The sequence below is a fragment of the Phaseolus vulgaris genome, chromosome 11 (genome assembly GCF_000499845.2).
Source record: "Phaseolus vulgaris cultivar G19833 chromosome 11, P. vulgaris v2.0, whole genome shotgun sequence".
Taxonomy (NCBI): domain Eukaryota; kingdom Viridiplantae; phylum Streptophyta; class Magnoliopsida; order Fabales; family Fabaceae; genus Phaseolus; species Phaseolus vulgaris.
The window spans coordinates 10,450,035-10,522,123 of NC_023749.2; the positions used below are offsets into that span (position 1 = coordinate 10,450,035).

The 72,089-nt window shown below is 32.5% G+C and overlaps 4 protein-coding genes and 1 long non-coding RNA gene across 5 annotated transcripts; 4 read left to right on the forward strand and 1 right to left on the reverse strand.

Annotated features, from left to right (window-relative positions):
• Positions 1–10,564: 10,564 nt before the first annotated feature.
• On the reverse strand, positions 10,565–11,428 carry LOC137834041 (uncharacterized). The gene has a single exon (XM_068642109.1). The coding sequence runs from the start codon at positions 11,426–11,428 to the stop codon at positions 10,565–10,567; it is 864 nt and encodes a 287-aa protein (XP_068498210.1).
• Positions 11,429–13,771: 2,343 nt separating this feature from the next.
• Positions 13,772–18,442, forward strand: LOC137818319 (uncharacterized). The gene is made up of 6 exons (XM_068621667.1): positions 13,772–14,108; positions 14,211–14,353; positions 14,951–15,199; positions 15,469–15,630; positions 16,385–16,474; positions 18,178–18,442. Exons 1-6 carry the CDS (start codon positions 13,849–13,851, stop codon positions 18,366–18,368), a joined length of 1,095 nt encoding a protein of 364 aa, XP_068477768.1. The 5' UTR covers positions 13,772–13,848; the 3' UTR covers positions 18,369–18,442.
• A 6,714-nt stretch (positions 18,443–25,156) lies between these two features.
• LOC137824801 (E3 ubiquitin-protein ligase PUB23-like) lies at positions 25,157–26,584 on the forward strand. The gene has a single exon (XM_068630482.1). It carries the CDS (start codon positions 25,264–25,266, stop codon positions 26,494–26,496), a length of 1,233 nt encoding a protein of 410 aa, XP_068486583.1. The 5' UTR covers positions 25,157–25,263; the 3' UTR covers positions 26,497–26,584.
• Positions 26,585–35,932: 9,348 nt separating this feature from the next.
• On the forward strand, positions 35,933–40,265 carry LOC137825853 (uncharacterized). The gene is made up of 2 exons (XR_011083370.1): positions 35,933–37,595; positions 40,059–40,265. It is a non-coding gene; the product is annotated as an uncharacterized lncRNA (long non-coding RNA).
• Positions 40,266–67,781: 27,516 nt separating this feature from the next.
• On the forward strand, positions 67,782–69,467 carry LOC137833306 (E3 ubiquitin-protein ligase PUB23-like). The gene has a single exon (XM_068641665.1). It carries the CDS (start codon positions 67,903–67,905, stop codon positions 69,100–69,102), a length of 1,200 nt encoding a protein of 399 aa, XP_068497766.1. The 5' UTR covers positions 67,782–67,902; the 3' UTR covers positions 69,103–69,467.
• Positions 69,468–72,089: the final 2,622 nt, after the last annotated feature.

A 72,089-nucleotide genomic window follows, 5' to 3' on the forward strand; every position in this document is an offset into this window, starting at 1 on the left:
TTAAGAATCTTCATGGATGAAGCAATGTTTCATTTTATATGTTACTAAAATGTTTAGGCGAGTTACTTCCTGAACACCCTTATTTGTAATCATCATACCAATATTGCAAGTTTATAATTAAGAACTAGAGTTTCAGTTATGAAAATATTAATTTTTGTCTTATTGATTGTGTTTGATTTCGAAAGGAGTATGAGAATGAAGGTATGTATTCTAAATGTGATTCGTTTAGGTATAAAGAAAAGAAGCATCAAAATTCTTATTGAAAAATCTAGTAAGGTTGTTTCACCTCTAATTCCAACCAATGTTTTGAGGTACAATCCTTTAAAACAAATTATCAAGAGGCTATTTATGTCATAAAAAACAGCTAAATCTATGAAATGGCACGATGAAGGTTGTACCAAAGATGGAAAGCTAAGGCATCTAGTTGATTCACTTGCTTGGAGAACCTTTTATTCTCTACATCCTAACTTTGCATCAAATCCTCGAAATGTGAGGCTTGAGTTAGCAAGTGAGATTTACTCCATTTAAAATGATGGGTAAGTGACCTAATATTTTTCCTGTAGTTTTAATGATTTGTAATTTACGTCCATGAGATTGTATGAAACAACCTTAATTAATGTTTCAATTACTAACTCATGGTCCTTTCCCCCCTTAAAGTAGTGTTGATATTTATTTGGAACCTCTTATTGATGAGTTGAAGGAGTTGTGGGAGAAAAGGTTTGAAACTTATGATGCTTCTAACAAGCATTTTTCTAAGCACATGTTGAATTAGTTTGAACTATTAATGACTTGCCTGCTTATACTATTTTATCAAGTTGGAGTACAAGTGGAAAATGGACATGCCCTATATGTAACTACTAAACATGCTCTAGGTACTTAAATAATAGTAAGATGATGTTTTATATGTGTCACCAAATATGGTTAGACTAAAAACATAAGTGGTAGAAAGACAAAAAGTGTTTTGATGGTACCCAATAATTGAGAGGAACACTTACTCCTTTAAGATGGTCTAACATATTGGATATATTATGTGATAGAAAAATGTATTTGGAAATGCTTAGAAAAACAAAAGAAAGAAGCATGATCCTTGAACAAAATTAAGTATTTTCTTTAACTTTCTGTATTGAGAGACTAATATGCTTTATTACAATTTTAATGTCATGCATATTCAAAAGAATATATGCAAAAATGTAATAAGAATATTATTAAACATAGAAAAGAAACTAAAAAAACATCTTAAAGCTTGACTTGATTTGGCAGAGACGAGTATAAGGAAATACCTTCATCTTATAAATATAAGACCAAACAAGGTATTATTTCCGCTTACAAGGTTTACACTTTCGTCAAAAGAAAAAGACATATTTTGATGTGTTTTAAAAGGAGTTAAAGTTTCAAAAAGTTATGGTTCCAATGTTTCTAGATTTCTTAATCTTGAACAACAAAGTTTTCTTGGACTAAAAAGTCATGATTTCCATATATTGATGCAAGATTTTCTAAAAGTAGCCATTCGGAAAAAAAATTCAAAAGAAGTTGCAAGAGTTTTAATGAACTTAAGTTCTTTGTTCAAAAATATTATGTTCTAAAGTCATCATAATCAAGGATTTTGAATCATTAGATGCGAAAATTGCATTAATTATGTGTGAATTATAGAGGATTCTTCCTCCATCTTTTTGTGTCATCCATACATCTAACATGTGAGGCTAGAGTTGTTGGGCATGTACATTACCATTGGATGTATCCTATTGAAAGGTAATTATTTTACTAAATGAATATTTTTTTTTAAATTTATTTTCTAATCTATTATTCCTTGTCATAGGTTTATATTCTTATAAATTTCTACATAGGTTAAATTTTATATGCATAATTGCATAGTGGATGAGTGTTTGACATTTTGCTAAAGACATTTAAACAATACTATCCATAAAAAGTTCAACAAGATGCCAAGAAATTTAGATGATCTAATAGGGAATGTAGTTATGACTAATTTGGAACCTTTTGAGTGGAAGCAAGCTCATCATTATGTGTTGTTATGAGATTTTAAATTTTGTGAGCTTATTCAATTTTTCCATAAAATAGGAGGAATTTATCTCTGGTAATGCTTATGAAGGTTCAACAAGAAATTGGAATACGACAAAAGATCATTGTCCTACATTTCACAAATGGTTTCAAAATCATGTTAAAAACGTAGTTGTCAGTGAAGAGGTTAAATGATTAGGTAAAGGCAAATAGTGATGCTAGAAGATTTTTTTAGCTTATGTATAAATGGGAACAAGTTTATTTTTGAGACAAAAAAAAACTTTAGAGTAATGATTGCTTTATCTACTATTAGGTTTAAAAATAAAGAAGGAGAAAATCTTGAGGTAGAAAATGTTACCTACTATGGAGTTTTGAAAGATATAATAAAGTTAGATTATTATGGACACTCTAAGTTTGTGTTATTTAAACGTGATTGGTTTGAAGTAAGCAAGATCATTTTGGGTTAACACTTGTTAATTTTGGGAAGTTGATTTACAAAAGTAACCATTATGTATTTGCAACTCAAGTATATTACACAACTCAAGTATATTTGACAAGTTGTCACTTGTACCTGAGTGGAAAGATGGGGCCCAGGCACGGTCGGTTGACGTAGTATAATTATTGACGTGTCGATCTTCCTCTTCTTTAGTCGGTCGTTTCTTCTTGGTGTCTCCTTCGGTCGGGCAGGGAAGGGTACCTACGAAGGCACTCCGACGCTCAAGTGAGTGAGAGATTCTAAGTGTGATTCAGTAAGTGGATGAAAAATGTACCTTTCTTTGGCTTGAGCACAGTATTTATAGGATTGCCTAGTGGACTTTCTGTCCCTTGGGCTTAGGGCGGTTATGGGTAAGTTTTGTTAGTTATGCACCGGAATACTCGGAGAACATATCTTCTTTAACCACGTTCTCCTTATTTTTCGGAGGTGTATCTTAACCGCTATAGGTTATCGCGTAAATGTCATTTACTATGCACTCGGTCGATCGGCCATGTGTGTCCGTCCGGTGCCTGCCGGTACACTTGCCCCCCAGGCTCGAGGTGAAGAAAAAGCCGAAGAGTCGTAATGATTGTTGTGGTTTCCGAGGTGTCAGACATTAATGGCAACAGTATGATGGGACGTTCACTTTTTGTTGAAAGCGACGGAGATTGATCTGACGGTGTAAGTTAAGTGACGGTTCGTCTTCCGACTGACAGAGGTCGTAGGATGAACACACATCTAACGGATGAGGGGGAGAGGGAAATGCTATAAATAGTGTGCTCATTTGGAGGGGCACCACGTTTCCTTTGAATTCGGCATCCGAGTCGCTCCGATTGCCGAGGCCATACTGTGAGTTGTGTTGCTGAACGATTGGTAACCTCCGACTGATTGTATATTCTCGTATTAAAGGTTAGTGATGTCGTCTCAACTTTCTTCAAATAGAATAGTTAATGAGGGGTCATGTGAGAGTGGGGAGTCATCGTCCGAGAACGACGAAAGTACTAATGGGTCTATGGGTCCGACGTATGATTGAGTGGATGTTACTGTCAGAAATATCGCTACTACCCTTAGGAAATCCGATGACTTAGATAAACTGATAGCGCGGGCACCCCTCGTACGTTCGGGTTTACCGTCGGACATCATAGTTGCTGAGATATGTGGGTATACCGACCGTGTGTGTCATGGGAGGGAGAACGCCCCTGTAGATTTTTTCTTTGTTTACAACACGTTGTTCACTAATTTAAGAGTGACCTTGTCGTTCGATGAATTCACTTCGAATGTGCTGAAATTTCTTAATCTAGCACCTACCCAACTCCATCCGAACTCATGGGCGTGCTTACTGGCCTTCCGAATGGTGTGTCGCCTTTTTGACTTGACACCCAGAGCGGAAGTGTTCTTGTATTATTATAACACGTATCCGGCCAACCCAGTAAGTTGGGTTTCGTTGGCGAGCCGCCCGGGGGGGTGTGCGTTTTGCGATGTTCACCACATCATACAAGAACTTCAAAGAACGATTTTTCAAGGTGTTTGTGGAGCCGGACGACCGGGAGTATTTTTATCAGGCCGAGGGTGGTACGAGGTTTCCTTTTCATTGGACGCCGAATCCGACCATCCTTACTGCTAGTTCACGTACGACCTTGTCGATGTTGGACAAGGCTGTAATGGCGATATTTGACCAGCTTCCCTATAAATTGCCTACGAGGGAAATAATTTCACTATATGCGTCGTCCGATCCCTGGGCGGAATTTATTGGTATGTTACTGTGTAATCTTGGTTGACCGGATTGCTTCATTAATAGTGTTTAATTCTTGTATGTTTTACAGAAATCATGACTCGGACGGATGCATCGCTCAATGAGTACATGAACAACTTGCGTCAGCAAGCGAAAGACCGCCGGACGGGCTCCATCGAGATGAGCGGGGCCTTAGCGGCTCCGCCGGCCACGACGGTGCCCGCACCGAGGGCCGCGGCGGCGGCAAAGAAGAGGGGCCGACCTCCTAAAGGAAATCAAGAGGGTCGTGCTGGGCCATCGCGAATGACTGAGCCTACCCTTCTAGCGGCCAGTTTGGACATAGCGGCCCATCTGCAGGCGGAGCTGACTGCGGAGGAGAATGAAGTATTGTCCACCATCCCCACGACCAAATTGATGGTGGAGACTTTGGAGTTGCAGAGCCGGACGGTGGTTGAGGAGCTCGAAAGGGTGACGACCGTCACCGTTCCCCGACTGAAGAGGGAGGTGACCGAGACCGCCCAAGCTACCAAGGCGGCTACCGAAATGGCAGAGAAGTTGAAGTCCCAGCTAGAAGAGAAACGGGCAGCCATTAATGCTCAAGAGGAGCAGAAAAAAAGTCTTCAGGCGAAATTGAAAGAAGGAGTCGACCGGGAGGAGGCTATGAAAGCCGAAGTGGCTAAGTGCCACGACTTTATGCTTCGCATTAGCGAAGAGTATTTCCGGTTGGGTATCCAACAAGTGGCTTGTCTGCATGGGGCACCGGCGGAGGACGACCGGTATGATATTGAGAAAATGGTGGTGGACGGAGAGCTGATGTTGCCGATCCTTATTGAAAACCAAAATGAGGAGGCTGAGGCGGAGACACCCGGGCCACAGCTGGACGCTTCTTTTGAAGATTTAATGAAAAATATTCAGTAAATATTGTTGGACCAGGCATGTGGGCAATATACACTGGTGTTGTTTTGAATATATGTGGTAATTATTAAGTTAAGTTTAGACGCCGAATGAGGTATATTATTTTAATGAGGAATTCGTAGACCGAAAAAGGCATAATTTCTTATTGGACTTAGGTAATAATTCGGATGCCGAACGAGGCATAGGTTGTTTAGGTATAATAACGTTTCTTCAATTCATTGAAAATGGTTTTGTTAGCAGGTTCTGCCTGACCGTTTGTTTGCAGATGTTCTACTGAGCTGGCAATGTGTTTGATGTGAAGCTTTTCATAAAATTCGGCTAGCGTCCGGTTCGTAAATTGTCGGCCGTTGTTAGTGATGATGATTTGGGGGAGGCCGAAACGACAAGCAATATTCTTCCATACGAAATTTTGGACATTGCGAGCGGTGATTGTGGTAAGAGGCTCGGCTTCAATCCATTTGGTGAAATAATCAATGCCGACCAGTAGAAACTTACATTGTCCTTTGCCGGGAGCGAAAGGGCCGATGATATCCATACTCCATTGGACAAACGGCCAAGGTGAGAGCATATAATGGAGTTCCTCTGGTTTTTGGTGAGACAAAGTGCCAAATTCCTGACATTTAAGGCATTTTCGGATGAAATCGGTACAATCACCTTGGACGGTCGGCCAATAGTAGCCGGCTCGGAGTACTTTGGCAGCCATTGTTCGCGCACCAGAGTGAGTACCACAAATTCCTTCGTGCAATTCCCAGACGACATAGGAGGCCTGATCGGGTGTTAAACAATTGAGGAGCGGTCTGGTATATCCACGACGATAAAGATCGTCGCCTATTAGGATAAACCGGGCAATTTTCTTCTTCATGGTTTTTTCAGATCTGGGACTACATGTACTATTAAGCAAATATTCTTTGATTGGGGTGATCCAAGTGGACTCCGAGTCGATCACTATGTTGAAGATGGTTGTTGCCCCTTCAAGATTGTGTTTGATGAAGACTTTTATGCGCATTTCATATGTATTTTTGCTTTGCTTTAAGTGTGTCTTAGGTAGTGCTTAGAGGTTGTCTAAGAGTGGGCTTTTTGCTGAGTAACTCACCTCATAACCACTGGCCATGTGATAAGAACAAGCATAAGTTTTCTTAAACTGTTTTTCACATGTTTTACAAAAAACACGTGTACTGCATAAAAATAAATCTGTTCTTTTCTAAATAAACAGATTCATTTTTTACACTGATGCCTTGGCTAAGTCTTGTGAAAATTAGATTTTGTGCATCAGGTATTTTGACTAAGTCTTCTACCTTTCAAAACGACTGAGTTTTAAACAGTTAAACTTTCTCTGTTTTCGTTTTGAAAAATAAATCTGTTCATCTGTAAATGAATAGATTCTTTTTGTCTCTGGTGCCATGTCATGCTTAAACGTTTTCAGTTTTATCTCTGCACCAGAATGGTTGACTAAGTCTCCTCACTTAACAAATTCTCTAACTGTTTTTTGAAAATAAATCTGTTCATTTTATTTTCAATCTGTTCATTTTATAACAGCTTTAACTGTTTTTTAAAAATATCTTATAAGTTGGTTTTCTATAAAATGCAAACTTGTTTCTGAGTTTAATAACAGTTCATACATTTGCAAAAACGAGTTTTACAGCAGAGAATCAAAAGTTTACAAAGGATTAGCATTTGTTCTTCAAAGATTTCAAAAAATCACAAAGTGCTTGTTCTTGGTTTGGTTCCAAAAGCTTGGTGTGAGGTGCAGCTACTGTTCTAGCAATCTTGCCTACTGGTTTAAGGCAGATCTTTGTATCCTCAATCAGGTGTAGTCGTTTCACTTCTTATTTCTTGTAATAGGTTGGTTGAACACTCTTCTTGATAGGTGTTCTTGAAGAGTGGGTGTGTGTGCTGAAATAGGTTTTTTCAGCAAGAGTACCTAAGTTCTTGTAGGTTTCAAGAACAGTGGGAATTGTACTTGGGTGTACTGTGTTTTAGTGATTTCCACCTGGTGTTGGTGAAGACTGGATGTAGCTCAGTTGAGTGAACCAGTATAACTGCTTGTGTTCATTCTCTCTCACTCTCTGCAATTTCGTTTCTGCATAATTGATAAAACAGCAAAGAAATAAATCTGTTCAATTGAAAATAAATCTGTTCTTTCTGGGCGCTGTGCATATTGGTCTTAATTTCTGGAAAACTGTCTGGTTTCAATAAGAACACTGATAATCTGTTAAAGGCTAATAAAACAGGTTGTATGTGATAGATTGTCTCACTAATTGTCAAGCCCTTAACTGAACCAAATCACATTAATTGGAATTAAGGTTTGTTGTTTTCTGTGTTTCACTGTTTTTCAATCTCACATCTGTGTGTGTGCATCTGGAAAACCTATCTGCATAATCTTGTGATTAACCTTGCTGTATTAAAAGCTTTTCAAACAAAAACAATGCTGAAATAAATCTATTCATTTTCACATAAATCGATTTTTTTTCTGTAAAACTGTGTTAAACACTGTTTCTGCGAGAAAGTTTTAAAAGGTCAATTCACCCCCCCTCTTGAACTTTGGCACTATTAAACCCAACACATTAGACATTCTTGTAGGTCGATGCTCGGTCGTGCAAGCGTGACATAGATTACCGACCGATGTACTCCTTTACGTTTTGTGGTTGCCAGCCGGGACAAGGCGTTCGCACGAGTGTTATGATCGCGCCGGATGTGTTGCAAGGATATTTCTGAGAATGTATTCATCAACTGTTTGACGAAGTGGTAGAACTGTTGCAGCAAGCTTTCCCGCACTTCGTACTCGTCATTGAGCTGGCCGATGACAAGTCTGGAATCACTTTTACAAATTAACTTAGTGATTTCCAATTCTTGAGCTAAGTGTAAGCCGGTAATAATGGCCTCGTACTCAGCTTGGTTGTTGAATGTTTTGAATTCAAATTTCAAGGCTTGTTCAATAACAATCTCGCCGGGTCCTTCCAATACGACTCCAGTGTCGCACGACCGTTCATTGGAGAAGCCGTCTACGTGCAAAATCCAAGATGGATGTTCGTCCCTGGCCGAGAAAGGAGTGAGTTCGGCTGCGAAGTCGGCAAGGGCTTGCGACTTAATGGCCCTCGTGGCTGGTACTGTATATGGAATTCTGATAATTCTATTGCCCAACCAATCATTCGTCCGGCTAAGTCTGGTTTGGCAAGAATCTTCATGATAGGGTAGTTCGTCCGAACAATAATGCGATGGTTTTGAAAATACATGCGCTTTCGTCGGGTTGTGATGATTAGAGCCATGACGACCTTTTCAATCGTCTGGTATCGAACCTCGGCACCATGTAGGGCGCGACTGACGAAATAAACTGGACGTTCTTCGGTATTTATCTCTTGGACCAAGACCGAACTAACAGCTTCGTTTGAAACAACTAAGTAGACTATAATCGGCTCTCGGGCATCCGGTTTCTGGATGACCGGTGGGGAGGATAAAAAAGTTTTTAATTGAAGGAAGATTTCTTCACATTCGGTTGGTCATTCGAAGTGAGATGCTTTTTTCAATAATCGGACTATGGGTCTTGTTTTTTCTGCGAGTTTAGGGACAAAACTGGACAGAGCGGTGAGCCGGCCAATGAGTCTCTGAATTTCTTTAATGGAACTGGGGCTCCTCATCTCGGAAATGGCTTGACATTTCTCCGGATTAGCTTCTATGCCTCGGTGGGTAAGCATAAAACCTAAGAACTTTCCTCCCTCAACGCCAAACGCACACTTGTCAGGATTGAGTCGCATCTGGTGCTGGCGGAGAGCTTGAAAAACTTCTTTTAGGTCAGTAACATGTTGCTTGCATGAGTCAGACTTGACAACAATGTCATCGACGTAGACTTCAACATTCTGGCCGATCATGTCGTGGAACACATGATCCATTAACCTTTGATAAGTGGCCCCGGCATTCTTGAGTCCGAAGGGCATAACTTCATAGTAGAAGTTATCGGAATCGGTCATGAAGGTCGTCTTCTTTCGGTTGGCCGGGTGCATTTGGATTTGATTATAACCTGAATAGGCATCAAGGAAGCTGAGGATGTGATGTCCGGCCGCCCCATCAACTAGACGATCAATGGTAGGTAGAGGATAAGAGTCTTTTGGGCATGCCTTATTGAGGTCCGTGTAATCAACGCACATTCGCCATTTTCCATTCGCTTTCTTTACCATAACTACGTTGGCTAGCCATGTAGTGTAATGGGCTTTCCGAATGAATCCAGCTTCTAACAATTTATCAGCTTCGTCACGTGCGGCTTGGCGTTGTTCCTCTCCTAGATTTCTTTTCTTTTGAGCTATTGGCCTAGCTTCTTTATACAGTGATAATCGGTGAGTAATGACCTTCGGGTCTACGCCAGGCATGTCGGAGGCCGTCCATGCGAAAAGATCAGCATTTTTCACAAGCGTCGTGCCGATGGCTTTTCGGTCGTCCGGCTTCAGTGAGGTGCCAATATGTGTAGCATGGCGATCATCACGAAGTGGGAATGGATGTAAGTCTTCCCCTGCTTCCATACGGGGATCGTCCATACGAGGATCGAGATCAACAAGGACTATCATATGGCGACGGGACATACGCCTTCCTGAATGTCGAGTCGGGGATCGTCCTCTTTTTTGTGGTAATCGGTTGTCCGGATTGACTGTGTAGAGTCGCCGAGTTGGCTCACTTTTCAAACTCGCAACATAACATTCTCGAGCGGTTTTTTGATCGACATGGATTGTTGCAATGTCGTCATTTGCCGAGGGGAACTTCATGGCTAAGTGTGGGGTGGAAACAATGGCTTTTAACCTGTTGATGGACGGACGATCGAGGAGGATGTTGTAGGAAGTTTGGGCGTTAACTAGAAGATATCGTACGTTTATTGTTTTATGGAGACCGTTTTCCTCACCAAAAGTTGTATACAAGTCGATATACCCCTTAGTGTCGACCCGTTCACCTGAGAACCCTACAATTTGTTCATTATAGGGTTGAATATCTGCTTCTGAGATGCGCATTTTCTTAAAGATTTCTCAGTATAGTATGTCGACTGAGCTACCTTGGTTCACCAAAGTCTTGGCAATGGCGAACTTGTCAATCTCCACAGTAATCACCATAGGGTCGTCCTGGGCTGGATCTATGGCAGTGAAGTCGTCATCAGTGAAAGTGATCGGAAGTATGTGTGGACGCCTTCTCGTAGTAGCATGAGCGGACTGAATGGCCCGAAGATGTTTCTTTCGGGCGGAATTAGAGCACCCGCCACCAGCAAAGCCTCCTACTATGTAGTTTATTTCGTGGTTTGGTTCACCCAAGGTAACTGGTCCGGCAATCATATTGATAACTTCGCGAACTCGTTGGCGAGGTCGGGCGTTTCGGTCGGGACTTGTGCTGCGGGCGCGCGTACGCCGAACGGGACTTTCACTGCGTTTTCGTGGAACCTGGCCATGGTCAGTTCAGTGTTTATAGTCATTGCGGTATGACCGGTCGTCACCACGGGACGAACGATCGGTGCTTCGTGGTGGGGATCTTGAATTTCTTGTCTTCTTGATGAACTGCCGCAAATGGCCAGCCTGGATGAGCTCTTTGATTTTGTCCTTCAACGCTTGACATCCTTCGGTCGTGTGGCCGAAATTACAGTGATACTGGCAATGTTTAGCAGTATCTGCATTCGGTGGTGTTTGATATCGTTTTAGTGTCGGAATTAACTCCGTTTGTAATGCTTCATCTAAGGCTCGCCCCCTGGGAACAGTTAAAGGGGTGTAACTGTTGAACTTGGGAATTCGGCCTCCTCTATTCCGGTCGGACCTTGGAGTGGTCCGGACGGTCCGTTCCGTCTCAATTTCTCTTTCTTTGCTCGGGGTTTGATCCTTGAGGACTCCGGATCCGACGGCTTTGAACCGTTGGTGATAATCAATGTGTTCCTCGATTTGCATGAATTTGGTTGCTCGAGTGCGAAGATCTTCCATGTCTTGAGGTGGCTTCTTGATGAGACTTTCAGTAAAACGACTCGGCCGGATGGCCGAAACCAAATGGTGTAATGCAACTTCCTGTTTGAGCCCTCGGATATTCATACATGCTTTGTTGAACCTGTCTAAAAAGGTTCTAAGAGATTCACTTTTCTCTTGTTGTACCGCTAGGAGAGACATGGAGGACATGTGATGCGGCTGGCTGGTTTGGGTAGAAAACTTTGCAGCTAAGACGTCAAAGTCATCTATGGAGTTCGGAGGCAGCTCTGTAAACCAAGTAAGAGGTTCTCCTTGAAGTGACGTGGGGAATACTTTACACCACACATTGTTATCTGTGGTATACAAAGTCATCTGCGTTTTGTAAACATTTAAATGCTCGTCTGGGTCGGTCGAGCCGTCATAGAGTTTAATGGTGAGGCCCCTCCACTTGTCAGGAAAGGGTGTAGTTATAATTTCGTCTGTAAAAGGATGACCCCTTTTACTTAGCTTTCTTTCAACAATTTCAGTTATGGAACTAGGATTGGGGTTAGTCGGTGTAGGTATGCGAGATGCAGTTTGGTCGGCCGTATGGGATTGGCCTTCTCGTTCGGGATTATCAATCTATTGTTGGAGTTGTGCATTTTGCTCTCTTAATAAGGCAATTTCTTCCTCTTGACGGCGTCTATTCTCTTCATGTTGGCGACGGTCTTCAATCCCCTTTTGTCGCAATTCCTCCATCTGAGTTTGGAGGGTTTGAATCATAGTCATCTGTTCTGCCATAGCGTCGTTGTTGTTCCTCGTTGCGACCATTATGTCTCAAAAATTGAAATATTGCCTCGGCCCCACAGTGGGCGCCAATTGTACCTGAGTGGAGAGATGGAGCCCAGGCACGGTTGGTTGACGTAGTATAATTGCTGACGTGTCGATCTTCCTCTTCTTCAGTCGGTCGTTCCTTCTTGGTGTCTCCTTCGGTCGGGCGGGGGAGGGTACCTGCGAAGGCACTCCGACGCTCAAGTGAGTGAGAGATTCTAAGTGTGATTCAGTAAGTGGATGAAAAACGTACCTTTCTTTGGCTTGAGCACAATATTTATAGGATTGCCTAGTGGACTTTCTGTCCCTTGGGCTTAGGGTGGTTATGGGTAAGTTTTGTCAGTTATGCACCGGGATACCTGGAGAACATATATTCTTTAATCACGTTCTCCTTATTTTTTGGAAAGTGGTTTTATGGTTGAAATCTTTATTGAACTGGAAGAAATTACATCCAAGACCTAGTCAAATTCCACTCCACCATATTGATTAGTTATTTATATATGTTTATTTAAATATGTATTATTATGTATACTTTGCCAATAATATACCAATTTCTTAAATTTTATATTTAATTAAGATGATCTACTAGTAAAAGAAAAAGAGGTTATACGAAATATCTCAAGATTCATGACTTAAAATATAAAGAGCGTCTGCCAAAATCATATTAGGTTGTTCTGCATTCTCCAAAAATCGATCATATTCAAATTCATGTTTGGTTTTCTTTTTCATTTATCCTTATTCAATAATAAAAATCATTTATTATGTTAACTAGATAGTTTAATATTATTATAAGAAAAGATGTAGAGACAACTAAATAATGTGGCCAAACAAGATAAATTTTTTATATACTTAATAAACTAAAAATATTTAATAAGAATTCACTTAAAATATCCAAATTTATCAATAACAAGTTAATTAAACCTATAAAAACCACATAAATCAAACTATTTTAATAATATTTAAGGAATTGAACTTGATTATATCTTTCAAATTGAATTAATAAATCAATTTTATAGTAACTCTTTTCTAAAAGGAATTAATTAAAATTAAAATTTACTTATTAAAACATTACATATTTTAAGTTTTATGTATACAACTATTATATCTAAGAATTCAAATTTTATTCACGTGACTTAAATATATATATATATATATATATATATAAAATAACAATATTTTGAATCTAAAATTGTTTTACATTCTTTAATAGGACCGACACACTGTGGTCCAATATATTAATACTATGTCCAAGAAAATACCCCTAAACCAGAACATGTAATTTAGAGCTCTAGTCATGATCAATTTTTCTAATTTCTTTTTTAGATAAATTATAATAATTATTAACATATTTTCTATTTTTAATATAATAGAAAATTATAATTTTAATAAAGAAATTTTAAATTTGTTGCTTTTATTTTGAATTTTATTAGTAGTTAATATAATTAATTGTATTTACTCTTTAGTAATTATCATATATATATTAAAACAATTAACAATATTAATATACAATTAATTTTGAAAGAGACATTAAATATTTTAAATTTTAAAAAATAAATAAAAAATAACATTTTTAGAACTAATTACATATTTTTATTAATATTTTAATAAAAACTCATAATAAAAACAAAATTAATTATCTCAATTATTAATAGAGTTTGAATAAAATTATAATTTTTATATTAAAATTATAATTTTTGTAATCGTAAAAAAGTACTAATATTCACTGACTATTTATTCATTTTTTTCGATGATAATTTTAATGATTTTATGAATTAATAATGCCTCTTATTTTATAAATAATGTGAAATTTAATTTTAATTTAACTTCAGAAAAAAAATACAACATTTCAGTTATTTTAAATTTTAAAAAAAATCAAACAATAAAAGATTTTTTATCTATTTTTTCATTCGTCCAGAGTTGCAGCAAAAGGTGTATTGATTTTGCGGGTTCGGTGAGAGGAGCGTGGGGAAATCGGAATCGCAATGGAGAAAGAGAAAGGAACTGAAAACTGGAGCGAAACGGTGGAAGACCTAGTAGACGCCGGCGACGTGGAATCCGCAATCTCACTCCTCGAATCCGTCGTCCAAACCCTAAACCCTTCCGATTCTGCTTCGCAACTTCCGTTGGCTTCTGCTCTCTCCGACTTGGCCGACCTTTACTCTTCCAAAGGCTTTTCTCTCAAAGCCGATCACCTTCAATCTCGCTCTTCTATCCTCAAACAACTTCATCGTTCCAGTTCCCCGTACCTCTCTCTCTCTCTCTCTCTCTATCATCTGTGAATTACGATTGTTTCATAATTTCCTTTTCTTCGAGTCACGAATTTGTTGATTTTCAATTCCTCTAGCGGCGAGCAAGTTCCGAAAGAATCCAACGAGGACGGAGTCGTTAAACCGACCACTTTTGCTTCGCGTCGTTCTGATGGAAGCGTTGAAAAGCGTGCGGAGTTGACTGCTCAGACCTCCGCCGCTGGCGGTTCTTCCGAAGAAGGTACGAGGTGTTTTAGTTACTGTCTCAGATTACACATTGACTTAGTCGTGATAGTGTATTTAGGTAGAGAATACTTAAGAGTTAGCTTTTGGAGTTAAATTTAGTAAAAAAAAAAATTCTAGAGTATAAGATCATCTAACTATTATTGATGGACCTATCGTATCACAAAATTCACATACTCGAAATGGAGTGTGCAGAAGATTTCATATTAATTAGTAATATGGCTAAAACAATGTATATAATTAGGAGATAACTCTTGTTTCATGAGATTACTTTTGAATTTAAATTAGGCTCAAATCCAAATTCTCATAATTATCTCAAAAGTCTGATTGATATGTGTTCCCTCTGACTTTGAATATAAGACGGAAAAAATTTGTGTGGGATTGTTGGAACAAAATATAAGCAAACCATTACTAATTAATGAAACAATTCTCAAAGTACTCTTGATTTTATTGAGTGTATTTAGAATGTTTTGTGTCTTCTGTGTGAAATAAAGAAAGGGAAGTTAATGATTGAAAGTGATGCGAGTGTCTGAATAATTATTGGAAATAATTATTGAAAGTCGTCATCTGTAATTATAGTGAATTGTTATTACAGATTGGGAAGCAATAGCTGATCGTGAACCTGATGAATTACTTCCCACGGTATCCTCAGATAGTACATCTGGAAAATCAAATCTTAAATTGGAGAATGCCAAAAGTGGAACCCCAAAAAGGCGTGGAAGAGGAACATTCTCTTATGAGAAACAAGAGCTTTATAGTGATCAGTTATTTGATAGCTCGGTCGCTGATGTTGAGCAGGCAGAGACTCGCAGTAATTCAGAAGATAATAGAGATGTGCAAAGCAGTAAGTGATACGTAATGTTATTTCAATCTTTGCGGAAAAAATCAGTTATATAGGTATTTTGTGGCACAACAACTATTTTGGATATGCAATGGTTTGTACTGTGCTTGTTGGTTTTGATTGCTATTTTCTTCTACTACACCAGATTATAATTTTTTATTTTTCCAGAGTTTGTATGCTCTTTCAAGATGTAATCTATCCTTCTGCTGGGTTTAGTCTTTACAAGATATTGTATTAAAACGCTTGTTATGATTATTGTTTGGTCATTTCAGCAAAATACGGTACAAGCCATGTTATTGTTCTGGCTGATTTTTCACCAAGTACTAGGACAACAGAGCTGGAGAAGCTTTTTGAGGGCTTCAAAGACCGAGGATTTGTGATTCGTTGGGTTAATGATACGGTTGCACTTGCAGTATTCCGAACACCTTCAGTTGGTAATTGCAAAGTTACCTGATTTATTATTGTTTTTCTTATGCAATACTTATCATGATATTTACATAAATCAGGGTGTTTTCTGAATGCATTATGGTGAACTAAGGTTGCATGTAGCTAAAGCTGAGTTTTAGATAGAATAACCATTGAAAATGGGGGACTGATGATACATGTATCTTTATAAAAACGAACATTAACATTTGGTTGTTTGTGTAAATAACTTTGTTACTGGTGAAATCTGAAATTTGCATGGATCTGACTAGCATGGGAGTTAAAGATTCACATTATTTAAATAATCCTACCATCATTCAAAAGAAAGACATTTTGAACTTTCTCTTTGACTATGCATATTGAAAAACAGTATGGTTGTGGGGTCATGTAACAGTTCTTCAAGATAGCTTACAGCTTATCATGCTACTCACTTCTGTAAAAGTGTATCAGATTATATATGCTCTGTGTATTAAGACGAGTGTGGTCCTGGTACTCCTGTTACCCTTAATTACCCTTAATTAAAAGGATGCTCCCTTGAGCGACAACTTTGTAGGCATGACATATTGTTATGACCTGTTCCCTTTCTTCTTCGAGGGAGCTGGCTGGATTGGCTTTAAGCGAATAATTTCTACATATTTTTTTTCAAATAGAAATGAGTCCCTGTGATTTACCCTTAATACTGCATCGATTTGGATAGATTGTTTTTCCATCTCTACTCTTTAATTTGATTAGTTGGCCATTCAATACCATTAATTCACAATGCAGCACTTGAGGCTCTAAACAGTGTTCGTTGTTCGTTCACCACGAGGATACTTGATGAAGATGATACTCTCCTTACTTCAATTAAAGCAAGAGGTACGTTACTTAACTGTTTTCCTTTCAGGGTGGTTTACCAATATATAAAGACAATATCCATCTTTCATATACTAAATTTTACTGCACAACCACATTATGTATACTATTTAAAGGATAAAATAGGAAATAACGTGATCAAATATAAATGGCTACAAAGTAATTCTTAAACATGATTATGTGCTATTTTTTACCAAAAGTAATTCTTAAAAATGATTATGTGCTATTTTTTTACCAAAAACTGACAAACGGTTACAACTGAGTGCAACCACAATGCACTCTCAAACTATGAGGCTCGGACACTCCTCTTAAATGGTGTGTCCATGTCGGATACACGTATCAGACATCGACACTTGTATGACACTCGTAGGACACGTATTGGTAAAGTGTTCTATTCAAAAAGTATTTGTTGGATTTCTAACAATTCTAGCACGGGTCTAACACAATTTTAAAAAAGAGAAATTCATATTAATTTTCTATAAATTCAAACTTATTATATAAATTTTTATTATGATTATAAAAATAAAAAACAAATCATTTTGAACCGGCCATGAAAAACATGTTTTTGCTAAAAAAAACTGAAACATATGTAATGCACATAAATCTTTATTGTCAATTTATATAATTCATAATTATATAATGTATAAATCCGTGTCTTGTGTCTTACATTTTAGAGATTATACGTATTTTCGTGTCGTATCTGTCTCAGTATTTGTGCTACATAGCTCTCAAGTAAATTTTAGAACGAAAGAAAATAATAAATTAAAAACGTGAACATATAGGCACTAAAATTGTGTTTGCCAATTTACACTAAATTTTCTGTGATGCATTTACTTTTAAAATTGAAATGCTGGGAACCTTAGGATAGTCATGTTAAAATGCTATGAAGGTTTAATGAATTCATAATATTATAGTGTGCTTTTGCATATATTGTCTGATTTCTTCTGTACGGTAGTATATAGTTGGTTGGGATCTTGCATTTATCTTTTTTCAACCCGATGACCTGCTAAACTATTTTTTAACTTTTAGATTAATGCATTTAGACTTTAGTCTTTTCTTTCTTTTTCATTTATTTTGATCTTATTTAGTGATTTCATGTGTATTAATTTAAACATGTTTATTATATGACTTTTTTTATCATATTTTGGATAAAGAAAGTAATGGAGATTTATAAAGTGGTGACTATAGGAAAAAAAACTAGATATGAAAATCTTTACAGTTTCGATGATGAGAAGAAAATTCCATGTTGACTGTTTCTTCTTGCACCTCCATATCTTCTTCTGGTACCTCCATACACAACATGAAAATATATTTTTATCCTTCTTGTGTAACCCCTATAGAATAACTTCCGGATTATGTAATCTAGAAACGCATTTGAAAAAAGACTTTCGGATTACATAACCCAGAAGTTAAAAAAGACTTCCGGATTATGTAATCTGTAAAGTAATCATGCATATGAAAAAAAACTTCTGGATTATATAATCCGGAAGCTAATTACAAATTTGAAAAATGACTTTTGGATTATGTAATCGAGAATATTACAGAGGGGCATTTTTGAAAATACGAAAATCTATGGAGGTGAGAGAAGAAGGTATGGGGGTGCATGAAGAAGCAGCCTTCCATGTTTATTTCACTTGTCTATTAATTAATGGTAAGAATTATATATTTTGCCTTACATGGTTTTGCTGTGTTTATTGTTGATTAAGACCTGGAACCACCACTACAACGGCCAAAAACTTCAGCCCAAGCAGCGCAGAGGCTGATTGCTCATGGCATGGGCTTAAAATTGTCATCCACAAGCGTTGGGTCCGGAGAGTATAGAAAGCAAGAAAATGCGAGGAGGGAACGTATTGTTACCAGGCAAAAATTGAGAGACGAGGCTTGGGGAGAGGATTAATATCTTATCATTTTACTCCGCTACGCTTTAATTGTTGTACTCAAATTCCTATTCAAGGAATTTCCTATTTTCTATCTTCACCCCCTAAATACTCAACCCAATCATTTATTTCATTTTATTGTACAAATCAAATCGGTAACACTTACATATAAAATAATCAATTCATTAACTTTTTATATTAAAAATTAAATTAAGCATCCATGTCGCATCCAAAAACTAAATTATATTTAATCTTTCAAATCAATAAATAATTCGATAACTCCAAAAATCTTGTATGATTAAGAATTGTTGCCAAGTATCCGCACAATCAATCATGTATAAAGGAGTGATTTGTGCCCTAAACAAAAATCCTTTAATTGTTTTTATTAAACCAGCTTATTTCTTCTTGATTAAGAAAATATCAAATGCGTTGTTTTTAATATATTACTATATTAGAGACTATAACCAGTTACTTGAAATATATATTCGTCAATTCAAATTTTCATAACCCTCTTATTTGACAATCCACTCGTTAAAGTCCATATATATATATATATATATATATATATATAATCTGACTACTAAAAGTTAAGTCAATTATGAATAAGAAAAAATATATGAATAAAAAAAGCCAAGTCCATTAAACTCAATAACCAACAACTATTAAATATAATAATGCTCACATTTAAAACACAAGAAAAGTGAAACTCTAAATGCGTTGCCCTCTTCTTATCCCCTTTTCCCCTTTCTATCACGCCAAATTTTCAATGGGATGAACTTTTTTAACATAATCTCAGCAAGTAAAACTTTAAACTAGTCTCATTATATAAAAAGACATTTATTAATTAGTCCATTATTTTACACTATGACAATAAAAACAAAAGATGAGTCAAATGTATAATCTTTTATGAAACAAATAATTAACAAATTAATTTTTCAATTTCGTAAAAAAATACTAGATTTATATAATAATCTTAAGGCTTAATTAAGTCTATTTAAAAAAATATTTTTACTCAAAAAAATTGTATCAATCAAAGTTCTAGTTTAATTTTGCTCTTAAGTGGGTTTATGTAGCTCCATGAAAAATAAAAATATAATTAAGTTTTAAGTTTTTATAAGTTTATATATTTTCAATTGAATATTTATTAAAAAAATTAATTATATTAAGTGTTCAATTGAGTACCTATCACCAATTGGAGTAACCTAATTATTTGATTTTACATTATCAAATACAATAATATCACAAAGACAATAAAAAAATAAAGTCACAAAGTCTTAATTATCTTGATCAAATAACATTATTTTGTATCTTCATATAATTTGTTTGATTTTTATTTTAATATCTAATTAAAAAATTATGTCATTTTTATAAAGAAAATTATGATTTTCTTATTGTAACTGAAGTTTGTGATATTGTGTTTGAAATTACAAAACCAAAAAATCACATCACTTTATTTGGTGTTCAAAATCAAATGAAAAGGACTAAATTTTTTTTTCTACTTATTATTTGTTTTAATACAGACTTAATTTAAAATATTTAAATTCAATTCGATACTTCAAGTTTAATTATATTATTTTTTACTTTACATGGGAAAACACATAAACAATGACCATACAAAGATAATAATTATTTCAATAAAGTTAACAACAAAATCAAAACTAGATGAACTCAATTAAAAATATAAATATTTAATATATTTAATTAAAAATATTTAATTTGAGTAAAAAAATAAAATTTAATTAAGCTTACTCTTCAAAAGAACAATTCAAAAGTTTGTTAGCATATGCTACTAAAACATAATGTTTGAATGGAATATTGAATTATTTCAGGCTAGGGCCCCCAAAGTCTGCTATTGTTAATCTTCCTTTCCCTTTTCTCTTTCTAACAACCATCGTAGAAAACATGCATGCATGTCTTTCATGTGTTCATTCTGTTCTGCCATTTTTTTTCTCTGAAATTTTCTCTTCGCAACATGGATTGGTTTTTTCGTTAATTAAATGAAGTCCCATAACAAAGATTTGACACTCACTTGTTTATATGCAAAAAGCCAAACAACCCTTGGCTCCATTTCTTTGTACTTCTTTTAATCATATATTAACCTAATTCAGTAATAGAGAACACGAAATCAACATCTTAATTACAAAATTACAAATTGTCATTTGTGCATAAGAGTCATTATCTGAAAATTATGTATCAATCACTTTTAGTCTAAGGAGAACAATTAAATAATTATAATTAATTTTTAATTTTTCTGTTTATTTTATTCTTTCATTGCAACATATTTCTGACTTGGAAATGAGAAATTGTTCCATAAAGGCAACCTAACCTGAGTTAATTAACACATCCGAACAGGCCCACTTAATAATAAATGAGACCTAAAAACAAAAGTGACTATTTTAAATGAGAGAATTGAAAAAAATAAAACTTAATTATGTTTTTTTATATCTACAATTTAAAAAAAAAAGTTTTATCCTCTAATTTAAAAAATAACAATCCCTTAAACACTGGATTTAAAAATTACATTTTTAGTTTCTAAACACTGGATTTCAAATACCAAAATATTTTTTTAAATCAATTTTAGTTTCTAAATAATAAATTTGAAGTACAACTTTATTTTTAAATTTGAGAAACTAAACAATTGTTTTCAAAAATCCAAGAACAAATTCCTCCCAAATTTTAAAGATTAAATGCACAATTAAACCTAAAATTTAATCATAAATATTTTTTATAAACCTAAAATTTAAATATTTTTTATAAACCTAAAATTTAAATATTTTTTATAAACCTAAAATTTAAATATTTTTTTAGGTCCTCAACGAAAATGGTGTCTATGATATCATTGTCATGAAGCCCACATGACGTGGACTCACATGTCGTGTTTATCAGTTTTGAACCTTAATTTTCTTTGGCTACCACGTGTTACTTTGTTCTGTCTCTCGTATAATATGATATTCAAAGGTGTTTTTTCACACCCTTCTGAGATTAGCATCTAGAGAAAGAAAGAAAAAAGTGTAACATAATCAAGTGTACTGTGATGTGGCAAAGAAAAATATAAAAAAATTATTTCAGTGTTAAAAAGAATGTAAGAAAAGAAATGAGATGAGAGAAAAATCAAAGTTAGATAATATTGTATATAGCACCGATTAACTGTCACTTTGTTAATTTTGTTTGTCTAAACCGACATGCAGCCATTTGGGTTGAATTCAAACCAAATCTCAATTTGAAACCTATAAAGTTTAAACTCACACTGAGGTCAAAAGTGTATTTCTTGTTCGTAATATCTATTATACAAAGCTAACAGCTAAGAAATTCATTCCATGAATTAACTTTTCTGGAAGTTATTTGATTTTGAGAAGTTCTATAATGTATGTATGCAAAACACTTTTATGATTTCTCCAATCACAATTCACACAAATTTGTTTACTTCAAAAAATGAAAACACAAGTTGAACACATAAGAAAGTAGCATTGAATTATGTGTTAAAATATTTGTGAATTTTATAGTTATATCTAATAAAATACAGAGAGATACAAGTTTTTATCGTGATAGATGATCTATTAAAAATTTGTTTGAAGTTTAGTTTTTTAAAGTTTTTTTTTATGTTAGAACAATTTTAGTAATAATATACAATTTTAACTTGAAATTAAAGAAAAGAAATAATTATTTTGAAATTTTGTATACTAGTTCATCTATTACGTCTAGTTCTTAATCAAATGATCAAATTTAGGATTTAGAATTCAAGTTCTGTGCGTCATTAAAATGTTTATCTATTCTTCAATTAACATTCTAATAGTTGACATGACTTATCATACAGTTCGTAGAAATTTTACATAAATTGAATAGAGTATAGGATCATATACAACAGATAATCTTTTCAGAATTGACATAAAACATGTCATGTTGTTTATTGACGTAAAATAACTTTATTGTGTCATTCAAGAAATTTTTGATGTTAACAGAAGTTTTCGATATCTTTTTTATAAACGTAAAGATGAAAACATTAGTAACTAATTAAATATCAATTTAAAAGTGATTTATAAATTATAAAATTAATTTAGATACTAATAATATTTTAATTTATAAATTAATATTTAACTTCTCCATAGGTTTGTGCTGCGTTTAGTGCTAGGACAAATGTTCCTTGGATGCTTCGTAATCGATGAAATGTTTGTCTTAATTACTGTGGGAATATTAGGTTTACGGTTACTCATATTTTTCGTTAAGGAAATGTGTGTGCTGATAAGTTGGCTAATTTAGGATTTTTTCATAGAGAATCTTTTCTTTGGTATAATAGGCTTCCACCTTGTCTGTTCTTAGAATTCTTTATGAATATGTATAGTCTACCTATGTATCGTTTTTGTTAACATATGGGTTTTGGTCTAGTCCTTCCGTATTTTTGTATTTTCTTTCTTTTTTCTTTTGTTTAATAATACTTTTTTCATGTGATGGTAAATGATTGTTGTTACTTAAGGTGTCAGCCTAGTTGAGATCTTAAGTGGCATAGTAATGCCTAACATGAAAGCTTTTATTAAAAAATAAATAAATAAATATTTAACTTAATCAATATAATAACTAATTTTTTTTTCTAAAAATAATTTCTATTTAATAATTTTTTTAGTAGCGAAAATGATCAATAACTCCTTTTTTTTATCCAAGAACAATTGAAGTATTTAAAATTAATATGATCATGTAAGAGTAAATAGTATATGCATTTTTTTAGTGTAAAGATATTTTACACTATTATTTAATCGCAAATAGTTATATAATAAATTATTTACTTTAATTATTTCAAACGACATACCTGTCATACATTTTATTTTTTGATAGTATTTTTTTACTAATAATAAATTTATATATATATATTTATATATATATATATATATTGAAGTCTATAATTAATAGAATATCATTTTAATAATTTAATTACAATACACTCACATTACAAATATTTTTTATATCGTCCTTCAACATTAAATTGTCATATAATTGAAAATTTTATAATAATTATTTAATTTGTTTAATAATGCATTAAAATTATTTTTTTTCCTTTTAAATATTATTAAATTAATGTATTGATAAAGGGAGACCTAGTCTTATTTTTAATTGTTTTTAATCTAATGATTTTAACAATTAAATTAAAATAAATCGAAACATAAAAATAGACAAAAGAAATTAAACAATTTTAAAAATAACTTAATCCTTCCTTTTTATTATGTTATTCGATCAACTTTTGTTAATGGTCCACTTATCTCTTCTTGATTAAGACAGATGAATATGTCCACTCACCTTTTTATTCTTGTTAGAGCATCTAGTAAAGTTTTAAATAATTTGTTTAGTTTAATTTTTTAGATTTTGTACAATTGAATTTATAAATTAATATTTGAAATATTATCTAATCAATTTCTCTCCTTCAAGATCTCAAAATATTTCTTTATTTTTTTTAAAATATTAAACAATGCTGTTTGCAGTATAAGCAATATACATCAATCATTATTTTTGTTAAACAATATTCTTCAACTTGAAATAATCTTTTTAAACACTAATGTCAAAGATAACCGTGTATGTACAATCATCTTAAGATACTTATCGAAATCTGATTGGCTTAATTATTTTTTAATTATTTTATTGATAAAATATTCAATTAGTCCTATAATTTTGTTACCACATTTTCACCTAATTAACACTAAAATTTTAATAAATAAATAAAATTAAATATTTTAATTTATGCATGATATAATTCATAATCAACGTAAAATAAAAAATTATAAATTTAATGACGTTATTTTTGTAGTACAAATTTATACGGTTACAATTTTTAAAAACTGAATTTTATCAATACGGTGGGAAATTGAATAAAGTAAATAAATAATATAGGATTATAATTATTAAAATTATTTATTTTCTTAATAGTTCTTTTCCTTCTATTTCCGATTTTCTAGGTCTTCAAGTTCAATAGTTTTTTACTTTTTTGTCCTTTGCTTTCATCAAAGAAGAACTGTAAAAAAAATACTTTGATGTTCAAATTAATCTTAATAGATTAAAAGAGAGTTAAAAAATTAGTGTGTCATTTGGTTGTTTATATTTTTTTTATATATTTTGATTGAATTTTTGTTGTTATTATCTACACATAAAAATGAAAAGAAAATCCAATTACGTCTTAATTACATTTTATAGATAAATTGATTTATTATTAACTAAATAATGTTTTGGAATATTGTTTGAATCTAAATGCGTTAGGAGGCGATCGACAATCCCATCAATCGACAGTTTATAATCTTCACTAAACGTGTGTTGGTTAGTAATTTTGGAATTTTTAAAAAGTTAAAAAAATAATAAAAAATATATGAAAGAAGTTAAAAGAGAAATAGTGAAGAATCATTATTTTAGCGTAAATTGAACTCCCCACCACCGAAATTGAGAAATTTCGTGCCATCAGTGGTTTGAAACAGAAGCAGGAAATGCAACAGAGTATTAGAAAAGTTGACCAAATAAACAAACAGCCATTGAGAACATGACACGTGGCATTTGTAAACCTGAAAGATTCATTCATGCATCTAAAATTCAATTCAAAAGCCATAAAATAAAGTACTTGAAGCAGTTACTAGAAATACAGATTAAGGGTTGGACCATCCAACACAACATTGACAAACATAAAGTAGTGATGAACATATATGACCACGACTGGTAAAATCAAAGAAAAACTGGGCCATGCTTTTGCACATTCTCATCATCAAAAAATATCCTTCTATACTATAATCTATATTATATACATATATATATATATAAATCTTCTCATACCTTAATATTTATTCAACACCAATCTCTTACCAAAAGAAGCAACTCCTTTTCCTGTTCTCCAGAACTATCATTCATTTCTAAACACATATTTTTCAACTTTGGTTTGGTTTTTGCAGAATGGCAGAAGTTGAAATTCCTCAGTATTTTGTTTGTCCCATTTCGTTTCAGATCATGGAGGACCCTGTGACTACTGTGACAGGGATTACATATGATAGAGAAGGCATAGAGGAGTGGTTGCGTAAGGCCAAACATTGTGTTTGTCCTGTTACCAAACAATCACTTCCAAGGAGCACTCAATACTTAACCCCTAACCACACACTTCGGAGGCTTATTCAAGCTTGGTGTTCAGCATACACGGCCAATGGTGTTGATCGAATTCCAACCCCGAAAACCCCTTTAAGCATGATCCAAGTTCAGAAGCTTCTGAAGGGTCTTGAGGCTCCTCATTCTTGTGGAACATCGTTGGAGAAGTTGCATGCTTTGGCCACACAAAGCCAGAGGAACAGAACTTGCATGGCTGAGGCTGGTGTAGCCAGGGCCATGGTCAAAGTCATTAACAAGAATTTCAAAGATGGAAACACAAACACCAGTTCCGTACAAGAAGCTTTGAGAATTGTTCATCTGCTTTGGAACAATCACAGCAGCATGAAACCTCTAGTTGGGGAGAGCTTGGACTTCATCTACTCTTTGACTTGGATTTTGAAGCATTATTTAGATGACAACAACATCAAGATGGTAAACGAAGCAATGCCCCTTTTAAAGTTGACAATCGAAGTTGCTGACTCAACCCTTTTGGGAAATTTAAGCCTTGAATTCTTCAAGGAAATGGTGAGAACTTTGAGAAAAAGAACACTATCTCAACAAACTATCAAGTCTGCTTTGCATGTGCTTATACAAACTAGCCTTTTGGGTAGAAACAGAACGAGGATTGTTGAAGCAGGTGCAGTCACACAACTCATAGAGCTCGAGCTTGAGAAACCAGAGAAGAACATGACAGAGCTCATATTCAACCTTTTGGCTCATCTGTGTTCTTGTGCTGATGGAAGAGAACAGTTTGTAAGACATGCTGCGGGCATTGCAGTGGTTTCAAAGAGGGTTTTGAGGGTTTCTGCTGCCACTGATGACAGAGCAATTCATGTGTTTTCAGTGATTGCTAAGTTTTCAGCTTCAAATACGGTTGTTCTAGAGATGCTAAGGGTTGGAGCTGTGTCAAAGCTTTGCATGGTGATGCAAGCAGATTGTGCTTCCTATTTGAAAGAGAAAGCAAGAGACATCCTTAGGTTGCACTCCAAAGTTTGGAACAATTCTCCTTGCATACAACTCTATTTGTTTACTAGGCACCAAAGGTGATCAATATTGAACCCCAATGTCGTTTACATGAAAACCAATCATGTAACTTGTAGTTCAGTATTATTTGTTATGTGAAGATTAATTACAAGCATGAAAATTAGTAGTGTGCAACTATGTAAAAAAAATTCCTTCCTGATAAAAAAAGGTAAAAAAAAATTCCTTTTATAAACTTTGGATAAATTCTAGTAGATTAATCCTAAAGTTGAGTGTTCGAGATCGCACGCACATCGACTATAAAGTATGATATTTCATAGGATATTAGTGGTTGTAAATATGATTTTATAAGCCGATTTTGTAAAGTTGAATTATACTTAAAGTTCACTTTTTAATATGGTATCAGACATTTTGAGTCTATCCTAGCGAGCGTTTGTTGGACTTATTAGGTCATCTTTTATCGAACTTTGTTGGACTTATTAGATAATCATTTATCGAACTGTTATCGAATTACTCATAAATATATCACGCACAAGTTGGTAACTTTAACGTGAAAATGTGTGTTTAAAATTCCACATTGAATATATGTACAATTTATATAATGGATGGCAATTCCATGATAAATAAGAGAATACAAAATATATTTTCATACCCTTTCTTAAATGAACATCCACTTGATAACTTTCTTTTAACAATAATAACATATAAATAATTCAATTAAGAAATAATATGACTAATTATCAAATAATTCTTTTATTAGATTTTCCATTCACCAATTTTTCTTATATAAATTACTAAATAGTATTAAAAAAATTGGGAAATACGTGAGTTGATTATTCTTCACTCCTTAGTTTCCTGTTTTATTTATTTATTTACATGAATTTTGGAGATTAAATTTCATATAAATGATTGGATCTATCCACTTTCAATTTTTCGTCATTGACAATTTACATGGAATGAAAAACACTGAATCTTTTTGTATCCAATATCATATTGTCTTTTTTCTGTTTATTAACATTTGTGTCCAACATAATAAATATATATATATATATATATATATATATATATATTATAAAGCTTTTATGTTAGACATGAATATGCAACTTGACTTCTCAGTTATGCTAATACCTCATGTAACAACAATCATCTGCCATCACACGAAAAAAATATTATTAAAAAAAGAGAAAAGAGAAATTATAATAAAACTATGGGGGACTAGAACAAAACTCATATGTTAACAAAAAACGATACATAGATAGATTATACTTATTCATAAAGAATAAATAATTCTAAATTAATCAATTTATCATCACACGCATTAACTTCACGGAAAATCAGAAAATGTGAGTAACCCTAAACCTGATTTTACCACAATAATTAAGACAATTATTTTATCCATACGAAGCATCCACGGAAAGTCCTATCACTAAACGTAACACAAACCAACGCAGAATCACATTCAAGCCATACAATCCTATCTTTTGAACTTCCTCCAGAGCATATATAACTCCATAAAACTTAACAACTAAAGCAATTTGAACATCAAGAAATGTAGAGAAATCACCAATAAACTCCCCCATACTCTCGCGGAAAAAATATCTTTACAAGTAGCAAGATTAGGATATTCCCTAGCAGTCCCATTAGTGTTAATTTTAACCCACCCTTATGAAGGGAACTCCCATTTAACAAGAAGGGGACGAAGAACTTTATCAGTACGAGTATTAATACCAAAAGTTTTAATGACGTTCAAATCCAACATATCATTTTATAGCTCAAGAAACATCAATCTTATCATGAAATTTATCATAATTTCTCATACGCATATCACCCCAATATCTCAACAAACTTAAGCAATTTAACCAAAGATTATATATATATATATATATATATTGAAATGGAGATGACTAGCTCCAAATAATACTCTCTTTCTCTCTCATTTTGTTTGACACTTAGGTTTGTGCACAATAAATTAGATGTATTAAAACTGTTATGGAAGTTGATAGCATATCTGCTATCCTCATATATATTTATTTTCTGTTTTCTCACTCTATAATAAATAATTAAGAATATAACATGAAAGGTGTAATATTTTATTGATACTATAAAATGGAAATTAAAAAAAAAAGGATTTTTTTTTGTGGAACTTTAAAACATCAAATAAAATGCAAAAGAAGGGACAATAAAAGGAAAACAGCATTTGAATTTTGAGGGACGATGGCCAGGGAAAGGAAAGAGGGTGTTAGTGGAATAAACCATAAAATTAATTAATGAAGCGAGTAAATGAATAAATGATGTTATAGGCTTTTTTTAATGATATTTTTACCTGCAAAAATTACAGTAAAAAGTTGTTCGAAAATTTTGATAGTGTACATTTTCTATTGATGTGATTTTTTAGGTACAGCTCTAAGGTTTTAATTATTTTGGTACAGGATCTGACTTATAACTTATAATTCTTTATAACTTTATCTTACTTTAATGTACAAGTATATCAAACTTTTCTTTACACTATCTTTATATTACTAAAAATAAAATTATTTAATAACAATTAAAATAATTAATCATGCAAAATCTATTTTATAAACTAATTTTTTTTAATATTTAAAATAATTTTTATTATTAATAAAAATATATAAAACAAATTTTAAATTATACTAAATTTTAAGTATTAACATTTTAATTATTATTAAATTAAAATTAACTTAAAACTTAAAATAATTATTAGTTACAATCTTGATAACTAATGTTGAATACTAATTTAAAAATTATTTTACAATTTTTTATTAATAATAAAAATTATTTTAAATTTAAATTATTTTTTAATTTATAAAATAATATTTAATTATTTTTATCTTTAAAATTAATTGTTATTGAATAATATTTTTAAAAACTTTTTAATGAATTTATAATTTAAAAGTCAGAACCTTTTAAAATCACATTTTTTTATTAATCATTATACAAATTCAACACTTAAATTACCCAATAAAATAAATTTTACCAATTTCAACAAAGTTTTTTCCTCAGCAACACTTTTTTAAGATATATTTAAAGAGTTGATTTTAAACCTAATTCCTAATTTCTGTGCATCAAAAGGAGAAAGGCAATTGGTGGTGTGAATGATTTGAATTTGAAAAATGAAAAAAAGAAGAGAAGAAAACTGTTTAATGTTAAGTAATGGATTAGCAACAGACAGAACACGTGCATCAATTTTCATGTGTGTTACTTTACCCACTTATTTATTATGTTCATAACTGATTTACCTAAAACACACGTCAATGTTTTGTCCTTTTTCAAATAACACACACGTGCTACTTCAACCTCTTTTATACAACAGTGGGTGGTTGCCAACTATCATTTACGCTTTATAACAAAACATGCAAACTTATTTATTTATTTATTTAACTTCTTTTATCAGAAAAAAATTAATTAATGTGAGATCTCAACCTTGTTATTTTTTATCAGCAAAACATGCAAACTTATGATTGTGTACGATTATAAGCATTTTTATACTGATAATGTTCTCAACTTCTTTGAGATTTTATAAATTTTAAAAAGTGATTAATATAAGTATTTACTTTTTGTTATAATAAAAAAAATTATATTTACAATTACCAAATTTGTCTGTATTTTGATTAAAGAAATACAAGTAAAAGTTAAGACTTTCTATTATTTTGTAATTTTATAATAAAAATATTAGAATTTGAAAAGATCGACTGAGTAAATACAAGAATGCCGAAAAAAAAGTAAATAAATTTAAGAATTAAAAGTAGTAGTAGTAAAGATTAATTAAAATTTCTTAAAGTAATAATTGTAAAGCAGAAAAATATAGATTAGAGTATGGCAAAATTCATTACAAATAAAGAAAAGTTTACATTAATTAAAATTTAACCGATTTTATTTCATACAAAACAAGGTACGTTAAAAGTTAAAAATAAAAAGTATGAAAGTTAAAGGAGGTAGTGTGGATGTTTACAAATAGATGATATTTACCAACGAATGTTAATAGAATTAGTTTAATTGATGTTAATTTATTATTATTTTTTAATTAAAGTAATTTAGTGTCGTTTAAATTGATGTCAATATCACTAGTGAAAAAAATCTATTTACGATGTTAAATATACATTAGTTTCAATGTTAAATATTATTCATTAAAATGTGACAAACATTTTTTAAATTAAAACTCATGAATAAACTGCAGTTGTGCGAGGAATCGCTATTACAACAAGTGTGTACATAAACGACGATTGTGGGGTTAAACTTTGTCTATAAGTGTGAATTAAACAATGATTTTAGTAAAATTGTTGTATGTTTTGTTGGTTATTAATTCATATTTTATTATTATTAATTCATATTTTATTACCCTTAAACTATTTTACCGTTATATTGTATTAATGGTCAATTTACAGGCCTGTTAGTATTCCTAGTTTATAGCTTCCAGTAATTGTAATTATTATATATATATATATATATGATTGAATGAATCAAAATGAATAAGATCAGTTTTGCAATTTTGTGCAATTACGTTCAATCAATTGCTACAATCTTTTGTTTTCTCTTATTTCCTTCAATTAGTTTCTACAACTGGTATCAAGAGCTAGTCTGTTATCATGAACTCTACCCAATTATTAGTCCCTATCCTTGATGGAAAAAAAATACTATCGGTGGTGTGTGCAAATGAGAGTTTTGTTTGATTATCATGAGTTATGTGATGTTGTTGAGAGTGGAGTGTTTGCATTAGGTGATAATGCAACTGAGGCGCAACGAGTAGCGCATCGTGATCAGAAGAAGAAGGACAATAAGGCTTTGTATCTCATCCATCAAGGGATGAATGACGAGACGTTTGAGCAGATAGAAGGAGCAACAACTGCCAGTGAGGCTTGGACAATTTTGTCAACCAATTATAAAGGTGATGATAAGATCAAAAGGGTGCGTCTTCAAACCCTAAGACGCCAATATGAATTGTTGCAGATGGAAACCACAGAGACTATTGATGTCTATATAAATAAAGTTATTGCCTTGACAAATCAAATGAAGACCAATGGTGAAACACATTCGAAGCAGGCAAAGGTGGAAAAGATTTTGAGGTCTTTAACTCCCAGATTTGAACATGTTGTTGCCGCAATTGAAGAGGCCAATGACATTTCAAAAATGACAGTAAGGTTATTGTCTGGTTCTCTACGAGCGCATGAGCAGCGGATGAATGACAATAACATTGAAAAACCAATTGAACAGGCTTTACAAGCACAAGCCTCAATTGGTAGCTCCTATCATAAACATGGTAGCTATTTCAGCAAAGGTCGTGGTGGCCAGAATCATGGAGGCGTTTGGCACGGGGAACGTGGTCGCGGAGGACGAGGAGGCATTTATAATAAATCAAATGTTGAGTGTTATAATTGCCATAAACGTGGCCATTATGCAAATGAGTGCAGATCAAAAGGTGATAATCATGCTGCCAATTGTGCTCAAGAAGACAGTAATCACGTACAAGATGAAGAGGATCATACAATACTAATGACAACAACATTAAATGAAACCCCAAACAATCAAACTTGGTATTTGGATACAGGTTGCACAAATCATATGTGTGGTCAGAAGGAGTTGTTTGCAGATTTGGATGACTCATTTCGCACAAAAGTGAAATTCGGTGATGGCAGGTTCGTTCCGGTGACTGGAAAAGGGCGAATTCTGATCACATTGAAGAATGGTGATCACAGGTACATCTATGATGTTTTCTATGTACCTGATATGAAAAGTAATTTGTTGAGTATGGGACAACTGGTTGAGAAGGGTTATGAGATGCACATAGTTGAAAATAAATTATCAATTTTTGATAAAAAAGGTAATTTGATTCTTAAAACCTTTTTATCTAAAAACTGCATGTTTCCAGTAGATATTCAAATGGGTGATTTCAAGTGCTTGAATGCAATAGTGAATAATGAATCGTGGTTATGGCATTTACGCTTTGGGCACTTAAATTTTCAGAGTTTGGAAAATCTTTCCAAAAGAAATTTAGTGAATGGTTTACCCCATATTCATCACCCTGATCAATTGTGTGAGGCTTGCATTTTTGGAAAGAATAACAGGACACCATTTGTTAAGGAGCCTTGGCGTGCAAAATTTCCTTTGGAGCTTGTTCATACAGATGTTTGTGGCCCGATGAACATATCATCAGTTGGAGGTAATAAGTATTTTTTAACCTTTATTGATGATTTTTCAAGGAAAACCTGGATTTATGTATTGAAAAGCAAGGATGAGGTATTCCACTGGTTTAAAATATTTAAAGCATTTGTTGAAAGAGAGAGTGGCAGACAAATTAAGATGGTGCGTAGTGATGGAGGAGGTGAGTACAAGTCTAATGAATTCAAGAGGCACTGTGAAGAACTTGGGTTGCAACATAACATAACTTGCCCCTACACACCTCAACACAACAGAGTTGCTGAGAGAAAGAATAGAACAATCATGGACATGGCGAGGAGCATGCTTAAAGCGAAAGGTATGCCAAGTTATTTTTGGGCTGAGACCGTAACATGTGCGGTATATTTGATAAACAGATCACCCACTCGGAGTGTTCCTAACACAACTCCGATTGAGGCATGAGTGGATTCAAACCCAATGTGCAACACTTGAAGGTATTTGGGTCAATTACTTATGCTCATGTTCCCAATGCAACAAGATCAAAGTTGTATGATAAGGCAGTGAAAACCATTTTCATTGGATATAAGCATGGGGGATACAAATTGTACAATCCAATGACAAAGAAGGTGATTATTATTCGTGATGTTACATTTGCCGAAGATGAGGAATGGCAATGGAATGCAACAACTGAAATGGATTCGAAAAAACGATATATTTATGTTTTGAATGATGATGTGGAAGATAGAGTCACTCTTGAAGCACCTGCAGTTCAACCTGAAGTTGTAATTCAACATGAAGTTGTAATTCAACCTGAAGTTGTAATTCAACCTGAAGTTGCAACTCCAATTGCAACTATGATGGAGCGGCCAAGAAGGCAACAACGACAACCTGTACATCTTCAAGATTGCGAAGTAAATCTTGATGATGAAGTTTATGACAATCGAGATTTGGTTCACTTTGCTTTTCTTGCAGAATCAAAACCTCTGAGACTTGCCGATGCCATTCAACACCCCAAATGGCAAAAGGCTATGAATGAAGAATTGATGGCGATTGAGAAAAACAATATCATGACTCAAATTGGTAAGGTTGTTCCAAATCAGAATTAAGGGAGGATGTTGGTTATTAATTCAGATTTTATTATTATTAATTCATATTTTATTACCCTTAAACTATTTTACCGTTATATTGCATTAATGGTCAATTTACAGGCCTGTTAGTATTCTTAGTTTATAGCTTCCAGTAATTGTAATTATTATATATATGATTGAATGAATCAAAATGAATAAGACCAGTTTTGCAATTCTGTGCAATTACGTTCAATCAATTGCTATAATCTTTTATCTTCTCTTATTTCCTTAAATTAGTTTCTACATATGCTCTTAGGTATAAAAGGCGTTTTTACTTAAGAAACGTCGTGTATACCTTTTTTTTTTTTTACTTAAAACAAAGTGCATTATTTACGCTTTCATTCCGTTCTTGTAATATTTCGTCTTCTTCATGACTTCTTCTTCCTCTTCACTGCATTGCGTTGCGTTCTTCCTCTTCGTTTGTAAGTTCTTCCTTCACAAATCTCTCATTGTTCATTGTGCATTGTTCATTCCATTCGTCATTTGATTCATTGATGGTTCTCATTGCATTCTGTTCAGGTGCCTTCGTTCTCTCACTGCCACAACTGTCGACGCTGCCACCACCATTTTCCTTTGTTCTATATCGTCACCATCGTACCTGCCGCAGGTTGGTGTTTTTAATTTTTTTAATATTTTGTATTTGGTTTTTTAGTATTTATATTAATTTGTATATTTGAGGATTTATGTTAATTTTTATTATTATTAATTTATATTATGTTAATTGTTAGGTTATAATAGAATTATTAATTTGTTAGATTGTAATTAGAGTAATATTATTTAGTATTTATAATTAATTTAATGATTTTTAATTAGATTTTGTAATTAGTTTATAAATAATTTATTGATTTTTAATTAATATCCTTTATTCAATTATATGTATGATTAAATTTGTTAATTTTATATTGTATGTATATTTATAATTATTTGATACGTGTAGGTATTGAGTTCGGGGTGTTCGACTCTTGACAATTATTTCCCATATGAGAGACCCTTAGTTTTTCGTTTGAGATTTAATACATGTATTTGTCTACTACTCCTCTAATTGTAATATTTTAAAACATTTTTAAAAAAGCAGAAGAGGTTGTAGTGACAATAATTGTATTGAGTCTTAAATTTTCCAGGTGCACAGTTTGAGAAGAACAATAATTTTTATTAATTGAGTAGTATGTAACTTGTAATTGACATATCATATATTTTACGTAATTTTGGTTCATAACATTTTGTGTTGTTCTTTAACTGCATATTTGACTGTGGAGATTTCGTTTCACCACTTTCATTTCATGCCACCTGAATACTAATGTGACAGTATTCAATTTTTGAATTCTCATATATTTGACATATATATAAATATATTTTTATGTAGATCTCCCGATGTACTAAACACTACAAGAAAAAAATGTTTTAATGGAGGTTAATATAACCTTAGGAATTGATTTAACTAATGGAGGTTTTTTTTTCTAAAACCTCAACAACATAATGGAGGTTTTTTAACCTTAGTTAAATTCCAAAGGTTTATTCTAAAACCTCAACAAAATAACAGAAGTTTTTTTAACCTTCATTAATTTTCAAAGGTTTATTCTAAAACCTCAGCAAAATAACGAAGGTTTTTTTAACCTTCGTTAATTTTCAAAGGTTTATTTTAAAACCTTCGCAAATTAACGAAGGTTTTTTTAACCTTCATAATTTACAAAGGTTTATTTTAAAACCTCCACAAAGATAACGGAGGTTTTTTTAACCTTCGTTAATTTCTAAAGTTTATTTTATAACTTCCGCAAAATAAGGGAGATTTTTTAATCTTAGTTAATTTACAAAGGTTTATTTTAAAAATTTCGCAAAATAACAGAGATTTTCTTAACCTTAGTTAATTTTCAAAGATTTATAACCTCTACAAAATAGCAGAGGTTTTTTTAACCTTCGTTAAGTTCCAAAAATTTATTCTTAAATATTTATTTTATTAAAATTAATTAATTATTTATTTATTTTATATAGATATTTTCCTTAAAAATTTACTATAAGAAAAACTAGTATTTTTATCACTAAAAAAATTATTTTAACAAAAATTATTTATGAAAAAATTAATATAATCCACATATAAATTTAATAAATAAATATTTTGTAATTGTTAAATTACTAAGTCGTACAAACCTCAGTAAAATACCTGAGGTTTTCTAAAACCTCCCTAAATATCCCTAAATAAATATAATTAATTTTTTTATCTTCCTTATACTCTTAGTTTTCCACCACATACTCACGACATCTGCTGAACCACACTTCCATAAAAAAAGCCACAAAACCCATTCTCCATCTGCTGCTCCAGAGAAGCTCCTTCCGTCTTTGCTCCACCACGGAATCGGTTCTCTACAAGGGAGAAACTCTTAACCTTCTCATTTTATCTCATCTCCATCTCTGTCTTTTCACATTCTCGTTCGCTTCTCCTCGCCGAGAATAACGCAACCTCCGTCGTCAATGTCGCTCTTGCGACCTCTTCCTCAACGCATTCTCCGCTGATCCCTCCCTCCGGTCAGCAACCATCGCCGACCTCCGCGCCGCCCGTGAACGTGACCCCGCCTACGTCTCGTACTTTCACTGTCTCCTCAATGACAAAGGCTTCCTCGCCTGCCAGGTCTAATTCCTTGTCCCCTCAATTCTAGGGTTCTGAATGCTTCAGTTCTAGGTTTTATCTAATTCAGTTTAATTTCCATGCACATCATTTTTCATTCAGAAATCATGTATATATAATTTATGGCGAAGTTAGTGTTAATGTTAATAAACTTAGGGAAAATAACAATTTCTGGTTTGATAATTTACAATTTGATTTAGAATTTGTTAATGTTAATAAACTTTAGAAGGATGATTAGGAAAACCAAAATACTCACTGACCTTAAACTCTTCCATTCCATCAAACATTATTTCACTTTTTGGTGCAAAAGCAAACTCTAGTTTTACCAAAAAAATGTTCAAATTCAATGAATTATGTTAGCTTTGGTCAGCTGTGTAAGTGAGACATCACGTTCAATTAATTGATTTTGAATAAAAGGTGTCTAGTTAAAATCATAACTATGCATTGTTTATGATTTGATTTGTGAAATCAATTGAATTATATAAAGCCTCGTATTAGGCGTACGACCATTGGTATTCAATTGTCATGGTCCAATTGGAAATTGGAGGAAAGACGTTGTTCTTATTCTGAAACCATCTCTTCCGTTTGGATGATAATTTGTGCAGAAGTAGAAGTGTAACATATATATGTAGGATGCACTCAATTAGGTAAAATCAAATTTCAGGACACGATGAGTTAAAGATTGCATGACAATTAGATGCATGTTTATGACTTCCAAACAGTTATATTCTACAAAATGCTTTCACAACTTTTGTACAGTTGGTCCCCTAAAACATCGGTAATGAGAGTGGCACCAATAACCTCCAATTACGCAGAATGCGTAATCTTTGCTATAACGACTCACCCATGTAACTGTTCGATCCTCTAATCTTAGCAGACATTTCTTGAACTAATTCTAACCTGGTGTCTCATTTTGGCTCACCGAACTTTAATGCAGTTGGAAAGGTCTAGCCTCAAGAAAAGAAAAGGCAACTATGCAAACTAGTGATATGTTTATGCTCTTGCATCCCATTCTATATATATTGAGATAGCTACATTCATCGTTCATTTTATTCATGAAAAACTTGCCCTCATTTTCCAATGCCTGTAGTTATGTTGTCCGATATTTTATTTTGTACTTTGCAGTTACTGCATTGCAGTACATTTACTTTGCATTTATTCTGTTTTATGGGTTACGTTTTTGCACTTACTGCATTGCAGTGCCAGTGATCTTGGTGCACTTCAGCAACTCTTGGTTGATCAACCAATGTCCAAACAGAGGAAGGTTGGCAAGAATTATTTGTGGGGTAATAGAAGTTATGTTTTGATCATTAAAATAAAAAATGTATATGCATGTCAACGCCATCAATTTCATCTAATGCTTATGATAATCATTAGGAATGTTGCACTTTGAATTAGACCTCTCAATGTTTCTGGGACCTCCTATATGATCTTTAGATCACTGTTGGAGCATTGTTAATTTTTTCTTATTTTGAATTGAGCATTGTTAATGGGTAGAATCTACTATTATACTATATTTACATAAGAAATCTAGATTGTTATATTTAGACATTATAAGATGTCAAATTTGATTCAACGTTTTTAAAGTAAGCAGGAGTTCGTTAAATTGTTTTGTTTAAGGAATCTATAAACTAAAACTCTAAAAGTCTGGAGTTCGTTAAATTTTTTTGTTTAAGGAATCTATAAACTAAAACTCTAAAAGTCTGGAGTTCGTTAAATTGTTTTGTTTAAGGAATCTATAAACTAAAACTCTAAAAGTCTGGTGTTACCCTTTATTCTGTTTTCATTCTGGCAATCACGTTTTGGGCTTATTAATACTCCTTTACCCTTAATAGCTTGGTAGGTTATGGTTTCAACTCATTCTCTCTGAAACTAGAAAAAGAAAAATAAAATGGTGAAAGTTACAACTTGTTTATTGTTCAGATAATAGTTCTACAATCATTTATGACTTAGTTCCTCTGCTAAATTTTTTTATTTTATCCTTGTTTCAATAAGTGATTTGGGAAGTCTAGTCTTGCAAGTGGCCAGATTAGTCTTTTGTCAAATTTGGTAAGCCTGTAAGTATCGGCAGCCAAATATTTATATATTGTAGTCTTCTTTCACATGATGTGGTTAAATTGATATCTGGTTGTCATGTTATAAAAATAGGCATAATTCCCATTATTATTATGTTTTCATTATACTTTGTTTAGCTTATATATGTGTTTGTTCTAGCATAACCAAGGTTGCCAACCCAAAAGTCTACGTAAACTTCATGTTTACGAAGATTCAAAAAGCTCAACTCAAACTCATAAAAGTTTAACTACCGCAAAAATAATATTTTGTAAAAATGTAAAGTGGTGTTCTTCTAGTAAGTATTCCAACATGAAATTAATAGAAACATATTAACACAAATAGAGCTTGACAGTCTGCTTTGGAGACAGAAAACATATTGAAACATAACCTTGGGAAATGAAACGCAACAAACAGAACTGTCCTTAGTTACTCATCAATCCAGTAAAAAAACAAACACAATACAATGCCAGTTGGGAAAACACATAAAACACATTAACGTGTGAACACCTTAGAACTTGAGCACAAACAATGCATCTTATAGTTTTCTATACTTGTTTATTTTCTACGACAATTATTTATCTATTCTACAACAATTATTTATCTATTTTACAGTAATTATTTATCTCTTCTTGTTATTTATCTGTGCTATTTATAGCCTCTAGACAATGATTCAAGTTTATATTCAATCAATTTAATTGTTGAATAGTTTATATTCTAACCTGGTCTTTTCCTTGTCATTTTTTGGTTTTAGAGAAATAAGTTTCAAATGTTGCATGATAAGAAATGACTAAGACATAAAAGAATTATTAAAATATATGAGTTCAAATAGAAATAAAATATATTTTTTTATCACTTTCATATCTTCTTCATACACTTTGTACAACTTCTTTATACACTTATTTCACTTCTATTCTTTTACGCATTCTAATGCTCTTGTTGACACATGTTTTTTTTTAAAACTTTCATGCTAGGTTTGCTTTATTTTTATCAAACAATTCCATTTAGATATGGATAAGTCTTGGATTAACATGCCTCAAAATACATGTCAGTACATGGACGGATTGAATAAATTTTTGGACTTTGCATTTGCTAATAAGAGCGTTGAGGGTAAGATAATAAGAGTGTTAAGGGTAAGATAATAAGAGCGTTGAAGTTAAATGTCAGAATATATGTTGTCTTTTATTTTTGCGAAAAACTAAATACGCAATGCCTCCCATGTATAGTGCCACACTCAAAAATCCCAATATCCCCAGAAATATCTTAGTCATAATTCTTAACTCAGCATGAAGAAACAACTTCACAAAGCTAGTCATTAAATAGTATATGTTTATGCCCATGATGAGGGAACCAATGATTCAAGTAACAGCTGAATCTGCAATTCAAGTATATATACAAAATCATTTGATGTAGAAGAACATTTTTTTAGCATGAAGCAACAACAACCTTTTCCAACAATAACTCAAGAATTATAGTTATTTGAATGGAGTTTAAGGGAAACTGAGTACATGTTTTTATCTTGTTTGCAATTAGGTATGTGTCAGACAACCATTCTAAATATTTTTTTTGGCAACATTTGTGATGTGTCTGATGTAGGCAATCATTTTGCTATTTGTAAAACCTTTCAATTTTTCTTGTCACAAAAAAAGTTATCGTGATTGAGTTGATGTGTTCTCCCATCTTGATTTTGCTGCTAGTGAACTTGAGGAGTGGAATCAAAGCAAAAGGAAGCTCAAATGATAAGATCATCTGATCAGCAGACAAAGAGGGACTTCAGCACAAACTATAGCATATCCCAAAACTGTATTCAAATTTAATTGGAATAAAGGATGCCATGTATTCAAATTTCAAATGGAAAATGTTACTTTGACAACTGCAAATTAAAATGCATCAGTTTACAACTATGATTTGACCAATATAACTTCAAAATTGTTCAATTTCAACAAAACAATTTTTTTCTTTCCAGTTGTAATCTGGTACATAATTGTCAACTTATCGTCACTCTTTCAAAATATATGACACTTCATGAACTTGTGACAATCTGAACAACTTTTTGACTTCAATACCAACAAGTTTCCAAATGAAAAGCATAACATGACATGGTATGGTTAAAAAACATGGAGAGAAGCTAATGGCAAGGTAATCATACTGATGCAATTATGATGAGCTCCTGATAGCTGTCGTTTTGCTGTCAAATTAATATGATTCTAGCGTAGACTTGTCTAACACTAGAGAGATGATAGTATAATTATGGACAAATTTCCCCAAGTCGTCTCCCAACGAATCCAATAGTAAAATCAGTTGATCAGGGTTTAGAATCTATCTGCAAGCAATAAAAATTAGCAATAACAATAACGATAAAAAGGGAGTTTGAGATAGTTGTGCAGAAAATATAAAAGAGATTAAAATAACAAATAAAAAGCGGTTGATCCCAAGTTCTTCCACCATTGAATTCTTCACAGGTTCTCTAAAGATTAATCTTTTCTCATTCCTCCAACAGAGCTAAACCAGATTGAACATGCGCCAATCTAATTCAACTGAAACTCACTAGTAAAACATGCGTCTACTGGTTTAATCCATACCCACTTTGTTCCATGCGTATACTCCATGGGAATGCTTACCTCCTCTCCCTTGAATCATGCGCCCAAGAAATTAATTAGAATAATGCAAACTAACTAAGAAACCAAAGTTTAAGATAAGGAAGACTCTCAATCATGCGTTCAAGTACAACCTCTGACAAAAACCAGTTTTCCAGGAGATTAGACAATAAAAACAACTGCTATAGAGAATTAAAAATTGAAACTTTTATTGAACAAAACCTCAGAACTCAATGGGGAATTACAAAAGAATCAACCAAAAAGGTTTAGCCTTCCATGCGGAGGCAAAACAAAAGAATTACTAAGAAGAAAATAAACTAAGAAAATCCTATGAAGCTCTCTCTTTTCTCCTTGATGCTTGTGTCATTTTATAGGCTTTTCTGCTCCAAGGATCTTGGGAAAATATTGCAGTTTAGATTTTGTAAACAGTTTCCACTTTCCATAATTCTTTTTATTTTGTAGAAGATTTGCTTCCAATTCTGTTTTTGGAATCTTGTAGCTTTTATTTTCTCTTTCTTCTCCTCAAAATATTTTTTCTGTTTTGGTTCAAGAAGCAACTTGAACTTTTGCATATTTGGCCCATTCGCAAAGGTAGATGCTTCCTCCGGATAATTTACTCTAAAAACACAAAATTAACAATAATAATAGTTAAGGTCCAAATAAACCCAATTATAAGAATATTAATTAAAACAATGGATTTATTTATTATTATAGTCCAATAATCTATGAATAAGGCTAGTGAGTGTGAATAAATATATGCTCATCAGCTCCCCGACTCCAGCAGAGCCACCTATGAGTAATGATTTTATTAGCACACTTTCCAACAAAAAAATTATATATGAAGCTCAAGAACTGAGTACAGATGGTTGTTACATACTCTTAATAAAAAAAGAGGCTTTGTTCAAATCTAAATCCTAACAACTATTCTGATCTTCAACACTTAAGTTTGAAGAACTGCAAACTGCTCCACTTACAGATTATCCACAGAAGCAGATCACAAAAGCTAATTTATATTATTTTACCTTAGGATTATGGGATAGTCCTTATATGGCTTAACTCTTTGAATATAATCCTCTCTTTGTGCCTGACAGAAGTAATAACCTTCAAAGAGTTCCTGAAATTAGTCGCACATTATTAATATGATCCAAGCACACAACCAATCAGGGTTTTTCATCAAATTAATGAGTCCATTAAAATTACTATCCCTACAATGATGGGATGAGGAATCTGTTTTGTCAGTATGAACATCAAAAGACATAAAAACCCATTAGTCTTCCAGTCAATAGTTCCAAAGAAAATTGTTCCCTTCTCAATTTCTGGTTTTAAAATTTAACCTCTAAAACAATTCCAACTACTTAATAATCAATTTCTCATCCAAAATTCATCAATTTTTCAATAAATATTAGTCACCACCACTCCTCTTCTCAAATATAAATCAAACACACCCTTAATATTTTACATAAAAAGACAAAAACAAGGGATCAAGGCCAACATTAATTAAGAGTAATTTGCACACAAAAAAGTTCACAAGTTGCAGGCATTGATGTAAGCATGGTCAGGGTTGTCTTTATCCTAACCTTAAGGATGGACAGGGGAACTAAAAGTTTGAAATAATTCCCAATATTCAAGGATAAGCATAACAGGAATTGGAGATAAAATATTTTGGTGGTACTTTGTCCCTTCCAAAACGCCACCAACATATACAAGCAGTGAACAGTTACAAAACTCACAGAGGTAGAAAAAGAAAAGGTTGTTCTATTCATCCACAACTAACAAACCTATTAATCACCAAAAAGCTATCATGAATTCAAACTATTGAAATTATTATGAAACAAATTCTCAAAATATCTTATAAAGGATTTACCTCTCCACGAAATTAGCTTATACCACTAAGAAGGAAATAAGGTGTTAGGGCTAGACCTTCAAACCACTGAGAATCAAGATCACGATGTTAGGGCTAGAGCTTCAAAAATAAAATTACACAACACAGAAAGAAAGAAATCGAGATGGGCAAAACCTAGGGTCTTCAACTCGCGGAGACTCGCAAAGATTGAAAACGGAAGGAAATGCGAAACTCCTGTTTGCGTTCTCATGGTGGCACGACTACTCCATGGCTGTTGAGTACAACGATGGCACAAATTCTCAAGCTCAAACACTCTCACTCGAAAATGCTCAATCTCGCACTAGAAAATGCTCACTCGAAAATGTTAAGCTCGTAATTTGAAAATACTAAGCTCAGACTCTGAAAAGTGTTTATTCTTTTCTCAAAATGATTTGACACCTTAACAATTAAGGAGTTTTCAAATAAATAAAAATTAATTATTTGTGTGGACTTCACTTCCACAGTTTCATTATTTATTTAAATTTAATTTTAAAATGTGTAGCGTGAGCTTAACCTTCAAAACTTTAAATTTTTATTATTTTTATACTTTTGGTAGTGGCCGTTTCACCAACGCAACTCTTTTTTTTTTTTTTAAGTTTGTGTGAGTATAACCCACCTTTCCTCACATTATTTTTTGAATTTTTTTAATAGTAAAGGCTTATTTGACACTATTTAGTATCCACATGCCATCCTCACTTTTTTTTTGCAGCTATATCTACTTTTTCTTGTAGTGTAATTAAGAAAATGAGGTTATTTGGATTTACTGCATCAGTTAACAAATTGATATAGTTGTCATCGATGTAGATAGTGACAGTTTGAATATTAGATAAAATCAAGGTAGAAAGTGATATTTTACATTAGTTAGAGATGTAACCAATGTACAAAATTTCATTTCCATATTGGTTAGACATAATCAATGTAGACAATTCCATTTTCATATCAGTTAGACACAAAAACCAATATAGAAAGTAGGATATATAACATCTATTGTTATTATAATCGATGTGTATGTATAACCAAAGGGTTAAAGTGTTTTGTGAACTTAACTTTTGATCTTTCTTCTCGTTTTAGCATAAACTTTTCTTTAAGCGTAATGAATCATATTCTCGAACTTTTAGTTCTTCCTCTTATCTTTTTATATCAACACTCTTGTCTCCCTATTTGCAGGAAAAAATTGTGTCATTACTATTCCTATCACCCCCTTGTTGTAACTACAATTTAATTATTTCATAAATATTTTTCTCATCCAACAAAATTCTAACTTCCATTAATGACGATGATACCTAAAAATATCAAACAACCACAAATAAATCCACACTATACAAATATATCGAAACACCCATAAATACACATACATGAGTTTGAGGGTCTCGGCATGAGGGAGGTGTTGGAGATCCCACATCTTTTAGAGACAGACATATCATAGTATATAAGTGGATGCAAACCTCACCTTATCAACCGATTTTGTATTGAGTTAGGCTTAAAGTCCACTTCATAAAAATCCTAACTATATAAAAAAAAAATACAAGTATCACTACAAAAAATCATTAAATAAAAATTCATTTTAAGACAAAAAATAATTAGTTTTTATATTAACTAGATTAGATAGTACTTTATAGACTAAAAAATTATTGGTATTTAAATTAATTTCTAGTATTGATTAATAGTATCTAAATTGATATCTAATTAGTTATCAAGATTTTATTTAGATTTTCTAGTAGTGTATATATCCAATAAATAAAATAGCATGAATTTATGAATTTCCATAGTCGAAACTATTGAATTTATCAGATTTACGGACTATTGCATATCATTTTACAAACTTCCATATTGGTTGAGATTATTGAATTTATCAAATTTATCTAATGTGACCAAAAATTGTAGGAATGGGTGAAGATTAATTAAAAAATATAGGTATGGGTGCAAATGTATGTATCAACATACATATTCTTACTTTTTTGTCCCAATGGTCTTCCTATACTAAGAGGAAGATGAAGATGTAGATGTAGACGTATACGTATACATCTTCTAATCTTTCAATAAAAACTTAGAAAGTATCGTATGAAACTTGATAATTAATTAATAAATATTTTCAACCCTTCTATTTTCTTGAAAGGGTCAATATTTTTGTTTTTTTATAAGAGGGATAAAGTCTCCAAACTATTAGTAACAATCAAAATTTAGTCTCCGATTTCTAACTTGAATAACATCGCATCATGTTGTGCCCTATTTTCCATGGCCAATAATCATGATATAGACGGTTGCTAAAGAAGTAAGTTTAAATTTTGGTGGAAAAAATAATTGCCATCATTTATGCATGAGCTATGGATTAAAGATTATTGAAAAAACTGTCCGATGGTTATTCTTTACTAATTATGAAATTCAGAATGTGAAACTCAATATCATAAAAAAAAGTTAAAACAGTTGTTGAGACACTTGCATCTATAAATTTAAATTCAGGAAATATTTTTCACACTTATTTATTATTTAAATATTATTATTTAATATTATAAAATCTTTTGTAAGTGAATTTTATTCAAGTTTATTAGTAAAGTTTGACAATACTTCAAAATAGAAATTGATCAATAATCACAATTTAGATTTACCACCTCAAATAACTCAAACGTCAAAATCCAATAAAATCAATTATGATATTCAATTTTTTTAAAATAAAATTAACGCTCAAAAAAGATAATTTGTATCCTTATATAAGAAACTCTGGTTAAAAATAATGAAAAAAAAGAAAGAAGACATAACCCTTACGTCTCGATAGAAACTAATAATGCCTCAAATTGTCATGGATCACGATCACCTTCATAAGTCAAATACTCATTGAATTTTGAATTAATACATCTTTTGTTGATTTGTTCTAGTCTTATATGTCTGTCATACGTGTTGTCTTGTTACAATTTTCTTTTATTACAGTTCCAGTAGAAAACTATAAACAACAGTCATATTAGTTAATTCCGTATATAACTCTAATCAAGATAAATATACATATATCATTATTTTATGAACATTCTGCTTATTCAATTATAGTTTTCCTTTTCATTTTCTTATATGATTATTCTAATTTCAATTTTCACTTTATATAAACTGTTGTTGTTGGAATAGATAAACTTGTAGTCAAACAATTTGATGCAAGCAGACATTGACGTATAAATAACATTCAAAGTAGTGTTGTAAGAGAAGATGAGTTATGTTGAATTAAATAAAACTATTTTTTTAGTTATGTTAGACTTATTTATAGAACTCTTATAGTTAGTACGATTATTCTAGCATATTATTGATAAAACGATATGTCTTGAGATTTAGTTATGAAATGGGATGAAATAATGTTATATTTAAATATTTAAAATAAAAAATGTACATTTAGTTTTGTTAAAAATAATTTTTTACATTAAAATAAGTCTTATATTGTGTTTGGTTTGAGTTGAATGCTGTTCATATAGATAGAAAGATGCTAAGTGTCGTGGTTTGATTCCGCTTGATTATCGCATATATACCAGGGAAGAAAAGAAAAGAAACATATTCACTTTAATATTTCAACATTTTATCTTATTCTTCACATGGAATTATTTTAAAAATTGGTATGTGGAAAAAATATACATGATTTAAACTTAATTATTTAAATATATTAAATAAAAACTAATTAGTTTTTATTAATGAATTGTAAAAGAAGAAGAATTAGAGGTGAGTTCTGTATTGTTTATTAACTAGTAAATTGCATTCACAATCTTAAACTTCATAATACCAAAAGGAACCTCCTACCCTTCACACTGTCTTGGTGCACAGCATATAGTAATAATTGAATGTATTTTCAGATTCATAAATATATTTTAAAATCTGTAATACAAAATATATTAATATATTTTAGAATATATTTTAAATTATATATTTCAGGGTGTGCATTCCAAAATATATTAATATATTTGAGATTGTATATTCTAAAATATATTTCCGAATTTGAAAATATATTCTGGACTGCATATTTTTGAAGGGTGAAATTGGAAATTCAAGTTTTATGGGGTACAGGATCAACATATGGCGGTACAGAATGAATATATAAGGGTGCATATTGCAATGACTTGGTCAAGTTATATATTGGGCTTTCCAGCAATGGGGCAACCCATATATTTTAAGTAACTGCTATTTAAACCCCCTTGAGTATTAACCATGCCCACCTTTTTATATTTTGAAAAATTATATTTTTATTAGAATATCCCTTTCAAACTAATTATGAAAATTGTTTGTTATAATTTAATAAACTAATTAAATTTACAATTATGAAGTTATAATTGAAGTAATTGGTTATTTTATTAAATTAGCAATTATGTAATAGTTTTAGGCAAGTGATGAAAAAACCTACTGTTTAAAACCATCAAATTTTATCAAAATTTTTGTAACTTATCCAACATTTGTTTTCAAAATTTCAAATGCAAAAGTTTTTTTCGGTCAACATGATGAAATAAATAGAAAAATTAGATTTTTTGTGTTTAATAAATATTGGAAAAACTATATCTAGTGATGTTTTAAAGCTCTAAAGTTTTTCTTATATATAAACTGACATAAAATGCATCATGGAACATAAACATCTTAACGAAGTTGACACTTATGTATTTAACAATCATATGCATCATGTTAAAAATGATATAAATTTAAAAATAAAACAAATTAAAGAAGTAAGTCAATACTGATGTAGAAATTTATATTTGTCAATACACGGTTTCTAAACAAATTTTCCATTTGGTTAAGAAGGGACATCCACCATGAAAACTCTATAGTAGCCTCCTAGAAAACACATAATTAATGAGTTCAACTCTCCCCATGCATATGATAAACATAAGTTTACTTTCAAAATCTCTAACTTCAATTTAATATGGTTCATAATACCACATAAATACTTAGCTTGAGGAAGAAAATTATAGTTATTATAAGTCTTAGACTGTGTTTTTCATAACAGGGAAAATTGCACTGTTTAAATTAAAAAAAAAATATTAGTTTAAGTATGTGAACATGTTGAATTATGTCTGAAAATGTGTATAATTTAGAATATTTACGAATTTCCAAGTTTTGTCAAGTTAGTCCCCATATCTAATAATTTTGTAAATATAAATTTAGTGAACGTAAAATATGGAGAGTTTCACTAATTTTTTGAGTTAGTAAGCAATTTGGTCGTTTAAGAATTAGATAGAAGAAACCTTTGATCTTACTTATAAAATTATGAAATAAATAGTATAATTATTTACTATCCATTGCTTATATATATATATATATATATATATATATATATATATATATATTGTATGTGTGGATATATTGATGTATGTATTATTAAAAATCATTAAATAGAAACCAATTTTAGAGATATGAAATAATTAGTTACTATATTAACTAAATTTGATATTATTTTATGGACTAAAAAATTATTGGTATCTAAAGTAGTTTTTAAATTTATAAACTAGTTTCTAAATTGGTACCTAATTAGTTAATTGATATCTAATTATCTATCAAAGTTTTAGCTATATATCAATTATAGGATCTAAAGTAGTTGGTAGCTAACACTTTAGTAACTAATTAGATACCAATTTAGAAACTAATTTATTAATTTTATTAATAATAAAACTTTTTAGATACCAATTTTTTAGTTTCTAACATAATATCTAATTTAGTCAATATAATAACTAATTATTTTTTGTCTCTAAATTTAATTTTTATTTAATGATTTTCTTGTAAAGATGGTTGGGTTAAGAAGGAAATATTCCTCCTTGGATATTAAGAGAACTCATTTATCAATACATTTGTACTAATTAAATACTAATTATGGTATTAAAGTTCTACAAAGTACAATTTGTAGAGGCAAATAATGTCAACCTTGAAATCCTCAATCCAAAAGTTCAACCAGAAATCGAAACTCAAATAACTTCCACAAAAGAAAAGTGAAGACAAACAAACTAAAAGGACTCATAAAACTAGATACAACCAAAGCACAAAGGACTTATGAACTAAATCTCCCAAAAACTAAAAGTCATGAACAACATAAAGAAGGTGCACAAAGTTAATAAAAAAGGTTTCTTATGCGTACTTATGGATGAAAAAGAAAACTACAAGCTCAACAAGGATAAAGAAAAGTTTGTGTATCCCTTAATTGTCATTTGTGTGTCACCATTCTTAAGTGAGATAATGTTTTACATTTATATTTAACTTATGTATTGTTTCACATCCAGTAAAACAATAGGAATTCGTGACGACTTATTATGACAAGTGTACCATTTGTCATAATAAGTAGTGCGGTGACATTTTTGTCATAAACATCAAACTTATTATGCCAAGTAAAATAAGAAATGAAATAATAAGTAATTACTATGTCAGGTTTGTTTAAAACAATCTTTGTTTAAAACAATCATAATATGTTTCTTACTATGTCAACTTTAATTAAACTCACATATAAATGAGATTACATTAATGCATCTTTCTTTTGAAATTCTTTTGAACATTCAGACATTGTAAGCTTTCCTCTAACTAAGGAGTGGGAAACTAAGACTCGAACCAACCATAGAAGGTCCCATGTAAACCACAAACTCAAATCCCTTCTCTTCTATGGTAAAACATATTTGGATTTGAACAAATTTCGTGAACAAATTTTATTCTCTCCAATGGAACCTTAATCTGATTTCATGCTCTCTCGTGGAACCTTAATCTGATTTTGTGCTTAGATTTGGTACTTAGATTTTGTGAACACTTCATGCTCATCGGATTGGGATTCATCTAATGACCCTCTCTATAATCTTCTCTCGCAACTCAAGTACAGTGTTAGGCTGTTTTGTTTTGAGTTCAAATATGAAATGTATAGGAGGAATGGAGGATATGTATATGTAATGGAGTATGTTGCTTGAGTGTTTGTACTTTGTTTGGTTCTCTAATACACAATATCAAAGTTGTTTAGGAATATATCTGGTTTGCTAACTCTATTATGTTACCCTACATTAGAACTAGTTTAATTTTCATGTTTTTTAATTTTTTCGATTCAATTTTTTTGTAGTAATAGGAATCAGATGCAAGCTTACTTTGTAGTTCCAATTGATTCCGTGTTTTAAAGAGTTACGATAAGATATTACTACAGGTTTGGTCAACACTTCATAACTTTTTCTTTTGAACAAGTTGGAACTTTACCTACTTCAAATTGATGCTAAAAAGGTCATGTGTACTTTTTTCAATGTCATAGGACATTCTTATTCTTTGAAATTATGGTTTTTTGTAAGATGAACGTGACATATTTGTCCTGCAAATTACTTTCATTAACTCAAGGAAACATAATGAAATATACAACTGGATTATGGCTTTTTTGAAGTTATATTTAATAGTAAAAGAAAGTGTCAATGCAAGTTGGTTATGTTTGAATGTTTATTTATATATTTTCTAAAACATGTACTCAAAATTTGTGTTGTGGGATGAGTTGGTGGAGCAAAGCACGCATGTATTGTTCTTTAGGACATATTGGTGGTTTCCATTGGTCGTCCAGAGCATCTTGGACGTGTTCATGTTGCAGAACGAGGGGTGGGCATTCGAAAGTTCTTTGTTCCTCCACCTCGATATTATAGTAAATCAAATCTTAGTGAGATTGACTTGGAGTCCTTCAAATAAGAGATTAGGAAGGAGATTAACAATTTGTCTTACTATTATTCAATTACAATGTATAAATTATTATATTATAATATTTGTATTTAACTTGTAATGCTTACATCAATCAGAAAGCTACGAGTGCAAATATTATGTGATGAGGCATATGCATAAAATCCTATCCACTAACATTAAGGATTCATGGAAAGAGGTAATATACAATTAACTCAAATATGTTAAATGTTAGTTTCATCTTAAATATTTGATTATGTAGATATTTAAGGATCCATCTCCATTGAAGGAGGAAGTGTTACAAGAGGTTCGAGAGTAATGAACATAATTTCTTTTAAATATTTACGGTTAATGATCATGTTATAACTAGTTAACAATTTTTATGAACTTGAATATATTAACTTTTAGTAAAGTTTATAATTATTTATGTATTAGATAGTTAAGATTTTATTTGAAAATATTTGTTTGAGAATCATATTTATTATGTAGGGTATGTTATGCAAGCAGAAAAATGAATATGTCACACATAAAAATTAAAAATAAACTTTTTATGACGATTATTAATAAACCTATTATAAAAAAGTATTATTTTTATGACTAATTTCTCTTTAACCATAATAGAAAGTAACACATTCAATGACGATTCTATGACGATTAAAATATTATTTTTCATAGTAATACATTCTATAATTTCATATTATAATTTTAATTGTCAACGCCAACATAAAAATATGACATATTTTAATATGTTTACTATGACAAATATTTTAGAATAAAAAATAATTGACTTTCTATAACAAATAACAATTGTGCGATCATTATAAAAAATACATATTTTCTATGTCATCTATAACTATGACGAGTTTAAAATTGACATAAAAAAATTATTTTAACTGTCATAAAAAAAAATGTCTTATAGATTAGTAATCCTATATTAACAAATATTTTATTGTATTCTTTTTATTTTTTTTTAACCTAAGTCTTTTAATCTCATCGGTTTGAAACTTAAGGATTGTGTACATTTAGAGAAAAAAAAAAAGTCTAATATAAAGTTGAGATTATCCTGACATGAGTGTCTTTATCTTATCAACTCAATACTAAAAGATTATTTACTTCAAAAAAGAGTATATAGAAAGAGACATATCATTCTAACTTAAATTCCTTTATTTTATCAATTCGAGATTGTGTTATTGCGTATACTTATAAAAATACACAACTTCAGAAGTCAAAAAATATTAATAGACTTTAATCAATACATTTACTCATAAAATAATTAGTCTTTTAACTTCTAAATTTTAAAATTAACCTATTTAAATTTACAATTAAAACCTCAAAAAATTAAAAGAATTGATTTTTTTTAAAACAAGCCCATGAAATAAACGACCTCAGCTTAACAAAAAGTTAGAACCATTAGCCTTCACATCTATAAATAAGAAAAAAGATTACAAATAAAAGCAACTTATTAACTTATTCTAAATGTTCTATTGAAAGTCCCCTAAACTATCACCAACTAATAATTATTTGTTAGTAAAGTAGTAAAAAGATAAATTTATTTATAATTTAAAATGAATTTTAGAATTTCAGTTTTTTCACAAACAAACATCTATTTTCATAATATTTTCATATAAAAGAGATTATAAGTGTGTGAAGTCCGATTCAGTTTTGTTGGTGGGTTTAGAGTTTCAGAGTGACAGCAATGCGCCATATATGCCATAAATGCTTTCCCATTCATTTTTCGTTGCACTTTTTTGACTGTTACTATTCTCCTATCATACTTTCTTTGTCAGTTTCCAGTACCTATCAAAGCGCGTCAGATACCTACAGAGTAGCACCCTTTTTCCCACTTTTGGAATAAAAGTAACAAAAAATATAATTCTTCTAATAAAATATTTATAATGAAGCATACATGATTTTATCTCTCCCCCATTCTTCCATATTTTTTTCATTGGCTCATGGGATTAGAAAATTATCAAACATCTAAAGTATTTTATTTATTTTCTTAACAGCTCGAATGAATATTTATGTATTAACATGTATATGAAAATACGTATAATTTATAAAATGTAAGATACGAATAAAAATCTATATATTATGTAATTATTAATTATATAAATTAACAATAAAGATTTATGTGAAATGTTTCAATTTTTTGTTTGGAACAGAAGAATATTTAGCATGACTATTTTAAAGAGAATTGTTCCTTATTTTATAATCATACTAATAATTCATACAATAAGTTTGAGTTTTTAGAAAATTAATGTGTTTTTTCTTTTTAAAATTGTGTTAGAATCGTGTTAAAATTTTCAGTGTATGATACGTGTGTCTGACATAGACACATCATTTAAGAGGAGTGTCAGAACCTCATAGATGAATATATAAATATACGGGTAATATTTCTTGCAAAATACTTATAATATTAATAAGATATAAAATATATAACTGTATAGCGTGAAAATAATTTAATTTTTTATATTTATTTTTGTAGTAATATTTTAAGTAAATATTTTTCTAAATGAAATTTATTGTAATAACCATAATTATTTCGATAACTCGATAATTTTTATAAAAAATAGTTATTAGTTTTTATAAAAAAAAAGGTATCAGTCATTAATTATCAATATCTTATCATTAACCTAGATATTATCTCTCAAATAAATTATAGTTTATTGGTATATATGAAAAACTAATAAAGTTATTTGATGAAAAATACAATAATTTATAGTATTAAAAAACTATTAAAAAATAATGATTTTATGTAATAACAAAAAGAAATACAATTATCACTAAAAGAAATTTATTTAACCGAAATTTATTTTAAAAATAAAAAATAATTAATTACTATATTAATTAAATTAAATATTATTTTATAAACTAAAAAATTATTACTATCTAAATTAATTTCTATTATTAATAAAAAATTATAATTACTATCTAATTAGTTAAATTTTAACTATTCATTATCATATTTTAAAATTAATGATTAAAATCTTATAACTAACTAGATGTGAATTTAAAAAATAGTTTATAAATTTGTATTAATAAAAAAAATTACTTTATATATCAGTATAAAAATAATATTTAATTTATTTAATATATTAATTAATTAATTTTATTATTAAAATTAAGTTTTGTTTAATTATTTTTAATAGAGTATATTTGCTTTAAAGAATTAAAAAAATAATTTTGAAACGCGAATGAAAAATAAAAAATTCTAAAACAATAAAAAAATAATGCCTAAATGTTATTGCCTCTATAATTAGACCTTACTAATTAAAAATGTAATCTTTTAATATTAAAATATCATATATGTTAAAAAATCAATAAGAAAATTTTAAATATCATAAACAAATTTTAAAAAAATATAATAATAGTAATAATTGTTTTATTAATATCATAATATAAGACTTATATATACACATAAATATTATAACCTTAACAATACCTATAAAAACGAATATAAACCCTACAAGAAAATCATGAAATAGAAACTAATATTTAGTGACAAAAAATAATTAGTTGTTATAGTGATAAATTAGAGACCATTTTATAGACTAAATTTTGTTTGGTTTCTAAATTAGTTTCTATTATTATTAAATGGTTTCTAAATTGGTATCTAATTAACAACCAAATTTTTCATACCAAATTTAGAAATTAAATTATTGGTAGTTAAAACATTGGTTGCTAATTAGATATCAATTTAGAAATCATTTAACAATAATAAAAACTAATTTAAAAATCCATTTTTTTAGTTTCTAAAATAGTCTCTAATTTAGTTACTATAACAACTAATTTTTTTTTAAAAAAAATTTGATTTCTATTTCATATTTTTCTTGTAAGAGAATAATATAAATAAATATAAAAAATAAAAGTAACAATACATTGATACATTAATATTTTAAATAATTAATCATACTAACGCCAAATGTAAAACAGTATAAAAAGAAAGAAAAAAACATAATAATAGAAAACATAATTTGTGCCAGTATATTAAAATAATATCACTTTTGATAAAAAAAAATAATAAATTTTTATACTATTTTATTTTTTATTGGTGTAAAATAAATGGAGATAATAATACCTATTACTGAGTCTGTGTTTCTCCTAACGATAACAATAATTTTTTAATATAATAAAAATATTTTATAGTATAATAAACATAACAAAAAAGAGAAATATATTTATCCCTCATGATCACGGGGACCAAGTGTAGTTGTAGCAGAAAAGTCCATAGTCAAAGCTATTTTATTTGTTTTCATTTGGTGTTTATACTTTTGAATAGCTGCTTCTCTTTGACGCAAATTTGTTGCTATTCACACACATTTATTTATTTTTAGTTCTTTATTTGTTTTCCATGATGAAATATCCTAAGAAATTAGTGTATTACCTTCTGGGCAAAATCCCAATCTATGTCATTTTCCTACAAAAAGTACCATACTTTTAAAAACATTAGGTGATTTACAAGTAAGTACAAATTCAAAGCAGACAAGTCTCAACAATGTCTTATGTTTTTTTCTCAGTAAAATAACAACCACAAGATTCTCACTGTACATGTTAAGTCATGTGAAAAAATTGTACCTATTCTTATCTTAATAAATATTAAATAAGTTATACTTAAAATAAAAACATGAAGAAGAAGAAGCTGTGCTTATTTATTATTAGGTTTTGTTATGACCTTTATATATATTTAGAATCAAATTTAAAGACTGATATCAGTTTTTTTTACAACTTATATAAGTGACAAAGATTTTTAAAAGTAAATAACCCTAACAAAATTATTAAATAAAAATTAATTATAAAAAGTAAAAGAGAAAAAACAATTAATTACTATAAAAACAATTAGTTACTTATTTATATTATTTTTTGAATATAAAAAAATTATTAATATTTAAAGTAGTTTCTATTATTAATAAAATTTATAAATTAGTATTTAATTAGCTACTAAAATTTTAATTATCTATTTTATAAGCTTAAACAAATATTAATATCTAAAGTAGTTTCTATTATTAATAAAGTTTATAAATTAGTATCTAATTAGCTACCAAGGTTAAATTAGATATCAGTTTAAAAATTAATTTATAAATTTTATTAATAATAGAAACTACTTTAGATACTTGTACTGGTCGGACGTGCTCGAGATCCGACCCACTTAAGCGCACTATTCTAACCCGCCTAGTTTATAAAGGCAAAATACTTAACTATGTCCAAAACAATAATAAGCCTAATGACGCGTCAAGTAGTCAGTCCAAATTAAAAAGGTAACTAAAAAAAGAAAAAAAAAACTCAATGAATAACTGAATTAGCTAGGTCCAAGTCCAACTATTTACACTAGGATTCAATGCAAATAAACATTTAGAGATAATGTTCTACCTACACTCCTAAAATAAAGGGAATATATTAACATAATATCTTTATGTTTATTAATTCTTGGGAGATCTATGAATGCTATAAAATGACCTCAAGACCCTGAACAAAGGGAAGTTTAATCTTTTGATACTACACCCATACATATACACTATATTCTAATACTTATATGTTCTCACTGACTTTATCGTTGGAGTCTCATCAACAACAAAAAAAGAAAAGTCAGTCAAGAGTCCACCACCAAAGTCCGATCCAGGTTAGCTGGGGAGAATAATACTAATAATTTTTTTAGTATAAAATAAATAATTAAAATCTTGGTAGCTAATTAGATACTAATTTAAAAACTAATTTATAAATTTTATTAATAATATAAACTACTTTAGATATCAATAATTTTTTTAAGTCTCTAAAATAAGTATATAATTTAATTAATATAGTGACTAGTTATTTTTTATTTTAAAATTAATTTTTATTTAATAATTTTTTAAATGGAAAAGGTAGTTTAAGCTCAAAATTCGTTGATAGTTGAAAAAGATAATTGGTAATTACTAATCGAGAGTTCATAAGATCACTTATTGAATAACACATTTACATACTTTTTATTGATAAAACTATTCTTTAGATAATTTTGATTTTAGTTTTTGAATTAAGTTTAAACTCTAATAAAAAAAATTGTTCAGGATGAGTTATTTTAATTATATTTTTATGTTTCATTTTTTTTCGTATATGCTGTTTGTACTATAGGAATAATTATCTATTATTATAAGAGAATATCTTTAACTGAAAATAATAAAAAATAGAATAAATAATATATTATCATAAAAAAATTCAATTTCTTAAAAGTATAATGTTAAAAAAATGACTGTAAATATTGTAATTATCAAAATAAACCATGTAATATAAAAATTAAAAAAAATAAAGAAAGAAAGACTTTATTGTTAATTAAAAGATGAAGAAGAAAAAACAAACTTACCTTTTGTAAAAAACTAAGAAATTATTAAAATATAAAAAAACAAAAATGTTAATATTTTTATAAATGAGTTTAATAACAAAAAGTTACAAGTTAAGTTGTTAACCATTGCGTGAAGGAAATTAATAAAATGAATCAAAGAAAACATGAGAAGAAATATGTATTCTATTATTAACATTTTGCTTCATGAAGAAATCGAATACAGATTTTATGAGCAGAGATAGAACTTTTAACTACTATACCAACCAAGAAAGAAAAATAAAACAAAATAAAGTAACAAAATATATTCCATAAACAATCAAAGTAAGCATTCATGGCATGAAAAAGCACCCAAGTGTGGCTAATGACAGCACCAACATTGCAGCCATTAAGGTCTGAGAGCAGCAATAAGGAGAGATGAAAGAATACCAAACTCCATTTTGTTTTCATTGAAAATCGGAAAAAAAGTTAAAATTGAATAGAAGTCAAAATACATAGTCTCATAATAAGGTTTGATTGCAATTTGCAAGGGTAGGTAGTAGAGTAATAACAATAGAGGAAGGTCTCATATTTCATCATTTAATATTGTATCTCCCACGTACTCAAACATAAAGCTCTTAACTTGCTCCACCATCACCATCTCTACCTTTTAATGTCCATGTGTTCACCTTATCATTCACAACAACTTGTGTAAACTATTCCTACCTTCTCTACCACTCTTCTTCTATCCCATTAGTGTACTGGTAGGCACCGGACGAACGCACGTGGCCGACCGGCCTTATACACTAAATGGAAACGAACGCACGTGGCCAACCGGCCGTATACACAATAAATGTAAGGGCATTTATGTGACAAGCTAAGGTGGTTAAGATACACCTCCGAAGAATAAGGAATATGCGTTTAGAGAAGATATGTTCCCCGGGTATTCCGGAGCACGACTGACAAGACATATCCATAACCACCCTGAGCCCAAGGGATAGAAAGCCCATTAGGCAATCCTATAAATACTGTGCTCAAGCCAGAGAAAGGTACGTTTTCATTCACTTACGAAACTGCGCTTAGAATCTCATACTTACTTGAGCGTCGGAGTGCCTTCGCAGGTACCCTCCCCCGCCCGACCGAAGTTGATAGCACGAAGGGACGACCGACCAAAGGAGACAGCAAGAAAGGACAATCGACCAGAGGAGAAGAAGATCAACACGTCAGCAATTACACCACGTCAACCGACCGTGCCTGGGCCCCATCTCTCCACTCAGGTACAATTGGCGCCCACCGTGGGGCCGAGGCAAATCTTCAATTTTTGAAGCTATAATGGTTGCGACAAGAAACAACAACGACGCTATGGCAGAACAGATGACTATGATTCAAATCCTCCAAGCTCAGATGGAGGAACTGCGACAAAAGGGGATGGAAGACCATCGTCAACATGAAGAAGATAGACGCCTCCAAGAAGAAGATAGACGCCTCCAAGAAGAAGATAGACGCCGCCAAGAAGAAGAAATCGCCTTATTAAGAGAGCAGAATGCACGACTCCAACAACAGGTCGATAATCCCGAACGAGAAGGCCAATCCCATATGGCCGACCGAACCGCCTCTCGCATACCTACACCTGCCAATACCAATCCTGCTTCCAGAGCTGAAACAGTCGAAAGAAAGTCAAGGAAAAGGGGTCATCCTTTTACAGACGAAATTATCACCACTCCACTTCCTGACAAATGGAGAGGCCTCGTCATTAAACTCTATGACGGCTCGACCGACCCGGACGAACACTTAAATGTCTACAAGACGCAAATGACTTTGTATACCACAGATAACAATGTGTGGTGTAAAGTATTTCCCACGTCGCTCCAGGGAGAACCTCTTACCTGGTTCACAGAGCTGCCTCCAAACTCCATTAACGATTTTGACACCCTAGCCGCAAAATTCTCCACTCAATATGCCACTAGCCGACCGCATCACATGTCCTCCATGTCTCTCCTAGCGGTACAACAAGAAAAAGGTGAATCTCTTAGAACCTTTCTAGATAGGTTCAACAAAGCATGCATGAACATCCGAGGGCTCAAACAAGAGGTTGCATTGCACCATTTGGTCTCGGCCATCCGACCGAGCCGTTTCACTGAAAGTCTCATCAAGAAACCACCTCAAGACATGGAGGACCTTCGAACTCGAGCAACCATAGCCGACCGCATCACATGTCCTCCATGTCTCTTACAACAAGAAAAAGGTGAATCTCTTAGAACCTTTCTAGATAGGTTCAACAAAGCATGCATGAACATCCGAGGGCTCAAACAAGAGGTTGCATTGCACCATTTGGTCTCGGCCATCCGACCGAGCCGTTTCACTGAAAGTCTCATCAAGAAACCACCTCAAGACATGGAGGACCTTCGAACTCGAGCAACCAAATTCATGCAAATCGAAGAACACATTGATTACCATCAACGGTTCAAAGCTGTCGGATTCGGAGCCCTTAAAGACCAAACCCAACGTAAAGAAAGAGAAGTCGAAACCGAACGAACCGTCCGAACCACTCTGAGGTCCGACCGGAATAGGGGAGGCCGAATCCCCAGGTTTAACAGTTACACCCCTTTAACTGTGCCGAGGGGACGAGCCCTAGATGAAGCACTACAAACGGACCTAATCCCGACATTGAAGCAGTATCAAACACCACCGAATGCAGATACTGCTAAGCGTTGTCAATACCATCAGAATTTCGGTCACACGACCGAAGGATGTCAAGCTTTGAAGGATAAAATTGAAGAACTCATCCAAGCTGGCCATTTACGGCAGTTCGTCAAGAGGACAAGGAGTTCAAGATCCCCACCACGGAATACTGACCGTCCTTCCCGTGGTGTCGACCGGTCGTACCGTAACGATTACAAACGCCACACTGACCGTAGCCAGACTTCGCGAAAACGCAGCGAAAGCCCCGTTCGGCGTACACGCCCCCGTAGCACAAGTCCCGACCGAAACGCCCGACCTCGCCAACGAGTCCGCGAAGTCATCAACATGATTGCTGGACCCGTTAACTTGGGCGAACCGAACCACGAAACAAATTATATAGCTGGAGGATTTGCCGGTGGCGGGTGCTCAAATTCCGCCCGAAAGAAACATCTTCGTGACATCCAGTCCGCTCATGCTACCACGAGGAGGCGTCCACATATACCTCCGATTACTTTCACTGACGAAGACTTTACAGCCATAGATCCAGCCCAGGACGACCCCATGGTCATCACTGTAGAAATTGACAAGTTCGCAATTGCCAAGACTTTGGTAGATCAGGGTAGCTCGGTCGACATATTGTATTGGGACATTTTCAAAAAAATGCGCATCCCAGAAGCACATATTCAGCCCTATAACGAACAAATTGTAGGGTTCTCAGGTGAACGGGTCGATACTAAGGGGTACATAGACTTGTACACAACCTTTGGTGAGGAAGACGGCCTCCATAAAACAATAAACGTACGATACCTCCTGGTTAACGCACAAACTTCCTACAACATCCTGCTCGGTCGTCCGTCCATTAACAGATTAAAAGCCATTGTGTCCACTCCACACTTAGCCATGAAATTCCCCTCGGCTAACAACGACATTGCAACCATCCATGTCGATCAAAAAACCGCTAGGGAATGCTATGTAGCAAGTTTGAAAAGTGAGCCAACTCGACGACTCTATACAACCAATACGGACGACCGAGTCCCGCAAAAACGAGGACGTTCCCCCACACGGCGTTCCGGACGACACATGTCCCGTCGTCAAATGATAGCCCTTGTTGACCTCGACCCTCGCATGGACGATCCCCGTATGGAAGCAGGAGAAGACTTGCATCCATTCCCGCTTCGCGATGATCGCCACACTACGCACATCGGTACTTCGCTGAAACCGGACGACCGAATGGCCATCGGGACGACACTTGTTAAAAATTCCGATCTTTTCGCCTGGACGGCCGCTGATATGCCTGGCGTAGACCCACAGGTTATCACTCACCGATTATCACTGTATAGAGAAGCTAAACCAATAGCTCAAAAGAGAAGACATATAGGCGAGGAACGACGTCAAGCCGCACGTGAGGAAGCCGACAAATTGTTACAGGCTGGATTCATTCGGCAGGCCCATTACACCACATGGCTAGCCAACGTGGTTATGGTGAAGAAAGCGAACGGAAAATGGCGTATGTGTGTTGACTACACAGACCTCAATAAAGCTTGCCCAAAAGACTCGTATCCTCTGCCTACCATTGATCGTCTCGTCGACGGTGCAGCCGGGCATCACATCCTCAGCTTCCTTGATGCCTACTCTGGCTATAATCAAATCCAAATGCACCCGGCCGACCGGAAGAAGACGGCCTTCATGACTGATTCCGGCAATTTCTACTATGAAGTAATGCCCTTCGGACTCAAAAATGCCGGAGCCACTTATCAAAGACTAATGGACCACGTATTCCACGACATGATTGGTAGGAATGTTGAAGTCTATGTCGATGACATCGTCGTCAAGTCCGACTCATGCAAACAACATATTGCCGACCTAAAAGAAGTTTTTCAGGCCCTCCGCCAACACCAGATGCGACTCAATCCGGACAAGTGTGCGTTCGGCGTCGAAGGGGGGAAGTTCTTAGGTTTTATGCTAACTCATAGAGGCATAGAAGCTAACCCCGAGAAATGCAAAGCTATCTCCGAAATGCGAAGTCCCAACTCCATTCAGGAAATTCAGAGACTTATCGGCCGACTCACCGCACTATCCAGATTTGTTCCTAAACTCGCCGAACGAACGAGGCCAATCGTCCGACTACTGAAAAAAGCATTCCGCTTCGAGTGGTCGACCGAATGTGAGGAAATTTTCCTCGATTTGAAAACTTTTTTATCAACCCCGCCGGTCATCCAGAAACCGGACGCACGAGAACCCATCATAGTCTACCTCGCCGTTTCACACGAAGCCGTCAGCTCAGTCTTAGTGCAAGAAATTAATTTTGAAGAACGGCCGGTTTACTTCGTCAGCCGCGCCCTTCATGGCGCCGAAATCCGATACCAGACGATCGAAAAGGTAGCCATGGCCCTCATCATTACCGCCCGACGAATGCGTATGTATTTTCAGAATCATCGGATTATTGTTCGGACAAATTACCCTATTGTAAAGATCCTCACTAAACCAGATTTAGCCGGACGAATGATCGGTTGGACGATCGAACTATCCGAATTCCATATTCAGTACCAACCACGCGGAGCGATCAAGTCGCAAGCTCTCGCCGACTTCGCAGCTGAACTCACTACTTCTTCAGCCGAGACCGAACATTCATCATGGATCTTATATGTTGATGGCTCCTCGAACGAGAGGTCGTGCGGCGCTGGAGTTGTTTTGGAAGGCCCCGGCGAGATTGTCATCGAGCAAGCCCTCAAATTCGACTTCAAAGCTTCAAACAATCAGGCCGAATATGAAGCCATATTAGCCGGTCTACGTCTCGCTCAAGAATTAGAAATCACTAAGTTAATTTGCAAAAGTGATTCCCGGCTTGTCATCGGTCAGCTTAACGACGAATATGAAGTCCGAGAAAGCTTTTTACAGCGATACTATCACTTAGTCAAACAGTCGATGAGCACCTTTTCTGAAATTTCTATGCAGCACGTTCGACGCGATCACAATACCCGCGCGGACGCCTTGTCCCGGTTAGCAACCACGAAGTGTAAAGGAATGCATCGGTCGGTCATCCATGTTACGCTTGCACGCCCAAGCATCGACCTACAGGAATGCCTGACGACCGACACGGAATCTACTTGGATTACCCCAATCAAGCAATATTTACTCGACGGCACATGTGGTCCTCTCGGCGAAAAAACCATGAAGCTGCAGGCCGCCCGTTTTGTCTTAATCGGCGACGACCTTTATCGCCGAGGTTATACCCAACCACTCCTTAAATGTTTGACACCAGACCAAGCTTCCTATGTCATCCAAGAGTTGCACGAAGGAATTTGCGGAACTCACTCCGGCGCACGGACAATGGCTGCCAAAGTATTCTGGGCTGGATACTACTGGCCGACCGTCCAGGGTGACTGCACCAATTTCGTACAAAAATGTCTTAAATGCCAAGAGTTTGGCACTTTGTCCCATCAAAAGCCTGAGGAACTCCATTTTATGTTATCACCTTGGCCGTTCGTCCAATGGGGTATGGACATCATTGGTCCTTTCGCCCCCGGTAAAGGCCAATGTAAATTCTTACTAGTCGGCATTGATTACTTCACCAAGTGGATCGAAGCCGAGCCCCTGACTGCAATCACCGCCCGCAATGTTCAAAATTTCGTATGGAAAAATATCGTTTGCCGCTTCGGGCTTCCACAAATCATCATCACCGATAACGGTCGGCAATTCACCGACCGAACGTTAGCTGAATTTTACGAGAAGCTCCACATCAAACACATCGCTAGTTCAGTCGAACATCCGCAAACAAACGGACAGGCAGAAGCTGGAAACAAAGTTATTTTGAACGAACTGAAGAAACGTCTCGGCCCAGCAAAGGGCAACTGGACTGAAGAACTCTTAGAAGTATTATGGGCATATCGCTGTACTCCTCAGACGACTACACAAGAAACGCCGTACAGCCTAACGTATGGCACCGAAGCTATGATCCCCGTCGAGATTGGCGAACCCTCTCTCCGCCGGCAAACCCTTGATCTTGATCTAAACAAGGAAAGCCTCTCGGTCGGTCTCGATCTCATCAACGAACTCCGGGACAAGTGTAGAATTAGAGAAGAAGCATGCAAAATTCGGGCGGCCAGACGATACAACTCCAAAGTTAAACCAAGATTGTTCCACAAAGGCGACTTAGTATGGCGAATGCGGAGCAGCGCACGGAAGGAAGGAGGCAAGTTCTCCAACAATTGGGAAGGACCTTTCCGCATAGCTGATACGGCAGCCGGTGGAGCCTATTATTTAGAATATTTATCTGGGAAGGAAATACCGAGAACGTGGAATGCCACACATCTCAAATTTTATTACAGTTGAACTCTTTCCTCGCTCAGTCGGTTTTTCCCTAAGGAGGGTTTACGACCGGGAAGGTTTTAACGAGGCACTAAATTAAAATCCAAATCTCCTAGTCCTTTACTCAATTCATATCTCGTTCGGTTTCATAGGTATTTAACGAAATCAGAATTTATCGGATTTATATATGCCTCGTTCGGCATCAGAATTATTACTTTTTACGTAGTCAGAATTTTATATGCCTCGTTCGGCATCAGAATTATTACTTTAACGTAATAATAATTATTTATGCCTCGTTCGGCATCAGAATTTATCGGATTTATATATGCCTCGTTCGGCATCTGAATTATTACAACGTAATCAGAATTATTTATGCCACGTTCGGCATCAGAATTATTTACTCAATCTTATGCCTCGTTTGACATCTGAATTATTACCTTAACGTAATCATAATTATTATGCCACGTTCGGCATCCGAATTATTTACTCAATCTTATGCCTCGTTCGGCATCTGAATTATTACCTTAACGTAATCAGACTTTTTTATGCCACGTTCGGCATCAGAATTATTCACTTATTTATGCCTCGTTCGGCATCAAAATTATTCACTTATTTATGCCTCGTTCGGCATCAGAATTATATTATTACCTCAACGTAATCATAATTATTATGCCACGTTCGGCATCCGAATTATTCACTTATTTATGCCTCGTTCGGCATCAGAATTATATTATTACCTCAACGTAATCATAATTATTATGCCACGTTCGGCATCCGAATTATTTACTCAATCTTATGCCTCGTTCGGCATCTGAATTATTACCTTAACGTAATCAGACTTTTTTATGCCACGTTCGGCATCAGAATTATTCACTTATTTATGCCTCGTTCGGCATCAGAATTATTCACTTATTTATGCCTCGTTCGGCATCAGAATTATCTTATTACTAATGTAATCAGAATTATTTATGCCTCGTTCGGCATCAGAATTATCTTATTACTAATGTAATCAGAATTATTTATGCCTCGTTCGGCATCAGAATTATCTTATTACTAATGTAATCAGAATTATTTATGCCTCGTCCGGCATTAGAATTATCTTATTACTTTAATGTAATCAGAATTATTTATGCAAGTGTGCATTGCCCACATGTCGGGTCCAGCAATTTTCTATGCCACATTGTTCATTAACTCTTCAAAAGAGGCGTCAGGCTGTGGGCCAGGGGTCTCCCCCTCGGCCTCCTCATTTAAATTATCATCGGGGTTGATCGGCACCAGCTTTCCATCAACTATTATTTTTTCTGTCGTACTGGTCGTCCTCCAGGGGTGCTCCATGCAGGCAGGCCGCTTGTCCGATGCCTAACCGAAAATATTCTTCGCTAATGCGAACGTCCCGTCATTCCGTTAAATTTAATGTCTGACAACTCGAAAGGCACAACAATTATTACGACTCTTCGGCTTTTATTCACCTCGAGCCTGGGGGGCAAGTGTACTGGTAGGCACCGGACGAACGCACGTGGCCGACCGGCCTTATACACTAAATGGAAACGAACGCACGTGGCCGACCGGCCTTATACACTAAATGGAAACGAACGCACGTGGCCGACCGGCCTTATACACTAAATGGAAACGAACGCACGTGGCCAACCGGCCGTATACACAATAAATGTAAGGGCATTTATGTGACAAGCTAAGGTGGTTAAGATACACCTCCGAAGAATAAGGAATATGCGTTTAGAGAAGATATGTTCCCCGGGTATTCCGGAGCACGACTGACAAGACATATCCATAACCACCCTGAGCCCAAGGGATAGAAAGCCCATTAGGCAATCCTATAAATACTGTGCTCAAGCCAGAGAAAGGTACGTTTTCATTCACTTACGAAACTGCGCTTAGAATCTCATACTTACTTGAGCGTCGGAGTGCCTTCGCAGGTACCCTCCCCCGCCCGACCGAAGTTGATAGCACGAAGGGACGACCGACCAAAGGAGACAGCAAGAAAGGACAATCGACCAGAGGAGAAGAAGATCAACACGTCAGCAATTACACCACGTCAACCGACCGTGCCTGGGCCCCATCTCTCCACTCAGGTACAATTAGTATTACTACCTCTCTTTAATATATGCTTCATCTATGAAAAACAAGGCTATAATACAATACTTTTGCATTCTTTTTATTATTGCTTAAAATAGTATAATCACATATTTTATCTATACTTATATATAAAGAGATTCTCTATTATAATTATTTTTGGTGTACACAAATTTATTTCTATTTTATTCTTATTAATATTTTATTTTGGATATTTCAATCATTTTCTATATTTTAAATATTTACTATAATTAATTGAAAACTGTTTTTTTTAATTTTATTTTTATACTAATGCAGTTATCAATTTTAAATTTTAAATATGCAGTAATTTTTCATATGTGTAACAAAACAGTTTATTAAATGTGGAATAGTAGAACCATTGATTAGACATGGAATATTTCTTACCATGTGAAATCGTTTTTTTATTCATATCATCATCTCTCTTAAAACTTATAATTTTTATTTCTTCTTATAGTTTGATTTAGTTTTTATCCCTTCTTATCATTTGTTTTTTTCTTTCTTCTTTGCAAAAAATATGAATATAATAATGATAAAAATAAAAAATACAGATATACAAGTATTCTCACACCTTTATTCCCGCTAGTATATATAATAGAGAATCCTAAAAGAAATTCTTCTAATAAAAAATTAATTGTTCTTCCTTCTATCTTTTAATACTTTTTATAATTATCTAAGGAGGTTGGTATAATTAAAGTTTTAAAATACAGTTAGCTCGAAAAGTTTTATCCATCACATTGATTACTTGATATGTCAATTCAACCTAACTCACTTAGTATTCAATTTCAAGAAAATGAATTTGATTTAATCTATCATAGGTTGATTGATTAAATGGACTAATTCAGTTAGTTTAAAAAATTATAGGTTTTTTAAAATGATAATTCTTAATAAGGTAATTGGTCGGTTTAATATAATAAATATTGATATTTATTTAGTACAATAAAACGAAAGTTTTAGTACAACAACTTTAGTTTGATTAATTTTGTTTGAATTTTATTAGTTTTAGGTAATTGAGCATATGTTTAGTCTCTTTAAAGATTGTCCTATGTGTTTATTAAGTAAAAGTTAAAGTTAATATGAAATTAATTTTGAAAAGAATGACTAAGAATTTTAAATTTACGAAAAACAAATAAAGAGTAAAATGCTCTTTTCAAGGTCAATTGTATATAACCTTAATTTCCCTTCTAATAAACATATATGACAATTAACGTGTACTTTTTTGTATTAAATTTTTTTATTGTACCAAAAAAAAAATGTCAATGGTTATACTGAACCGACTAATGCAAGTTGAGTGAACTAAGTTCTTAATGGATTGAGTTCAATTTTGCTCCATACAAAAATTTGTGATTTTTGAGTCCAACTTAGCTCAAATTCGTGATGGACCAGGTATCCTCCTAGACTTTGGCCCACTTCCACAGTTATAGTACCAATGGCTCCATCCACTGATAAAAAAATATTAAATAAATATATTTATGTTTACTTTATATTATTGTCTTAAATAGTGACTAAGTTTCCATAAGATATTAATTTATCAAACACACTTTTTATGCTCTTGTGTGCTATAATTTACTCAATTTCACTAAATGCGACCATTCAATATATAAGTATATATTATTCATGGATTTACACGAATTTTAATAATAATACTATTACTGCGTTTTTCTAATTTAGATAGTATTTTCGAATTTAAGTTTTGAGTACATAACTAAATTAATTAATTAAGGAAGACTTTTTTTAATCTTTTTTCCTTGTTTATTGTGTGGTCTTCCTTAGCTCAAACGTCATTATTTTTTATAAAGAATAATGTGTTATTTTTTAATTATAATCATAAAATTAAAAATATATTAAAAAGTGAATTCTTAGTTTAGAGTTGACATATATAACTTTAGCATTCATCTTATTTTGTGGCTGTCATTTATATTTTGTTTTCTTTTTTCTGACCCTTCCATATAGATAGCAGAATTCAAAGGAAGACCCAAAGCTAACACTATTTCTTTCAAGTCATTTCTTTTTTGTTAGAAGTCAATTCAATCCTTCCAAACATGGAAGAAATGGAGGTTCCTGCCCTTTTCCTCTGCCCAGTTTCTTTGCAGCTCATGAGAGACCCCGTGACAGTGTGCACAGGAATCACATATGACAGAGAAAACATTGAGAGATGGCTATTTTCATGCAAGAACAACAAAACCTGCCCTGTCACTAGGCAATCACTGTCACACACAGATCTTACACCAAACCACACTCTCCAACGTTTGATCCAAGCTTGGTGCATTCACAATGCCTGGCTTGGACTTGAAACCTTTTCCTCTCCAAAGACAACCATTGACCAAACTCAGATTGTCAAACTTCTCTTAGAGGCAAAGAAGTTCCCGGAAAAACAGCTCAACTGTCTTAGTAGGCTTCAATATATTGCTTTTGAAAGTGAAAGTAACAAAATCTGTTTGGAGTCTGCTGGGGCAATAGATTTCTTGGCTTCCACCATGATGATAAATTCAACTGTTATGAGTGAAGCAGCTATAGAAGTCATGTTTCACCTAAACCCTTCTGAATCTCAGCTTAAAAACCTGATGAACAATGAAGGGACTCAGTTTGTCGTGTCTTTGCTTCATGTGTTGAAGCTTGGAAATTGCCAATCTCGAGGTTATACAACTTTGCTATTGAAGTCAGCATTTAAGGTGGCTAGTCCAACCCAATTGAACAATGTCACGGCAGAAGTGTTTGTGGAGATAATTAGAGTGTTGAGGGATCAGATTTCAGTAGAGGCTTCAAAGGCAGCTTTGAAACTTCTGGTGGAGTTGTGTTCGTGGGGCAGGAACAAGATCAAAGCAGTGGAGTGTGGTGGGGTTTTAGTCCTCGTTGAGCTACTTCTTGACGTGTCTGAAAGGAGAGCATGTGAACTCATGTTGATAGCTTTGGAGAAACTTTGTGGTTGTGCAGAAGGAAGGGCTGAATTGGTGAACCATGGAGCTGGAGTGGCTGTTGTGGCAAAGAAAATTCTGAGGGTGTCACCAGTTGCAAGTGATAGAGGGGTCAAAATTTTGACCTCCATTTGTAGGCATTCAGCCACACCTAGAGTTCTTCATGAAATGCTGCTACTTGGGGCAGTGTCAAAGTTGTGTTTGGTGCTTCAAGTGGAGGGTTGTTTCAAGGCCAAAGAAAGGGCTAGGGAGACACTCAAATTGCACTCTCTAGTTTGGAGGAATTCCACATGTATTCCTGCCCCTTTGCTTGCATCCTATCCATGATCTAATGGATCATATCATATTGTAGGCTTTGTCATTATCAAGGTGAAAGTATTAAATATGTTCGTTGTTCTGATGTTTTCTAATTGTTTATCGTGGAATTATTTATGCGAATGAACCTCTCAATTGAGGTGAATGGAAAATGAATCCCAGTATCCATGTTTGTGAACATGCTGCTCAAGATCTGTAATTAAGTTTTCATTGGATTGTCATGTGTAACTTTCATATGCAGTTAATCAACAGAAAAGCTGAGATTGATTTTGGTTGGTTGTGCTGAGCTTTTAGCTGAACATGATGCTTTCAATGTTGAAGTATTAGTTTACCTAATCCTCTTGGTAGAGATAAAGACAAAGGGCTATTGATGTAAACTTAAATTCAATTTTGCTGTTTGAGTTTGGAAACACCCATGAATAAATTTTAAATCATTTTAAATTTATTTTTTAAGTATTTATTACAAAACAAACTCAACAATATTTTTTCCAATTATATCATAATTTATCGTAATATAATAATATTTACCATGTTAGCATATTTTAGTTAAATTCTTACCATGTATGGACTTGAAAAACTCTATAAATAAATTCATTGTTAAAGGAGTACCATATGATTATTAACTAAAAAAAGTAATAAAAGAAAAAACATTTTTTTAGCAACCCAAACAATCATCGCATAACCTGATTTCAAAGATAACATAGTAATTTTATAAAAAAAAACTATTGTGACTCTTTAGAAAAAAAAAGACAAAATAGTAATTATATAAATTTATTGAAATATCAAATATATCAATGCTTTTAATAAAATAGTTTAGTAAGAAGAGATTAGATAATACACATGTTGTACAGATCAATCTCATTAGGTTATCTAACAACTGTATTTTAGGTTATCAATTAAAATTGAAATTATGAATTGTGTTCTAACTCATTTTGTTATCGTTAACATAAAATATATCACGTGTAATAAAAAAACATATTCGTATTAATTTGATTTTTTATAAATAATATTATCTCTGAATCTAATAAGTTTATGAAATCATGAATGGTATTTTGACTCTTTTGTTGGACAAACTTGTTTTTGTATTCATAAATGAACTTTAAACTTAATTGAACTTTATAAAATGGTATATAAGGTGAGATTTGCACCCAATTATATATTATGAAATATTTTAATCTTTAGTCGAAACAGGATCTTCAATACACCTCCTCACGCTGAGGTTATCAACTCGCGAGTAAGACTATATATTTGTGGGTGGTTAAATAACAGTTCGATAGCGGCTGGTCTAATAAGTCTAATAAACTCTCACTAGGATATACTATAAATGACTTTGATATCATATTAAGAAGTGAAATTTAAGCCTAACTCAACCTTAAAAAACTGTTTCAGAGTCGATTTTATAAGGTTGAGTTGGGCTTAAAGTTCACTTCTTAATATGGTATCAGAGTCATTTAATGTCTATCCTGTTGAGAGTTTATTGGATTTATCAGATCATTTGCTATCGAGTCGTTATCAGACCACTCATAATATATAGTCTCACGCACGAGTTTGTAGGTCTCGATGTGAGGGTGTGTGTTGGAGATCCCACATCGACTAGAGTTAAAGACATTTCATAATATATAATTGTGTGCAAACCTCACCTTATAAGCTGATTTTATAAGATTAAGTTAGACTTAAATTCTACTTCTTAATGAATTACTTATTTTCAAAAATATCATTAATTTAATATTTTTGCTTCAATAACTATTAACATCATTAAATATATTTTTAACTATGAATAGAAAAAAAGTATTTTTTTATCATGAATACTTTTTATAAATGTAAGAGTATTTAACGTACTTCAACCCTTTTACAAAAAAATGTTCTATACAAAGAAAAAAAAATAATGAGAATATATTCTCTATTTACATTTTCATCTCGACAATATGGGGATGGAGGAGAGATAGTAGAACAATTGTTTGGATCAATTGGAAGAAAATATGCAAGACAAAGGATGAATGGGGAATGGGTATCAAAGAAATAAGTAGTCTTAATTGTGCACTTCTGGATAAATGGAAGTTGCAGTTAGGAATGAAAGAGAAAGGATTGTGGAGAGACATTTTAAGGTCTAAATACGAGTATGAATCAAGCCAAGTAATCCCACTGGCTAAGTAAAATTTCAACATACACTCCAACTTGTGTGTTATTTGCTCTTATCTCCTAATTTACTTTTGGAGAAATTTACTTTTAGATTTGAAACCAATTCAAAACATCTTAGACACAACTAATAGTTATTACATTTTGTATTCTATCTTCACATATGAATAAAGTGTCATCAGTATATTGAATCATATTCATTCCTAGATTTTTGCCCCTTATTTTTGTCCCTTCTAGACATTTTAGCATTTTGTTTATCTTACAATGTCTTTGCTGCAATAATAAAAAGAAAAGGGAAAGGGATCACCTTGCCTAATTCCTTTTGAAGGTTTGATTTCACTTGTGGGAATTCCATTTACCAAAATTGATGTCGTTGTTGATGTTAAGCAATTTCTAATCCAATTCATCCATTTTTTTTTCCAGAATCCTAACCTTTCTAACATATAGAGTATAAAGTTCCATTTAATTGAATCATATGCTTTTTCAAAAACTACCTTCATAATCACATACATTTTCTTCTTATTTATAATGTCATAAACTATCTAATTTGCAACTAACACACTATCAAGAAGGTTCCTTCCCACTAGAAATTTAGATTGGCTCATCTATTACTTTTGGTAGTACTTTTTTCATCTTATTTGCTAATAGTTTCGATATGATTTTATTATATATACAACCCAACAAGAATATTGACCTATATTGTTTTAACTCTATAAGATTGTCTACTTTTAGGATAAAATTCATAAATGTTGCATTACTACCTTTAGGCTCGCTCCCTGATCTATGAAAACCTTTCATTGTTGTTATTATGTCACTCTTTAGTGTTTTCCAATGGTTTTTAATGGAGGAAAAGTTGTAGCCAT

Bases quoted from the DNA above. Each gene is read 5' to 3' on its own strand.
- LOC137834041 (XM_068642109.1), bottom strand. From the start codon at position 11,428: ATGACTTTGTATACCACAGATAACAATGTGTGGTGTAAAGTATTCCCC.
- LOC137818319 (XM_068621667.1), top strand. From the start codon at position 13,849: ATGGAGAAAGAGAAAGGAACTGAAAACTGGAGCGAAACGGTGGAAGAC. The intron at 14,109-14,210 runs GTACCTCTCTCT...CAATTCCTCTAG, and splicing joins CTTCATCGTTCCAGTTCCCC to CGGCGAGCAAGTTCCGAAAG. The intron at 16,475-18,177 runs GTACGTTACTTA...TTGTTGATTAAG, and splicing joins TACTTCAATTAAAGCAAGAG to ACCTGGAACCACCACTACAA.
- LOC137824801 (XM_068630482.1), top strand. From the start codon at position 25,264: ATGGCAGAAGTTGAAATTCCTCAGTATTTTGTTTGTCCCATTTCGTTT.
- LOC137833306 (XM_068641665.1), top strand. From the start codon at position 67,903: ATGGAAGAAATGGAGGTTCCTGCCCTTTTCCTCTGCCCAGTTTCTTTG.